Source organism: Cibotium barometz, chromosome 19, assembly GCF_041138505.1.
Source record: "Cibotium barometz isolate CiBa-2024 chromosome 19, ASM4113850v1, whole genome shotgun sequence".
NCBI classification, from domain to species: domain Eukaryota; kingdom Viridiplantae; phylum Streptophyta; class Polypodiopsida; order Cyatheales; family Cibotiaceae; genus Cibotium; species Cibotium barometz.
Genome location: NC_141064.1, coordinates 25,068,343 through 25,140,431, shown reverse-complemented (window position 1 = coordinate 25,140,431; position 72,089 = coordinate 25,068,343).

Sequence of the window (72,089 nt, the reverse complement as noted above, 5' to 3'; positions counted from 1 at the left end):
AAAATGCTCCCCCCAGCATTCTTGACATAAAACAATCATTTACAAACAGTTTACAATACAATTTCTATTTTAACTTTCATTTTTCCACATTATCCCTCATCAATCTACATTACTTATTCCATATTCCATTTATATGTATACTCATCCCATCACATCATTTCCATCTCATCACTTCAGATTCCCTTACATCACATATCGTATATTCACATCCATACATCCACATCTATATGCGTACATTCACATCTACATGCATACATCTACATCTCTATGCATACATCCACATCCACATTCACATTCACCTCCATACATCTACATCTCCATGCATACATCCACCTCCACATTCACATCCACATCTATACATCTACATCTACATGCATACATCCACCTCTACATCCACATCTACATCTATACACCTACATCTACATGCATACATCCACATCTCCATTCACATCTACATCTATACATCTACATCTACATGCATCCATCCACCTCCACATCCACATCTACATCTATACATCTACATCTACATGCATACATCCATATCTCCATTCCCATCTACATCTACATGCATCCATCCACCTCCACATCCACATCTACATCTATACATCTACATCTACATGTATACATCCACATCTCCATTCACATCTACATCTATACATCTACATCTCCATCCACATCTCCATTCACATCTACATCTATACATCTACATCTACATGCATACATCCATATCTCCATTCCCATCTACATCTATACATCTACATCTACATGCATCCATCCACCTCCACATCCACATCTACATCTATACATCTACATCTACATTTATACATCCACATCTCCATTCACATCTACATCTATACATCTACATCTACATGCATACATCCATATCTCCATGCATAATAATATTCTTTTAATTAATCTAGGATGATAGTTCCTAGAATATGGTAGGAAGTCCTCTTTTTATGCTTTGAATGAAATTATTTTATGCATAATTTCTATAAAAATTTTACTATAGCTCCGCTACTATGACTGATAAATCTCAAATTTTTCTAAGGATAGGCTCATTATTAAAGAAATAATTAGAATGGTCTCTAATTGGATCATCAATCCATAATGGTCTCTAATTGGATCATTAAGAAAATAATTAGAATGGTCTCTAATTGGATCATAAATCCATAATGGATTGAATCATCAATATACATAAACTAAAAGAATAGAAAAAGCCATTAATTTGGCCTCAAGCATAGCTTAATCTTGGATTAAAAAGCTTCATTTGGATTGAAAAGGGTCATGAGTATGACCATTTCTTAAGTGTGAGAGAGAGAAAAACCATTAGAATTAAATACAAATAGAATTTTATATAATTCTTTACTATCATTACTTAATTAACTTCAATAGCATTTCAAAAACCATACCAATTAAGCTTCTCAAGCTTGAGAGGGGTTGAGAAGAAAGAATCATTGAGAAATTATAGAAAAGATCAAAATTCACTATACTTATCTTATAATTTGCTTGATTCTTTGATCACGGTAGAGGCCTCCAACCAATCAATTGGTTAAGTATTTTGATGGAGCCACCAATGGGGATTGAAGAAAGAGAGAAGTATCAAAAACTAGTGAATTATTAAAGAATTCACAGTTCTTGGCTTAGGTGGAGTAGAGTAACAATGCATAAGACACTATATTTTTTTCCACAAGGGAAGGCTTCTATTTATAGGAAAAATTGAGCTCCTAACCAAACAAACTGATTCTAGAATTTTCCAAGTCAGTTTGGTTGAATTTGGACTAGATTTGGACCTAGTTTGGTTACTTTTTGATTCAATTTGGTTCCATTTTGATTTGGTTTGGTTCAAGAGATATGAAAAATAAAAATATCACATTATTTTTGAGCTTAAAACTCATTCAAGCATGTGAAATATGCACCTCCTTTAAAGAACTCCCCTTCCTTACATATGTGTCAAAATTCTTTTGCTCATAGTTTTTTTACTAATAAACCTTGTACATTTTCAACTCTTCATCTTATGTGAAATATGCACCTTCTTTAAAGAACTCCCCTTCCTTACATATGTGTCAAAATTTTATTGCTCATAGTTTTTTACTAATAAAGCTTGTACATTTTCAACTCTTCATCTTATGTGAAATATGCACCTTCTTTAAAGAACTCCCCTTCCTTACATATGTGTCAAAATTTTATTGCTCATAGTTTTTTACTAATAAACCTTGTACATTTTCAACTCTTCATCTTATGTGAAATATGCACCTTCTTTAAAGAACTCCCCTTCCTTACATATGTGTCAAAATTTTATTGCTCATAGTTTTTTACTAATAAACCTTGTACATTTTCAACTCTTCATCTTATGTGAGCATTTACTCATTTTTGGGTATCTTCTTTTTCAAATTGGATTTATCTCCTCCCTACACATGGATTGATGCTATTGGTCCATAGGAATCTTAATTGGACCATAATCTAAAAATTTCTGAAAATCTAGACCCTTAGACTAAGGTTCTTTATACCTATTTCTAATTAATTCCAATTGCACATTGGAAAATTCTTTTTGAATTTCTATTTCAGGGAAACTTATTTTAATAAGATGAGTTATTTTTCTATCCAAAATTATTCATAATCTAAATATTCTCTCTCTTTAGAATAATTTTCTCTCTTTAGGCTAAAACAGTTAGAAACAAGGTCTTTATATTTCTAAAGAGGGATTGATTACAGGGGAAGATACTAGACATAAAAAAGGGAGTTGGGGGAGGAATCTTACATTCTACCCCACTTAAAAAATGCGAGATGTCCTCATCTCGCAAGCTGGGATAATTTCGCAAGATGCACGAATATGAGACTTAAAGAATTCATAGTTCTTGGCTTAGGTGGAGTAGAGTAACAATGCATAAGACACTGTATTTTTTTCAACAAGGGAAGGCTTCTATTTATAGGAAAAATTGAGCTCCTAACCAAACAAACTGATTCTAGAATTTTCCAAGTCAGTTTGGTTGAATTTGGACTAGATTTGGACCTAGTTTGGTTACTTTTTGATTCGGTTTGGTTCCATTTTGATTTGGTTTGGTTCAAGAGAGATGAGAGATGAGAGATAAAAATATCACATTATTTTTGAGTTTAAAACTCATTCAAGCATGTGAAATATGCACCTCCTTTAAAGAATTCCTCTTTCTTACATATGTGTCGAAATTTTATTGCTCATAGTTTTTTACTAATAGACCTTGTACATTTTCAACTCTTCATCTTATGTGAAATATGCACCTTCTTTAAAGAACTCCCCTTCCTTACATATGTGTCAAAATTTTATTGCTCATAGTTTTTTACTAATAAACCTTGTAAATTTTCAACTCTTCATCTTATGTGAAATATGCACCTTCTTTAAAGAACTCCCCTTCCTTACATATGTGTCAAAATTTTATTGCTCATAGTTTTTTACTAATAAACCTTGTACATTTTCAACTCTTCATCTTATGTGAGCATTTACTCATTTTTGGGTATCTTCTTTTTCAAATTGGATTTATCTCCTCCCTACACATGGATTGATGCTATTGGTCCATAGGAATCTTAATTGGACCATAATCTAAAAATTTCTGAAAATCTAGACCCTTAGACTAAGGTTCTTTATACCTATTTCTAATTAATTCCAATTGCACATTGGAAAATTCTTTTTGAATTTCTGTTTCAGGGAAACTTATTTTAATAAGATGAGTTATTTTTCTATCCAAAATTATTCATAATCTAAATATTCTCTCTCTTTAGAATAATTTTCTCTCTTTAGGCTAAAACAGTTAGAAACAAGGTCTTTATATTTCTGAAGAGGGATTGATTACAGGGGAAGATACTAGACATCAAAAAGGGAGTTGGGGGACGAATCTTACATTCTACCCCACTTAAAAAATGCGAGATGTCCTCATCTCGCAAGCTGGGATAATTTCGCAAGATGCACGAATATGAGACTTAAAGAATTCATAGTTCTTGGCTTAAGTGGAGTAGAGTAACAATGCATAAGACACTGTATTTTTTTCAACAAGGGAAGGCTTCTATTTATAGGAAAAATTGAACTCCTAACCAAACAAACTGATTCTAGAATTTTCCAAGTCAGTTTGGTTGAATTTGGACTAGATTTGGACCTAGTTTGGTTACTTTTTGATTCGGTTTGGTTCCATTTTGATTTGGTTTGGTTCAAGAGAGATGAGAGATAAAAATATCACATTATTTTTGAGTTTAAAACTCATTCAAGCATGTGAAATATGCACCTCCTTTAAAGAATTTCTCTTCCTTACATATGTGTCGAAATTTTATTGCTCATAGTTTTTTACTAATAGACCTTGTACATTTTCAACTCTTCATCTTATGTGAAATATGCACCTTCTTTAAAGAACTCCCCTTCCTTACATATGTGTCAAAATTTTATTGCTCATAGTTTTTTACTAATAAACCTTGTAAATTTTCAACTCTTCATCTTATGTGAAATATGCACCTTCTTTAAAGAACTCCCCTTCCTTACATATGTGTCAAAATTTTATTGCTCATAGTTTTTTACTAATAAACCTTGTACATTTTCAACTCTTCATCTTATGTGAAATATGCACCTTCTTTAAAGAACTCCCCTTCCTTACATATGTGTCAAAATTTTATTGCTCATAGTTTTTTACTAATAAACCTTGTACATTTTCAACTCTTCATTATATGTGAAATATGCACCTTCTTTAAAGAACTCCCCTTCCTTACATATGTGTCAAAATTTTATTGCTCATAGTTTTTTACTAATAAACCTTGTACATTTTCAACTCTTCATCTTATGTGAGCATTTACTCATTTTTGGGTATCTTCTTTTACAAATTGAATTTATCTCCTCCCTACACATGGATTGATGCTATTGGCCCATAGGAACCTTAATTGGACCATAATCCAAAAATTTCTGAAAATCTAGACCCTTAGACTAAGGTCCTTTATACTCATTTCCAATTAATTCCAATTGCACATTGGAAAATTATATTTGAATTTTTGTTTCAGGGAAACTTATTTTAATAAGATGAGTTATTTTTCTATCCAAAAATATTCATAATTTGAATATTCTCTCTCTAGAATAATTTTCTCTCTCTAGGCTAAAACAGTTAGAAACAAGGTCTTTATATTTCTGAAGAGGGATTGATTACAGGGGAAGATACTAGACATCAAAAAGGGGGTTGGGGGAGGAATCTTACATTCTACCCCACTTAAAAAATGCGAGATGTCCTCATCTCGCAAACTGGGATAATTTCGCAAGATGCACGAATATGAGACTTAGAGAAAAATTTTAATCAAGATTTACCACCAAGAAAAGTCTTAAAGAAAGCAAGATAGAACAAGATTTAAACTTTATTCATGGTATCCAAAACACCGATTCTCACTTCTGAACTCATTGTTCTAAATCCTTAAAACAGGTGGGACTCCTGAGAAGTATTCTAGTGAAGGGTCTTCCTTTTTTAAACAGAAACTTTCTTTTAATTTAGAGAGGGAATAATTATAAGATCAGAAAGGGAGATTCTTACTCCTGTATACCTCGAAGGTTGGGGAGGAATCTTACATTCTACCCCACTTAAAAAGTGCGAGATGTCCTCATCTCGCAAGGTAGAGGACAACTCTTTTTCTTAAGATCCAATTTTATTCTGGGGTTCCTTATATTCTGGTCAACCCAATAGAACACTGGGATAAATATCCCTTATATAGAACTCATCATTAAATAACAATTCATTCAGATCATGTCATTCATATCTTTAACATGATAATGGTCCATTAGACCGAAAAGTTTCCTTCGGAACATTCCTCCACGAAAATTTCAGTCAAGCAAGTTCTCAATTTGACATCCCTTAACTTGATCTACCGGTCAAGTATTAACAGTAGCAATCTAACAGCACAACCCACTAACCTCATAGTGATTTGCTGAATTCATTATCATCATTCTAGTTATGAATATCATCACAGGGACTCGTCTCATTCCCCCTCATTGTGGTTTCATTATATTTCAACTAATTTTTGAAATTCAACATTTTTTCAATCAGCATTTTCAATCAGCATTTTCAATCAGAATCCAAATCAATTCATCAATTCTCAAACAGAATTAAAAATCATATCAATCACATTCGAAATCATCATCTAGATAGCATTAACGCTTATAATTTCAAGTCTTAGATTGACTCGTATATACTGTCAGTAAAGAGCTGCAGTATACTCTCGGTATATACGGGTAGTCTCACGGCCCTTGGAATTATAAGGTAAATACTATCATGTCTAGGTCTCAAGCAAGTCAGGGATTCTATATAATTGCGGTACTTCAATCTGAAGAACCAATTACCAAATTATGAATTTCAGTTTAAATATCAAAGTGTATGAATTATCTCACACAATTATAACCTTTTTGTGTTTCTTGATAAATTTTTGACATATTTGTCTTCTCAGTTGATCTTTATTAACCAAATGCACTGATACCAACTGTAAGATCCCTGTTCCCACCGAGCAACAGATTCAGGATAGTAGCAGCGGAAGTAGCACTTCTCGCACGGGACAAGAGTCCCACATTCGGGGCCTCACCCACGGATATCCAGATAAGAGACTAATCCGTCGGTTGTTCCAAAACCAAACTCGGAAAAACTTCCTTTACCGGAAAGCACGGGCGATTCCACCAGGATAATTTTTACTTTAACGTAGTCAAGATCATTTTTGATCGAGCTGATCCAATTACATCTATAAGATACTTGGTCAGATCAAGGGAGAAACTTGCACTTGGATCATTGGGATCAACGCTTTTTTCCCCATTCAAGAGGCACAGCCGTTGATTCCTATCCATAGAACAGTTACTGTCCGGGATTTATTTTATCTATCGTAAAAACAAAAGTTTAAGTCTCAATTTATGGATCCATCAGTCTTGCCTAACCCCATCCGATCCCATGGGTTAGCCAACCGCCCAACCACTGTAGTGATGGGATCAAATTAAGAATTTGGTTAGGTTTTGTCCCAGGTACCAAGGAAAAGAGTTCCAAGGCCCCCTAGCCGGATGTTCATGCAAAAATAAAACTAGTCACACCACTCACACACCCAATATGAAATTGCCTTTTCACAGATTCAACCAGTTTAAAACAATCCTTTAATAAAACCATAGTATCACTGATCACCATCTTCCAATTTATCCAGTTGATTCTTAATTTTTCCATCATTCCTTCATCAGAGTATCTATGGTATCATTCGCAACTAGGACGCTCACCACCTGTCCACACAGGGGCCGTTTCCTAATCCCTAGCCCATAATACTCGGCAATATAATCTCTTATCAAGATGGACTCTCGTTGAAGATCAGCAAGATCAACCAACAGATCCATATAAAGAGACATGGACTCATCCATTGAAGACCAGCAAGGTCAATCAACCACATCCATGCCCGATTTCAGAAAACAACTCCTACTCTTATTCCAATATCCTCCTCGACGCATGCGTGGGTATCCTAGGCGACCCAGAGCCCGAGCACCATATGGTCAGCACCCTCTAGGATCCTTCGCAGGTGACCTAGCGCTTCACTCATAGGCCGCTTCCTTGGCCCCTCATCCACTGTACCGGAAGCTCACCATTTTAATCGCACCGGGCTGGTCAAGACCTCGGCTAACCTTGCTACGCGAGACGTCCTTCATTGACTCCCCGTCAACAGTATATCATCACGACCTTAATCATAAGACGGTCAAAATGCTCCCCCCAGCATTCTTGACATAAAACAATCATTTACAAACAGCATTTACAAACAGTTTACAATACAATTTCTATTTTAACTTTCATTTTTCCACATTATCCCTCATCAATCTACATTACTTATTCCATATTCCATTTATATGTATACTCATCCCATCACATCATTTCCATCTCATCACTTCAGATTCCCTCACATCACATATCGTATATTCACATCCATACATCCACATCTATATGCGCACATTCACATCTACATGCATACATCTATATCTCTATGCATACATCCACATCCACATTCACATTCACCTCCATACATCTACATCTACATGCATACATCCACCACATTCACATCCACATCTATACATCTACATCTACATGCATACATCCACCTCTACATCCACATCTACATCTATACACCTACATCTACATGCATACATCCACATCTCCATTCACATCTACATCTATACATCTACATCTACATGCATCCATCCACCTCCACATCCACATCTACATCTATACATCTACATCTACATGCATACATCCATATCTCCATTCCCATCTACATCTATACATCTACATCTACATGCATCCATCCACCTCCACATCCACATCTACATCTATACATCTACATCTACATGTATACATCCACATCTCCATTCACATCTACATCTACATGCATACATCCATATCTCCATTCCCATCTACATCTATACATCTACATCTACATGCATCCATCCACCTCCACATCCACATCCACATCTACATCTATACATCTACATCTACATGCATACATCCACATCTCCATTCACATATACATCTATACATCTACATTTATATGCATCCATCCACCTCCACATCCACATCTCCATACATAATAAAATTCTTTTAATTAATCTAGGATGATAGTTCCTAGAATATGGTAGGAAGTCCTCTTTTTATGTTTTGAATGAAATTATTTTATGCGTAATTTCTATAAAAATTTTGCCATAGTTCCGCTACTATGACTGATAAATCTCAATTTTTTCTAAGGGATAAGGCTCATTATTAACGAAATAATTAGAATGGTCTCTAATTGGATCATTAAGAAAATAATTAGAATGGTCTCTAATTGGATCATCAATCCATAATGGATTGAATCATCAATATACATAAACTAAAAGCATAGAAAAAAGCCATTAATTTGGCCTCAAGCATAGCTTAATCTTGGATTAAGAAAAAGCCTTATGAAAAGCTTCATTTGGATTGAAAAGGGTCATGAGTATGACCATTTCTTAAGTGAGAGAGAGAGAAAAACCATTAGAATTAAATATAAATAGAATTTTATGTACCTCTTTACTATCATTACTTAATTAACTTCAATAGCATTTCAAAAACCATACCAATTAAGCTTCTCAAGCTTGAGAGGGGTTGAGAAGAGAGAATCATTGAGAAATTATAGAAAAGATCAAAATTCACTATACTTATCTTATAATTTGCTTGATTCTTTGTTCACGGTAGAGGCTCCCAACCAATCAATTGGTTAAGTATGTTGATGGAGCCACCAATGGGGATTGAAGAAAGAGAGAAGTGTCAAAAACTAATGAATTATTAAAGAATTCATAGTTCTTGGCTTAGGTGGAGTAGAGTAACAATGCATAAGACACTGTATTTTTTTCAACAAGGGAAGGCTTCTATTTATAGGAAAAATTGAGCTCCTAACCAAACAAACTGATTCTAGAATTTTCCAAGTCAGTTTGGTTGAATTTGGGCTAGATTTGGACCTAGTTTGGTTACTTTTTGATTCGGTTTGGTTCCATTTTGATTTGGTTTGGTTCAAGAGAGATGAGAGATAAAAATATCACATTATTTTTGAGTTTAAAACTCATTCAAGCATGTGAAATATGCACCTCCTTTAAAGAATTCCTCTTCCTTACATATGTGTCGAAATTTTATTGCTCATAGTTTTTTACTACTAAATCTTGTACATTTTCAACTCTTCATCTTATGTGAAATATGCACCTTCTTTAAAGAACTCCCCTTCCTTACATATGTGTCAAAATTTTATTGCTCATAGTTTTTTACTAATAAACCTTGTACATTTTCAACTCTTCATCTTATGTGAAATATGCACCTTCTTTAAAGAACTCCCCTTCCTTACATATGTGTCAAAATTTTATTGCTCATAGTTTTTTACTAATAAACCTTGTACATTTTCAACTCTTCATTATATGTGAAATATGCACCTTCTTTAAAGAACTCCCCTTCCTCACATATGTGTCAAAATTTTATTGCTCATAGTTTTTTACTAATAAACCTTGTACATTTTCAACTCTTCATCTTATGTGAGCATTTACTCATTTTTGGGTATCTTATTTTATAGATTGGATTTATCTCCTCTCTACACATGGATTGATGCTATTGTCCCATAGGAACCTTAATTGGACCATAATCCAAAAATTTCTGAAAATCTAGACCCTTAGACTAAGGTCCTTTATACTCATTTCCAATTAATTCCAATTGCACATTGGAAAATTATATTTGAATTTTTGTTTCAGGAAAACTTATTTTAATAAGATGAGTTATTTTTCTATCCAAAAATATTCATAATTTAAATATTCTCTCTCTAGAATAATTTTCTCTCTCTAGGCTAAAACAGTTAGAAACAAGGTCTTTATATTTCTGAAGAGGGATTGATTACAGGGAAGGATACTAGACATCAAAAAGGGGGTTGGGGGAGGAATCTTACATATAGCAACTTCCCTAGCACAAGTCCGTCTGGTCCATTCTCTGATGGGGTCCCGAATCCTCAACTTGTAACTGTCCGAATCCAAGTTATGGAAAAAGATGCACGAGCATGGCAAATGGCAGAAATTTCCAACCGTGGCCCAAACGGCACCGAAGAGGCATGATATTCGAATCATGCATGGACAAATGTGTGGCAAGTGTCAGGCTAAAATCTGAAAGGTGTTTTTGGTCAGTGTACATATGGTGCGTGTGGTGTGTGAATAAAATTTGCCCTGAATGCCCTGGCAAGTGTACAGGCCGAGTGGTTTGGTTGTGAGCTGGTATTTGCACGTGTTTTCTTTTCCGAGAAGATGCTGGAGTTTGGAGTTTTTAGGGCAACTGTGTGGTGCGCAGATGGTTACTAAGCAGAGCACCGACTGGGAAATTGATGGGTAATCATCGTGTTTAGCAAGTTAATGATGCAGCTGACGAGAATGCAGACAACTCTCGCATTTATTGGAAGGTTCGGCGCGGTGTGATGTTCTGGAAAAGTATAAGGAAGGGGTTCTTGTAATAGTAGTGGTGGCCATTACTTAGTGTTTGGAGGCTTTTAAAAATAATAATAAATATTGCATATGGCCAAATTAGAAGGCCACATGGAGGGTAAAGGTGGCGGCCAGCTGGTAATCTAGAAGGTGGCGGGAATGTGAACAAAAAGGGCTGCAAGGTTCTGGTTGCGGAGAGAAGAGAAGGAGTTGTCGCCGTCGCCTGGGCTCAGAGATTGAAAGCTGCGAGAGGCAGAGAGAAGTGGCTGCCTTGGCGACTGGGTTTCTCTACTCCAAAGGAGTGCTGCAGGCGTGCGAAGAAGAGTCGCCTTGCGAGTGGGCTGCAACGGACGAGGGGTCCAAGAGCTGGAGGTGCGCTGCTGTAAAAAAAGTGCCCGGAGGAGGTGTTACAGAAGAGGATTGTCGCCTTGCTGGAAAGAGACGCCAGACAGAGAGGAGAGATCGCCTTGCTGACAGTGAAGAGCCTGAGGTGCAGGCGAGTGGCTGCCCTTTGTGTGTGGGGGCCTCATATGGTGTTGGTGAGCTGCTACAGTGGCAGACAGGCTGACAGTGTAGGAGAGTCGCCTGGGGCTCCCTCTGGCGCAGTGGTTTCGAAAGCAGGGGAGAGGCGAATGGCTGCTGTGTGTGTGAAGTGCCGGCGTCAAAGTGCAAGGGCTGAAGCAGCCGCAGGTCTTAGAAAGGGAGCCGACTGTTGCTGGGAATTGTGAGGGATTGGAGGTGATCGAAGAGAAGGAAATGGCTGCCTAGTAACTGAAAGCTGGGGGCGCTTGTGTGTTGGCTGGAGTACAGCCGGGTGAACAAGAGAAAGAGGCTGCAGGTCTCTTGTGTGATGGTGATAGTATGGGCTGGTGATTGGAGCAGCAAGGGAGAGCTGCTGTGAGGAAGGATACATGAGATGTGGCTTGGGCTAGGTATTTGGGATGCTGCGGTGAGCAGTGGTTCGTGGTGCTGAGGATTGTGCGAGGCTCTGGGGGTTAGTGAAGCTGCTGGTCACCACATACAGAGAGTGGGAGCTGCTGAGTGAAGGTTAGCTGGTGTGGGCGCCTTCTGGTGAGAGTAGCTGGTCTTGTGTGGGCGATGATTGCAGGCAGTGCGTGGATGCTCACCAGAGAGGGAGCCTTGGGTTTGTGTGTGTGTTGGATGCAGAAGTGGTGCTGATGTGTGGGCTGGAGACAGTGGGGCTCGCCTACGACAATTGGCAGGTAGCAGCGGACAGAGAGTAGCCAGGCTACAGAGAAAGTGAAGAAGGGTTGCTGGTGTGGGCACCCTCTGGAGATTACAGGGACCGGGAGACAGAGGCTTGGTCGTCAGACGCAAGGGTGTATTCCCTTGGCAGTAAATCCTGGCCAGAGTCCTGGTCTTTGGTGTATTTGCTGTGTTTATACAGAGTGTATGGTGTTGTGTATCTTTTTGTTGAATGATCATCTGTCCTTCATGGTTCTGAGCTGTCTTATGGTGTGGGTGGGTGGCGAATGTTGAGAGAGTGTTCCAGCCGGTGGCTGGTGGTGCCCCGTTCGTGGTAGTTTTTCCAAGTTTGGGAGGTGGAAGAGCTATAGAGGCAGGTATTTCTTTCTTTTTTTCACCTCACATCCTTCTGGTGCCCCCACTGAGGAGTTGCTCAGGTATTGTGTGACTGAGGAGTTGCTCAAGGATTGTGTGACTAAGGAGTGGCTCAGTTGACAGAGGATAGCTCAGGGATTTCTCTTACGAGGGTGTATGCCCCAGAGTGAGAGATTGAAGGAAGGTGTTTTTGGGTTTTTGCTTGGGATTGGAAGTGAAGTTTTGGGATCAAGATGATGTCTTATCCAGAGTTTTATGGTGGTCCGAATGAGGATGTGGCACATTTCTTGGAAAGGATGGAGGTTGCATGTATAAGCAACCACATCAGTGATTGAGCAGGTACAGGTGTTGCGGCTGTTGAGCATCTGTTTGAAAGGAGATGCAAGGACCTGGTACAGGGCTTATGAGGAGTCGTTGAGGGATGCTGTTCCACGCATTGAGATGACTGAGGATGGATTGAAGACAGCACTTAGCAACAGGTTCAAGAAAGTAGAAGACCCCGACAAGGTTTGGCATGAGGTGCAAGCTCTGACACAAGGTGAGTTTGAATCAATAGATGATTATATGAAGAAATTTTCTTTGCTATGGGAGACTCTATGCAGGGCTTTAGGAGAAAACCAGGTGCCGCCTGATATGATGAAGAAGAACAAGTTTGTAGCTGGACTTAAGAGGAGTATTCGCTGGAAAGTGGAATTGAAGAAGCCCAGGTCTTTTGAGAATGCGCTAGAAATTGCTAAGTCAAAAGATTGGAAACTGCAGCGGATGAATCAGCTGGGGATGATTCCAGTTGTAGCACAGCCGGAGATTCGGAGAGTGGAGGCTACACCCATGAATGCAGTGATTGAGAGGATGAAGCCCACTGAAGCCCAAGCTATGCAGATGGTGCCACAAGCTAGTCAGGGAGTACCTATGGTTTCCGCAGGTTCTGATGAGGGATTGCGGCAGGATATGAAACAGATGGTTGATCTTATGAAGAATTTGAGCTTAAATTTAATGGGAAGTACAGGTGGTGGACGTGGTAGAGGCCGTGGCAATAATTATGAGGGAGGAGATGGACAAGCAGGGTATGGACGTGGTCGCGGTAGGGGCCGTCATTTCATCCCTACATGCTAGAATTGTGGTGAGCTTGGTCATTTGAGTACAGATTGTGATAAGCCTCAACGTATGGGTGGTGACATGTACCCACTACCTTCACAGTTACCGGATAGGTCGAATGATTATGGTATTGATATCAGGGATCAAGCAGGTCCGAGTGGAATCACAACTGAAAAGAAGGGAAAAACTAAGGTGATAGATGTGGTCACCCTTGAGAAGACGAAGGAAGCAGAAGCAGATGTGATGCCCTTGGGGAAACGGATGCCACAGGAAAGGGAAAGCAAGGATGCTGCAGGGCCCAGCAAGAAGAAAGGAAAAGTGAAGGAAGGAGAAGATGTGAAGGTCAAGCAGAAGAGGAGGTCTCGTAGGAAGTTTCAGGTAACTGATTTTCCACTAGGGGGTGGGCAGGATACTTCATCCAGTGGGAAAGATGCAGAGATGGATGCTGTGGTTATTGATGAGGAAGTGCTTGCTGATGAGGTTGCTAAACAAGAAGAAGCCATACATGAGGAATGCGAGGAGGTACAAGTGGATTCTGAACAAAGGTATGCCTGTGATGTGAAAGAGTCTGTTTTTGAGTCTTTGGATAATAAACCTGTGTGGGATGAGTGGGATATAGACAGTCTACAGGATGATGAGCCTGAGTTGGAGATGGATGATGAAATGTGCATAAATGTTAAAAAAGCCATGATCAGAATTGAGGCTATGAAGAAGGAGAAACACCAGAAGGCTTTGAATGATGCTGCTGCTATGGATGAGAGGAATGCTGCAATGGATGAAATTCTTGGTGGTTTTGATGAAGATAAGGATACAGGAACTGAGGTGGATGCTTTGGCAATGGTGCCTGTTGAAGGGGAGTTGGTTTTGCCTGTGGTAGCTGGTTTTAATGGTGATGCTTCTTATGCTGATGGACAGGAAAGTGTTATAGTACAGCAGGTTTTTTTTGATGAAGCTTTTATCAATTTTTACCCTCAGCAGGAGTTGCTGCACTGGTTCTCTGATATTGGTGCTGATCGTATCAGGGATTTTGGGTTTGAGATGAGACAGGATGGTGTCTATGTCAGGAGCTTTGTTTCGAGAGGCTCTGGTGTTGTGTTGTGGGAAGTGGGATGGAAAATTGTGCCTGTGGAAGATGACAGAGTTTCTTGGATCACCTGGAACAGAGATGTGCTAGTTACACTGTATGATGCTCAGAGAATTGATGGAGGGAAACGTGGTCATCGGAGGAAAACATGGTTATATGCTTTCTGCTGATCATAAATGATTCAGCAGGCTAGGGGTTGGGCAAAGTATGTCAGGCTAAAATCTGAAAGGTGTTTTTGGTCAGTGTACATATGGTGCGTGTGGTGTGTGAATAAAATTTGCCCTGAATGCCCTGGCAAGTGTACAGGCCGAGTGGTTTGGTTGTGAGCTGGTATTTGCACGTGTTTTCTTTTCCGAGAAGATGCTGGAGTTTGGAGTTTTTAGGGCAACTGTGTGGTGCGCAGATGGTTACTAAGCAGAGCACCGACTGGGAAATTGATGGGTAATCATCGTGTTTAGCAAGTTAATGATGCAGCTGACGAGAATGCAGACAACTCTCGCATTTATTGGAAGGTTCGGCGCGGTGTGATGTTCTGGAAAAGTATAAGGAAGGGGTTCTTGTAATAGTAGTGGTGGCCATTACTTAGTGTTTGGAGGCTTTTAAAAATAATAATAAATATTGCATATGGCCAAATTAGAAGGCCACATGGAGGGTAAAGGTGGCGGCCAGCTGGTAATCTAGAAGGTGGCGGGAACGTGAACAAAAAGGGCTGCAAGGTTCTGGTTGCGGAGAGAAGAGAAGGAGTTGTCGCCGTCGCCTGGGCTCAGAGATTGAAAGCTGCGAGAGGCAGAGAGAAGTGGCTGCCTTGGCGACTGGGTTTCTCTACTCCAAAGGAGTGCTGCAGGCGTGCAAAGAAGAGTCGCCTTGCGAGTGGGCTGCAACGGACGAGGGGTCCAAGAGCTGGAGGTGCGCTGCTGTAAAAAAAGTGCCCGGAGGAGGTGTTACAGAAGAGGATTGTCGCCTTGCTGGAAAGAGACGCCAGACAGAGAGGAGAGATCGCCTTGCTGACAGTGAAGAGCCTGAGGTGCAGGCGAGTGGCTGCCCTTTGTGTGTGGGGGCCTCATATGGTGTTGGTGAGCTGCTACAGTGGCAGACAGAATGGCTGCCTGGTAACTGAAAGCTGGGGGCGCTTGTGTGTTGGCTGGAGTACAGCCGGGTGAACAAGAGAAAGAGGCTGCAGGTCTCTTGTGTGATGGTGATAGTATGGGCTGGTGATTGGAGCAGCAAGGGAGAGCTGCTGTGAGGAAGGATACATGAGATGTGGCTTGGGCTAGGTATTTGGGATGCTGCGGTGAGCAGTGGTTCGTGGTGCTGAGGATTGTGCGAGGCTCTGGGGGTTAGTGAAGCTGCTGGTCACCACATACAGAGAGTGGGAGCTGCTGAGTGAAGGTTAGCTGGTGTGGGCGCCTTCTGGTGAGAGTAGCTGGTCTTGTGTGGGCGATGATTGCAGGCAGTGCGTGGATGCTGACCAGAGAGGGAGCCTTGGGTTTGTGTGTGTGTTGGATGCAGAAGTGGTGCTGATGTGTGGGCTGGAGACAGTGGGGCTCGCCTACGACAATTGGCAGGTAGCAGCGGACAGAGAGTAGCCAGGCTACAGAGAAAGTGAAGAAGGGTTGCTGGTGTGGGCACCCTCTGGAGATTACAGGGACCGGGAGACAGAGGCTTGGTCGTCAGACGCAAGGGTGTATTCCCTTGGCAGTAAATCCTGGCCAGAGTCCTGGTCTTTGGTGTATTTGCTGTGTTTATACAGAGTGTATGGTGTTGTGTATCTTTTTGTTGAATGATCATCTGTCCTTCATGGTTCTGAGCTGTCTTATGGTGTGGGTGGGTGGCGAATGTTGAGAGAGTGTTCCAGCCGGTGGCTGGTGGTGCCCCGTTCGTGGTAGTTTTTCCAAGTTTGGGAGGTGGAAGAGCTATAGAGACAGGTATTTCTTTCTTTTTTTCACCTCACAGCAAGCAACCCGGATCTTTCTTGTTGTGTTCAGATGCGATTTGGACTCATTTCGGACCCGAAACTCTGTTATGGTGAATTTGCACTATCTTAGTCGGGACCCAACTTTGACGCATTGGGAGAAGTGATTGCGTTGCCCAAATCCATGCACGAAGTGATGTGGAAATAGAGCAAATTTCCTAGCACATGTCCAAGTGGTCTGTTCTGTGATGGGGTCCCAGATCCTCAACTTCTAACTGTCCGAATCTGGGTTCTCGAAAAAGATGCACGAGCATGCTAAATGGCAAAAATTTCCAACCGTGGACCAAACGGCGCCGAAGAGGCATGAAAATTGAATCATGCATGGACAAATGTGTGGCAAGCAACGGGGATCTTTCTTGTTGTGTTCAGATGCGATTCGGACTCATTTCGGATCCGAAACTCTGTTATGGCGATTCTGCACTATCTTTGTCGGGACCCAACTTTGACGCACTGGGAGAAGTGATTGTGATGCTCAAATCCATGCACGGAGTGATGAGGACATATAGCAACTTCCCAAGCACAAGACCATGTGGTGCGTTGTCTGATGAGTTCCCGGATCCGGGTTCTCGAAAAAGATGCACGAGCGTGCTAAATGGCAAAAATTTCCAACCGTGGCCCAAACGGCGCCGAAGAGGCATGAAAATTGAATCATGCATGGAAAAACGTGTGGCAAGCAACCCGGATCTTTCTTGTTGTGTTCAGATGTGATTCAGACTCATTTCAGATCCGAAACTCTGTTATGGCGATTTTGCACTATCTTCGTCGGGACCCAACTTTGACGCGCTGGGAGAGGTGATCGTGATGCCCAAATCCATGCACGGAGCTATGTGGACATATAGCAACTTCCCCAGCACAAGTTTGTGTGGTCCGTTCTCTGATGGGGTCCCGGATTCTCAACTTCTAACTATCCGAATCCAAGTTCTCGAAAAATATGCACAAGCATGGCAAATGGCAGAAATTTCCAACCGTGGCCCAAACGACGCTAAAGAGGCATGAAATTCGAATCATGCATGGACAAATGTGTGGCAAGCAACCCGGATCTTTCTTGTTATGTTCAGATGCGATTCGGACTCATTTAGGACCCGAAACTCTGTTATGGCGAATTTGCACTATCTTCGTCGGGACCCAACTTTGACGTGTTGGGAGAAGTGATTACGATGCCCAAATCCATGCACGGAGTGATGTGGACATAGAGCAACTTCCCTAGCACAAATCCGTGTGGTCGGTTCTCTGATGGGGTCCTAGATCCTCAACTTCTAACTGTCCGAATCCGAGTTCTCAAAAAAGATGCACGAGCGTGCCAAATGGCAGAAATTTTCAACCGTGGCCCAAACGGTGCCGAAGAGTGGTGCCAAAGAGGCATGAAAATCGAATCATGCATTGACAAATGTGTGGCAAGAAACCGGGATCTTTCTTGTTGTGTTCAGATGTGATTCGGACTCATTTTGGATCCGAAACTCTGTTATGGCAATTTTGCACTATCTTCGCCCGGACCCAACTTTGACGCGCTGGGAGAAGTGATTGCGATGTCCAAATCCATGCACGGAGTGATGTGAACATTGAGCATTTTCCCTAGCACAGGTCCGTGTGGTCCGTTCTCTGATGGGTTCCCGGATCCTCAACTTCTAACTGTCCGAATCCGGGTTCTCGAAAAAATGCACGAGTGTGGCAAATGGCAGAAATTTCCAACAGTGGCCAAAACGACGCCGAAGATGCATGAAATTCAAATCATGCATGGACAAATATGTGGCAAGCAACCCGGATCTTTCGTCGTCGTCAAGACCCAACTTTGACGCGCAGGAAGAGGTGATTGGTATGCCCAAATCCATGCACGGAGTGATGTGGACAAAGAGCAACTTTCCTAGTATAAATCCGTGTGGTCCATTCTCTGATGGGGTCCCAGATCCTCAACTTCTAATTGTCCGCATCCAGGTTCTCAAAAAAGATGCACGAGCATGCCAAATGGTGCAATTTCCATCCGTGGCCCAAACGGCGCCGAAGAGGCATGAAATTCAAATCATGCATGCACAAATGTGTGGAAAGCAACCCGGATGTTTCTTGTTGTGTTCAGATGCGATTCTGACTCATTTCGGATCCAAAACCCTGTTATGGCGATTTTCCACTATCTTTGCCGAGAAGTGATTGCGATGCCCAAATCCATGCACGGAGTGATGTCGACATAGAGCAACTTCCCTAGCACAAGTCTGTGTGGTTGGTTCTCTGATGGGGTCCCGGATCCTCAACTTCTAACTGTCCAAATTCGGGTTCTCGAAAAAGATGCACGAGCGTACCAAATGGCGAAAATTTTCAACCGTGGCCCAAACAACGCCGAATAGGCATGAAATTCGAATCATGCGTGGAAAAATGTGTGGCAAGAAACCCGGATCTAGCTGTATACCATGCAGATCAACAAAACCAATTACTCTAAGAAGAGACCTACTTCACATTATAAGAAGCAAGGAGCTACAATCACATCCGATCTAGCTCTACGATGTGGTGGAGCTAGAATGCATGGATCTAGCTGTGTACCATGCAGATTAATAAAATCAATTACTACAAGAAGAGATCTACTTCACATGACAAGAACCAAGAAGCTAGAATTGCATTTGATCTAGCTCTACCACGTGGTAGAGCTGTATCCAACCTAGACCACATCGTAGAGCTAGACTGCTTTGAGGTCTAGCTCTACCATGTGGTGGAGCTAGAATTGCATTTGAGGTCTAGCTCTACCATGTGGTAGAGCTAGAATGCATTGATCTAGCTGTGTACATGCAAATCAACAAAACCAATTATTCCAAAAAGAGACCATGACGAGAACCAAGGGGATAAACAATTGTGTTGAATGGCGTTGGGACCAAACTTTGACGCGCTGGGAGAAGTGATTGCGATGCCCAAATCCATGCACGGAGTGATGTGGACATAGAGAAACTTCCCTAGCACAAGTCCGTGTGGTCCGTTCTCTGATGGGGTCCCGGATCCTTAACTTCTAACTGTCCGAATCCGGGTTCTCAAAAAAGATGCACGAGCCTTCCAAATCATGAAAATTTCCAACAGTGGCCCAAACGGCACCGAAGAGGCATGAAATTCGAATCATGCATAGACAAATGTGTGGCAAGAAACCCGGATCTTTCTTGTTGTGTTCAGATGCGATTCGGACTCATTTCGGATCCGAAACTCTGTTATGGTGATTTTGCACTATCTTCATCGGGACTCAACTTTGACGCGCAGGGAGAGGTGATTGGTATGCCCAAATCCATGCACGGAGTGATGTGGACAAAGAGCAACTTTCCTAGTATAAATCCGTGTGGTCTGTTCTCTGATGGGGTCCCGGATCCTCAACTTATAACTGTCCGAATCCGGGTTCTCGAAAAAGATGCACAAGCATGCCAAATGGTGGCGAAAATTTCTAACCGTGGCCCAAACGGCACCAAAGAAGCATGAAAATCAAATCATGCATGGACAAATATGTGGGAAGAAACCCGTATCTTTCTTGTTGTGTTCAGATGCGATTCAGACTCATTTCGGATCCGAAACTCTATTATGGCGATTTTGCACTATCTTCGCCGGGATGCAACTTTGACGCGCTGGGAGAAGTGATTGCGATGCCCAAATCCATGCACGAAGTGATGTGGACATAGAGAAACTTCGCTAACACAAGTCCCTGTGGTCCGTTCTCTGATGGGGTCCCGGATCCTCAACTTCTAACTGTCCGAATCCAAGTTCTTGAAAAAGATGCACGAGCGTGGCAAATGGTAGAAATTTCCAACCGTGGCCCAAACGATGCCAAAGAGACATGAAATTCGAATCATGCATGGAAAAATGTGTGGCAAGCAACCCGGATCTTTCTTGTTGTGTTCAGATGCCATTCCAACTTATTTCGGACCCGAAACTCTGTTATGGCGAATTTGCACTATCTTCGTCTCGGGACCCAACTTTCACGCGTTGGGAGAAGTGATTGCGATGTACAAATCCTTGCACGGAGTGATGTGGACATAGAGCAACTTCCCTAGCACAAGTTCGTGTGGTCCGTTCTCTAATGGGGTCCTAGATCCTCAACTTCTAACTGTCTGAATCCGGGTTCTCGAAAAAGATGCACGAGCGTGCCAAATGGCAGAAATTTTCAACCGTAGCCCAAACGGTGCCGAAGAGGCATGAAAATCAAATCATGCATTGACAAATGTGTGGTAAGAATCCGAGATCTTTCTTGTTGTGTTTAGATGTGGTTCGGACTCATTTTGGATCTGAAACTCTGTTATGGCGATTTTGCATTATCTTCGCCGGGACCCAACTTTGATGCATTGGGAGAAGTGATTGCGATGTCCAAATCCGTGCACGGAGTGATGTGAACATAGAGCATATTCCCTAGCACAAGTGCGTGTGGTCCATTCTCTGATCGGTTCTCGGATCCTCAACTTCTAACTGTCCGAATCCGGGTTCTCGAAAAAGATGCACGAGCCTCGCAAATGGCGGAAATTTTCAACAGTGGCCAAAACGACGCCGAAGAGGCATGAAATTCGAATAATGCATGGACAAATGTGTGGCAAGCAAACCGGATCTTTCTTGTTATGTTCAGATATACGATTCGGACTCGTTTCAGATCTGAAACTCTGTTATGGCGATTTTGCACTATCTTCATTGGGACTCAACTTTGACGCGCAGGGAGAGGTGATTGGTATGCCTAAATCCATGCACAAAGTGATGTGGACAAAGAGCAACTTTTCTAGTATAATTTCGTGTGGTCTGTTCTCTGATGGGGTCCCGGATCCTCAACTTATAACTGTCCGAATCCGGGTTCTTGAAAAAGATGCACGAGCGTGCCAAATGGTAGCGAAAATTTCTAACTGTGGCCCAAATGGCACCGAAGAAGCATGAAAATCAAATCATGCATGGACAAATGTGTGGGAAGAAACCCGGATCTTTCTTGTTGTGTTCAGATGCGATTCAGACTCATTTCGGATCCGAAACTCTGTTATGGCGATTTTGCACTATCTTCGCCGGGATGCAACTTTGACGCGCTGGGAGAAGTGATTGCGATGCCCAAATCCATGCACGAAGTGATGTGGACATAGAGAAACTTCCCTAACACAAGTCCTTGTGGTCCGTTCTCTGATGGGGTCCTGGATCCTCAACTTCTAACTGTCCGAATCCAAGTTCTTGAAAAAGATGCACGAGCGTGGCAAATGGCAGAAATTTCCAACCGTGGCCCAAACGACGCCGAAGAAACATGAAATTCGAATTATGCATGGACAAATGTGTGGCAAGCAACCCGGATCTTTCTTGTTGTGTTCAGATGCGATTCAAACTTATTTCGGACCCGAAACTCTGTTATGGCTAATTTGCACTATCTTCGCCGGACCCAACTTTGACGCGTTGGGAGAAGTGATTGCGATGCCCAAATCCATGCACGGAGTGATGTGGACATAGAGCAACTTCCCTAGCACAAGTCCGTGTGATCCCTTCTATGATGGGATCCTAGATCCTCAACTTCTAACTGTCTGAATCCGGGTTCTCGAAAAAGATGCACGAGCGTGCCAAATGGCGAAAATTTCCAACCATGGCCCAAACGGTGGCGAAGAGGCATTAAAATCGAATCACGCATTGATAAATGTGTGGCAAGAAATCGGGATCTTTCTTGTTATTGATTCGGACTCATTTTGGATCCGAAACTCTATTATAGCGATTTTGCACTATCTTCGTCGGGACCCAATTTTGACGCGCTGGGAGAAGTGATTGTGATGCCCAAATCCATGCACGGAGTTATGTGGACATATAGCAACTTCCCTAGCAGCACAAGTCCGTGTGGTCCGTTCTCTGATGGGATCCCGGATCCTCAACTTCTAACTATCCGAATCCGGGTTCTCGAAAAAGATGCACGAGCGTAGCAAATGACGAAAATTTCCAACCGTGGCCCAAACGGCACCGAAGAGGCATGAAATTCGAATCATGCATGGACAATTGTGTGGCAAGCAACCCGGATCTTTCTTGTTGTGTTCAGATGCGATTCGGACTCATTTAAGACCCGAAACTTTGTTATGGTGAATTTGAACTATCGTCGCCGGGACCCACCAACTTTGACGCGTTGGGAGAAGTGATTGCGATGCCCAAATCCATGCACGGAGTGATGTGGACATAGAGCAACTTCCCTAGCACAAGTCCGTGTGGTCCGTTCTCTGATGTGGTCCTAGATCCTCAGCTTCTAATTGTCTGAATCCGGGTTCTCGAAAAAGATGCACGAGCGTGCCAAATGGCGAAAATTTCCAACCGTGACGCAAACAGTGCGGAAGAGGCATGAAAATCAAATCATGCATTGACAAATGTGTGGCAAGAAATCGAGATCTTTCTTGTTGTGTTCAGATGTGATTCGGACTCATTTTGGATCCGAAACTCTGTTATGGCGATTTTGCACCATCTTCACCGGGACCCAACTTTGACACGCTGGGAGAAGTGATTGAGATGTCCAAATCCGTGCGCACGGAGTGATGTGAACATAGAGCATTTTCCCTAGCACAAGTCCGTGTGGTCCATTCTCTGATGGGTTCCCGGATTCTCAACGTCTAACTGTCCGAATCCGGGTTCTCGAAAAAGATGCACGAGCGTGGCAAATGGCGGAAATTTCCAACAGTGCCAAAACGAGCCGAAGAGGCATGAAAGTCGAATCATGCATGGAAAAATGTGTGGCAAGCAACCCGGATCGAATTTCTAACCGTGGCCCAAACGGCACTGAAGACGGATGAATTCGAATCATGCATGGACAAATGTGTGGCAAGCAACCCAGATCTTTCTTGTTGTGTTGAGATGCGATTCGGACTCATTTCGGATCCGAAACCCTGTTATGGTGATTTTGCACTATCTTTGCCGAGAAGTGATTGCAATGCTCAAATCCATGCACGGAGTGATGTGGACATAGAGCAACTTCCCTAGCACAAGTCCATGTGGTCCGTTCTCTGATGGGGTCTTGGATTCTCAACTTCTAACTGTTCGAATCCGGGTTCTTGAAAAAGATGCACGAGTGTGCCAAATGACGAAAATTTCCAACCGTGGCCCAAACGGCGCCAAAGAGGCGTGAAATTTGAATCGGGATCTTTCTTGTTGTGTTCAGATGCAATTCGGACTCATTTCGGATCGGAAACTCTGTTATGGCGATTTTGCACTATCTTTGTCGGGACCCAACTTTGACGCGCTGGGAGAAGTGATTGTGATGCCCAAATCCATGCAGGGAGTTATGTGGACATATAGCAACTTCCCTAGCACAAGTTCGTCTGGTCCGTTCTCTGATGGGGTCCCGGATCCTCAACTTCTAACTGTCCGAATCCAAGTTCTGGAAAAAGATGCACGAGCGTGGCAAATGGCAGAAATTTCCAACCGTTGGCCCAAACAGTGCCGAAGAGGCATGAAATTCGAATCATGCATGGAAAAATGTGTGGCAAGCAACCCGGATCTTTCTTGTTGTGTTCAGATGCGATTCCCACTCATTTCGGACCTGAAACTCTGTTATGGCAAATTTGCACTATCTTCGTCGGGACCCAACTTTGACGCGTTGGGAGAAGTGATTGCGATGCCCAAATCCATGCATGGAGTGATGTGGACATAGAGCAACTTCCTTAGCACAAGTCCGTGTGGTCCGTTCTCTGATGGGGTCCTAGATCCTTAACTTCTAACTGTCTAAATCCGGGTTCTCGAAAAAATGCACGAGCGTGCCAAATGACGGAAATTTTCAACTGTGGCCCAAACGGTGCCGAAGAGGCATGAAAATCGAATGATGCATTGACAAATATGTGGCAAGAAACGGGGATCTTTCTTGTTGTGTTCAGATGTGATTCGGACTCAATTTGGATCCGAAACTCTGTTATGGGGATTTTGTGCTATCTTCGCTGGGACCCAACTTTGACGCACTGGAAGAAGTGATTGCGATGTCCAAATCCGTGCACGGAGTGGTGTGAACATAGAGCATTTTTCCTAGCACAAGTGCGTGTGGTCCGTTCTCTGATGGGTTCGCGGATCCTCAACTTCTAACTATCCGAATCCGAGTTCTCGAAAAAGATGCGCACCAGCGTGGCAAATGGCAGAAATTTCCAACCGTGGCCCAAATGGCGCCGAAGAGGCATGAAATTCGAATCATGCATGGACAAATGTGTGGCAAGCAACCCGGATCTTTCTTGTTATGTTCAGATATGATTCAGACTCATTTCCGATCCAAAACTCTGTTATGGCAATTTTGCACTATCTTCGCCGGGACCCAACTTTGATGCGCAGGGAGAGGTGATTGGTATGCCCAAATCCATGCACGGAGTGATGTGGACAAAGAGCAACTTTCCTAGTATAAGTCCGTGTGGTCCGTTCTCAACTTCTAACTGTCCACATTCGGGTTCTCAAAAAAGATGCACGAGCGTGCCAAATGATGGAATTTCCAACCGTGGCCCAAACGGCGTGGAAGAGGCATGAAATTCGAATCATGCAAGCATGCACAAATGTGTGGCAAGCAACCCGGATGTTTCTTGTTGTGTTCAGATACGATTTGGACTCATTTCTGTAAGATCCCTATTCCCACCGAGCACAACGGATTCAGGATACTGGCAGCGGAAGTAGCATTTCTCGCGCGGGACAGGGGTCCCACATTCGGGACCTCACCCACGGATATCCGGATAAGAGACTAATCCGTCGGTTGTTCCAAAATCGAACCCGAAAAAACTTCCTTTATCGGAAAGTACGGGTGATTCCACCAGGAAAACTTTTTACTCTAACGTAGTCAAGATCATTTCTGATCAAGCAGATCCAATTGCATCTTCAAGATACTTGATCAGATCAAGGAAGAAACTTGCACTTGGATCATTGGGATCAATGCTTTTTTCCCCATTCAAGAGGCACAGCCGTTGATTCCTATCCATAGAACAATTACTGTTCGGGATTTACTTTATCTATCGTAATAACAAAAGTTGAGTCTCGATTTACGGATCCATCAGTCCAGCCTAACCCCATCCAATCCCATGGGTTAGCCAACCGCCCAACCACTGTAGTGATGGGATCCAATTAGGAATTTGGTTAGGTTTTGTCCGGGGTACCAGGGAAAAGAGTTCCAAGGCCCCCTAGCCGGAAGTTCATGCAAATATAAAACTAGTCACACCACTTACACACCCAATATGAAATTGCCTTTTTCTCAGTATCAGCTAACTTTAAAACAATCCTTTAATGAAAACCATTATGTCACTGGTGATAATCTTCCAATTTATCCGGTTGATTCAAATTCCCATCATTCCTTCATCGGAGTATCTATGGCATCATTGGCAACTAGAACGCTCACCACATGTCCACTCAGGGGCCTTTTCAATAGTTCCTAGCCCATAATACTCGGCAATATAATCATTTATCAAGATGGACTCTCGTTGAAGATCAGCAAGATCAACCAACAAATCCATATAAAGAGCCATGGACTCATCCATTGAAGACCAGCAAGGTCAATCAACCAGATCCATGCCCGATTTCAGAAAACAACTCTTACTCCTTGTTCCAATATCTTCCTCGACGCATGCGTGGGTATCCTGGGCGACCCAGAGCCCGAGCACCGTATGGTCAGCACCCTCTAGGATCCTTCTTCGCAGGTGACCTAGCGCTTCACTGATAGGTCGTTTCCTTGGCCCCTCATCCACCGTACTGGAAGCTCACCATTTTAATCGAACCGAGGCTGGTCAAGACCTCGTCGGCCGACCTTGCTACGCGAGACGTCATCCATTGACTCTCCGTCAGCAGTTGCAACTTTATCAGTTAGGTCACCATGACCTCAATCCATAAGACGGTCAAAATGCTTCCCCAGCATTCTTGACATAAAACAGTCATTTACAAACAGTCACAAAATACAGTTTCTATATCGAACTCCGTCTTTCCACATTATCCCTCCTCAATCCATATTACTTATTCCATATTCCCTTCATATGTACTCATTCTCATCCATTCATTCATATCAATGACGCATTATTTCCCATACACATTCACCTTCATTATTCTTCATACACATCCATGCATACACCCATTTTCACATCCTTATTCATACATCCACATCCACATACATACATCCATACATACACATCCACATGCATACATCCACATCTATATGCATACATCCATACATACACATCCATATGCATACATCCACATCCTCATTCGTACATCTATATCTACATGCACATTCATGCATCTTCATCCATACATCCACATTTACATGCACATTCACATCCATACTCCACATACATACATCTATTTTTTTTTCCTTCGCATTCATATATACTCATACACCTTCACATCTATTCTTTTACATCACATCCATTCTCGCCTTATGATGACAGCCCATATACATCTTATCTCATCACATACACTTCTTATCTCATCCCATACACATCTTATCACATCTTAACTCATCTTATCACATCCTAACTCATCTCATATACATCTTATCACATCTCATACACCTCTTATCACATCTCATACACCTCTTATCACATCTTAACTTATCTCATCTTTTCACATCTCATACACCTCTTATCACATCTTAACTCATCTTATCACATCCTAACTTATCTCATATGCATCTTATCTCATCTTATCACATCCTAACTCATCTCATATACATCTTATCGCATCTTATCACATCTCATACACCTCTTATCACATCTCATACACCTCTTATCACATCTTAACTCATCTTATCACATCCTAACTTATCTCATATGCATCTTATCTCATCTTATCACATCCTAACTCATCTCATATACATCTTATCTCATCTTATCTCATCTCATACACCTCTTATCACATCTTAACTCATCTTATCACATCCTAACTTATTTCATATGCATCTTATCTCATCTTATCACATCTCATACACCTTTTATCACATCTCATACACTTCTTATCACATTCTAACTCCTCTTATCACATCCTAACTTATCCTTTATGCATACCTCTATGCAAGAATTTGTGATAAAAGTAACACTTTTACAATAAAATAATCATTTTTTGGGTAATATTTTTATAATAAAATAATAATTTATTTATTTATTTTCATTTCTATGCACGAAATTCAATATGATGAAAATAACATTTTTATAATAAAATAATTATTTTTTTCTTTACAGTTTTATAATAAAATAATAAAATATTCCTCTTTTGAGTGTATCTCTATGTATGAAATTCAATTATACTAAAAGTAACACTTTTGATATAAAAATTTATCCATTATGCATACTTCTATGCATAAAAATAAAAATGATAAAAGTAACACTTTTGATATAAAAATTTATCCATTATGCATACTTCTATGCATAAAAATAAAAATGATAAAAGTAACACTTTTGATATAAAAATTTATCCATTATGCATACTTCTATGCATAAAAATAAAAATAATAGAAGTAATACTTTTGATATAAAAATTTATCTTTTATGCATAATATAAAAATTTAATTTTTCCATGATTACAATGAAATTCTTTCAATTAATCTAGGATGATAATTCTTAGAATATGGTAGGAAATCCTCTTTTCATGCTTTGAATAAAATTATTTTATGTGTAAATTTTTATAAAATTTTGCCATAGCTCCGCTACTATAACTAATAAATCTCAATTATTTTAAAAGATAAGGCTTATCTTTAAGGGAATGATTAGAATGATCCCTAATTGGATCATTAACCCTTAATGGATTAAATAAAAAATAATCATAAACTAAAAGCATAGATAAAAAAAAACTATTAATTTATTCTCAAGCATAGATTAATCTTGGATTAAGGAAAAGCTTTATGAAAAGCTTCATTTGGATTGAGAATGGGTCATGAGTATGACCATTTCTTAAGTGAGAGAGAAAAAAAACCATTAGAATTAAACATAAATGAAAAATTATGTGATTCTTTACTATCATTAATCAATTAACTTCAATAGCATTCAAAAACCATACCAATTAAGCTTCTCAAGCTTGAGAGGGGTTGAGAAGAGAGAAACATTGAGAAATTATAGAAAAGATCAAAATTCACCATACTTATCTTACAAATTGCTTGATTCTTTGTTCACGGTAGAGGCCCCCAACCAATCAATTTGTTTAGTATGTTGATGGAGCCACCAATGGGGATTGAAGAAAGAGAGAAGTGTCAAAAACTAGTGAATTATTAAAGAATTCACAGTTCTTGGCTTAGGTGGAGTAGAGTAACAATGCATAAGACACTATATATTTTCAACAAGAGGAGGCTTCTATTTATAGGAAAAATTGAGCTCCTAACCAAACAAACTGATTCTAGAATTTTCCAAGTCAGTTTGGTCACTTTTTGACCATTTTTAATTCAGTTAAGCTAACTTTTGGAAGTAGACTTGAATGAGGAGAGAGGAGAGATAAAATATCTCAATTTTTATGAGTTTAAAACTCATTCAAGCATGTGATTTAGGTGCCTCATTGAAGGCACTCCTTTTCCTTACTGATGTGTCAAAAATGGAATCCTTACACTCAAAATATCTCATATTTTTATATTACTCATAGTTTTTTACTATTAAACCTTGTACATTTTCAACTCTTCATCTTATGTGAGCATTAAAGGGACTCACCTTCCTTACCTAGGTGTCAAAATGGAATCATTATATCCAAAATATCTCATATTTTTAATATTGCTCATAGTTTCTTACTAATAAACCTTGTACATAGTCAACTCTTCATCTTATGTGAGCATTTACTCATTTTTGGGTATCTTCTTTTAAAATTTTGGATTTATCTCCTCCCTACACATGGATTGATCCTATTGGCCCCTAGGAACCTTAATTGGACCATAGTCCAAAGATTTCTGAAAATCTAGACCCTTAGACTAAGGTTCTTTATACTTATTTCCAATTAATTCCAATTGCACATTGGAAAATTCTTTCTGAATTTATGTTTCAGGGGAATTCATTTTAATAAGGTGAGATATTTTTCTATCCGAAAATATTCAAAATCTGAATATTCTCTCTCTATAATATTTTCTCTCTCTAGGTTAATATGCTGGACATTTTGAGAGGCTGGGGAGGAATCTTACATTCTCTCTCACTTGAAAAACGCGAGATGTCCTCATCTCGCAAACTGAGGTAATTTTGCAAGATGCACGAATATGAGACTTAGAGAAAAATTTAAATCAAGATTAACCACCAAGAAAAGTCTCAAAGAGAGCAAGATTCAAGATAAGAACAAGATTTAAACTTTATTCATTCTCGGAACATATACAGTAAAGATAGAAGAACTCTTTACACTTCCATAAGCCCGTCCATCATATGGTCACAAAAGCAGCACTCACAAGCTGCGCACGTATAAGGTAACTCATCTATGGGAATAATTCTGTTGGTTATTGCCGCATCTATCTCAGTGGTATGAGGTGATCTAACAAAAGCACCTCTGAGAGGCAAGCCAAAAACGGGGTAAAGGCATATCTTTTGATGAGGAAGAAAACACGCCAGTAAGAAGACCCGCTCAGAAAACCCAAGATGCCTTGATCTCATGACGCAGTAGTATCGGGGACCCAAACCTAAGGCTTCAATAACCATGGCCAAGCGGACATTGTTATACGAAAGTGCTGCTGACCCCAGGGTGTTACCCTAGTTATGTCTTGATAGGTCCGCCATTTGGTCTGAGCTACAGAAGTTCCCAAGTGAGGGAAAAGTGATTGCTCATACTGTTCTATAAAATTCTTCTTCACAGACTCGCTTGCGTCTTGAAGGTGAGAAATCATCATGGATAAAACTAATTCCTGTTGCCAAGCCATGAAGGAGATTAAGAAAGAAGGAGATCGATGGGAGTAAGATTACTGTGAGCGACAAGTAAAAGTTACGACTTATATAAAGGAAGGAGCTAGCGTAACTTAGAAGCCAACGGTAACTTGCCACTGAATTTTTACCGTCTTTCCATGATTTGGATTTGGCACATTTTTCTATAGAAGGCATTAAGAATTTTGAGATGAGGAGATAAAAGAAGTTCGTAAGCTAAATCACCTACTTTCTTTGGTCCACAAAATCTGGGAGATAACTTCTTATACTTCCCAAGAGATAAAGAACTTCTTTTGATAATGAAGACCAAAACTTTGATATCCAAAACATCGATTCTCACTTCTGAACTCATTGTTCTGAATCCTTAAAAAACAGGTGGGACTCTTGAGAAGTATTCTGGGGAAAGGTTCTTCCTTTGTTTTAAACAGAATCTTTCTTTTATTAGAGAGAGAATAATTATAAGATCAGAAAGGGAGGTTCTTACTCCTGTATACCTCGAAGGTTGGGGGAAGAATCTTACAATTTGGGATCCAAAACCCTGTTATGGCGATCTTGCACTATCTTTGCCGAGAAGTGATTGCGATGCCCAAATCCATGGACGCAGCAACTTCCCTAGCACAAGTTCGTGTGGTCGGTTCTCTGATGGGGTCCTGGATCCTCAACTTCTAACTGTCCGAATCCGGGTTCTCGAAAAAGATGCACGAGCGTACCAAATGGTGGAAATTTCCAACCGTGGCCTAAACAGCACCGAAGAGGTATGAAATAGGAATCATGCGTGAAAAAATGTGTGGCAAGCAACCCGGATCTAGCTGTGTACCATGCAGATCAACAAAACCAATTACTCTAAGAAGAGACCTACTTCACATTACAAGAACCAAGGAGCTACAATTGCATCCGATCTAGCTCTACCATGTGCTGGAGCTAAAATGCATGGATCTAGCTGTGTACCATGCAGATTAACAAAATCAATTACTGCAAGAAGAGATCTACTTCACATGACAAGAACCAAGAAGCTAGAATTGCATTTAATCTAGCTCTACCACGTGGTAGAGCTGTATTCAACCTAGACCACATCGTAGAGTTAGACTGCTTTGAGGTCTAGCTTTACCATGTGGTGGAGCAAAAATTACATTTGAGGTCTTGCTCTACCATGTGGTAGAGCTAGAATGCATTGATCTAGCTGTGTACCATGCAAATCAATAAAACCAATTATTCCAAAAAGAGATCATGACGAGAACCAAGGGGATAAACAATTGTGTTGAATGGCGTTGGGACCCAACTTTGACGCACTGGGAGAAGTGATTGCGATGCCCAAATCCATGCACTGAGTGATGTGGACATAGAGAAACTTCCCTAGCACAAGTCCGTGTGGTCCGTTCTCTGATGGGGTCCCGGATCCTTAACTTCTAACTGTCTGAATCCGGGTTCTCAAAAAAGATGCACGAGCCTTCCAAATGGTAAAAATTTCCAACAGTGGCCCAAAGGGTGCCGAGAGGCATGAAATTCGAATCATGCATGGACAAATGTGTGGCAAGCAACCCCGATCTTTCTTGTTGTGCTCAGATGCGATTCGGACTCATTTCGGATCCGAAACTCTGTTATGGCGATTTTGCACTATCTTTGTCACCTCGGGACCCAAATTTGATGCACCGAGAGAAATGATTGCGATGCCCAAGTCCATGCACGGAGTGATGTGGACATAGAGCAACTTCCCTAGCACAAGTTCGTGTGGTCCGTTCTCTGATGGGGTCCCAGATCCTCAACTTCTAGCTGTCCGAATCCAGGTTCTCGAAAAAGATACACGAGCATGCCACATGGCAGAAATTTCCAACCGTGGCCCAAGCGGCACCGAAGAGGCATGAAAATCAAATCATGCATGGACAAATGTGTGGCGAGCAACTTGGATCTTTCTTGTTGTATTCAGATGCGATTCGGACTCATTTCGGATCCGAAACTCTGTTATCCCAATTTTGCACTATCTTCGCTCTGGGACCCAACTTTGATGCGCAGGGAGAAGTGATTGGAATGCCCAAATCCATGCACGGAGTGATGTGGACATAGAGCAACTTCCCTAGCACAAGTCTGTGTGGTCCATTCTCTGATGGGGTCCGGGATCCTCAACTTCTAACTCTCCGAATCTGGGTTCTCGAAAAAGATGCACGAGCATGGTAAATGGCATAAATTTCCAATAGTGGCACAAACGGCATCGAAGAGGCATGAAATTCGAATCATGCATGGACAAATATGTGACAAGAAACCCGAATCTTTCTTGTTGTGTTCAGATGCGATTCAGACTCATTTCAAATCCGAAACGCTATTATGGCAATTTTGAACTAACACCGGGACCCAACTTTTACGCGCTGGGAGAAGTGACTACGATGCCCAAATCCATGCATGGAGTGATGTGGACATAGAGCAACTTCCCTAGCAAAAGTTCGTGTGGTCCATTCTCTAATGGGGTCTCGGATCCTCAACTTCTAACTGTCCGAATCTGGGTTCTCGAAAAAGATGCACGAGCGTGCCATCCGGAATCTTGAAAAAGATGCACGAGCGTGCAAAATGGTGAAATTTCCAACCATGTCCCAAATGGCACCAAAGAGGCATGAAATTTGAATCATGCATGGACAAATGTGTGGCAAGCAAGCCGGATCTTTCTTGTTGTGTTCAGATGTGATTCGGACTCATTTCGGATCCGAAACCCTGTTATGGCGATTTTGCACTATCTTTGGTGAGAAGTGATTGCGATGCCCAAATCTATGCACGAAGTGATGTGGACATAGAGCAACTTCCCTAGCACAAGTCCGTGTGATCCGTTCTCAGATGGGGTCCCGGATCCTCAACTTCTAACTGTCCCAATCCGGGTTCTCGAAAAAGATGCACGAGTGTAGTAAATGGCAAAAATTTCCAATAGTGACACAAATGGCGTCGAAGAGGCATGAAAATCAAATCATGCATGGACAAATGTGTTCCAAGAAACCCGGATCTTTCTTGTTTTGTTTCGATGCGATTCGGACTCATTTCGGATTCGAAACTCTGTTATGGCGATTTTGCACTATCTTCGGGACCCAAATTTGATGCATCGGGAGAAGTGATTGCGATGCCCAAGTCCATGCACGGAGTGATGTGGACATAGAGCAACTTCCCTAGCACAAGTCCGTGTGGTCTGTTCTCTGATGGGGTCCCAGATCCTCAACTTCTAGCTGTCCGAATCCGGGTTCTCGAAAAAGATGCACGAGCATGCCACATGGCAGAAATTTTCAACCGTGGCCCAAACGGTGCCGAAGAGGCATGAAAATCAAATCATGCATGGACAAATGTGTGGCAAGCAACTTGGATCTTTCTTGTTGTGTTCAGATGCGATTCGGACTCATTTCGGATCCGAAACTCTGTTATGGTGATTTTGCACTATCTTCGCCGGGGACCCAACTTTGATGTGCTGGGAGAAGTGATTGCAATGCCCAAATCCATGCACAGAGTGATGTGGACATAGAGCAACTTCCCTAGCACAAGTTTGTGTGGTCCATTCTCTAATGGGGTCCCGGATCCTCAACTTCTAACTGTCTGAATCCGGGTTCTGGAAAAAGATGCACGAGCGTGTCAAATGGCAAAAATTTCCAACCGTTGCCCAAACGGCACCGAAGAGGCATGAAAGTTGAATTATGCATGGACAAATGTGTGGCAAGCAACCACCTAGATTGTTCTTGTTGAGTTCAGATGCAATTCAGACTCATTTGGGATCCGAAACTCTGTTACGGCGATTTTGCATTGTCTTCGCCGGGACCCAAACTTGACGCATCGAGAGAAGTGATTGCGATGCCCAAATCCATGCACGGAGTGATGTGGACATAGAGCAACTTCCCTAGCACAAGTTTGTGTGGTCCGTTCTTAAATGGGGTCCCAGATCCTCAACTTCTAACTATCCGAATCCAGGTTCTCAAAAAGATGCACGAGCGTGCCAAATGGCAGAAATTTTCAACCGTGGCCCAAACGGGGCCGAAGAGGCATGAAAATCGAATCATGCATGGATAAATGTGTGGCAAAAGCAACCCGGATCTTTCTTGTTGTGTTAAGATGCGATTCTGACTCATTTCGGATCCGAAACTCTGTTATGGCGATTTTGCACGATCTTCGCCGGGACCCAAATTTGATGCACTGGGAGAAGTGATTGCGATGCCCAAATCCATGCACTGGGTGATGTGGACATAGAGCAACTTCCCTAGCACAAGTCTGTGTGATCCGTTCTATGATGGGGTCCTAGATCCTCAACTTCCAGCTGTCTGAATCCGGGTTCTCAAAAAAGATGCACGAGCGTGCCAAATGGCGGAAATTTCCAACCATGGCCCAAACGGTGCCAAAGAGGCATGAAAATCGAATCATGCATTGACAAATGTGTGGCAAGCAGCCGAGATCTTTCTTGTTGTGTTCAGATGCGATTCGGATAGATTTTGGATCCGAAACTCTGTTATGGCGATTTTGCACTATCTTCGCCAGGACCCAACTTTGACGCACAAGGAGAAGTGATTGCGATGCCCAAATCCGTGCACGGAGTGATGTGGACATAGAGCAACTTCCCTAGCACAAGTCCATGTGGTCCGTTCTCCGATGGGTTCCCGGATCCTCAACTTCTAACTGTCCGAATCCGGGTTCTCGAAAAAGATGCACGAACGTGGCAAATGGTAAAAATTTCCAACAGTGGCCCAAACGACAATGAAGAGGCATGAAATTAGAATCATGCATAAACAAATGTGTGGCAAGCAACCCGGATCTTTCTTGTTATGTTCAGATACGATTCGAACTCGTTTCGGATCCGAAACTCTGTTATGGCGATTTTGCACTATCTTCGCCGGGACTCAACTTTGATGTGCACAGAGAGGTGATTGAGATGCCCAAATCCATGCACGGAGTGATGTGGACAAAGAGCAACTTTCCTAGCATAAGTCGGTGTGGTCCGTTCTCTGATGGGGTCCCGGATCCTTAACTTCTAACTGTCCAAATCCGGGTTCTCAAAAAAGATGCACGAGCGTGCCAAATGGTGGAATTTCCAACCGTGGCCCAAAAGGCGCTGAAGAGGCATGAAATTCGAATCATGCATGCACAAATGTGTGGCAAGCAACCCAAATGTTTCTTGTTGTGTTCAGATGCGATTCGGACTCATTTCGGATCCAAAACCCTGTTATGGCGATTTTGCACTATCTTTCCCCCGAGAAGTGATTGCGATGCCCAAATCCATGCACGGAGTGATGTGGACATAGAGCAACTTCCGTAGCACAAGTCCGTGTGTGTGGTCCGCTCTCTGATGTGGTCCCGGATCCTCAACTTCTAACTGTTCGAATCCGAGTTCTCGAAAAAGATGCACCAGCGTGCCAAATGGCGGAAATTTTCAACTGTGGCCCAAACGGCGCCAAAGAGGCATGAAATTCTAATCATGCATGAAAAAATGTGTGGCAAGCAACCCGGATCTAGCTGTGTACCATGCAGATCAACAAAACCAATTACTCTAAGAAGAGACCTACTTCACATGACAAGAACCAAGGAGCTACAATTGCATCCGATCTAGCTCTACCATGTGGTGGAGCTCATGTGGTGGAGTTACAATGCATCGATCTAGCTGTGTACCATGCAGATCAACAAAATCAATTACTCCAAGAAGAGATCTACTTCACATGACAAGAACCAAGAAGCTAGAATTGCATTTGATCTAGCTCTACCACGTGGTAGAGCTGTATCCAACCTAGACCACATCGTAGAGCTAGATTGCTTTGAGGTCTAGCTCTACCATGTGGTGGAGCTAGAATTGCATTTGAGGTCTATCTCTACCATGTGGTAGAGCTAGAATGCATTGATCTAGCTGTGTACCATGCAAATCAACAAAACCAAGAGATTATGACGAGAACCAAGCGGATAAATAAGTGTATTGAATGGCGCTGGGACCCAACTTTGACGCGCTGGCAGAAGTGATTGCGATGCCCAAATCCATGCACGGAGTGATGTGGACATAGAGAAACTTCCCTAGCACAAGTCTGTGTGGTCCGTTCTCTGATGGGGTCCCGGATCCTCAACTTCTAACTGTCCGAATTTGGGTTCTCAAAAAAGATGCACGAGCGTGCCAAATGGCAAAAATTTTCAACATTGACCCAAACGGTGTCGAAGAGGCCTGAAATTCGAATCATGCATGGACAAATGTGTGGCAAGAAACCCAGATCTTTCTTGTTGTGTTTAGATTTGATTCCGAAACTCTGTTATGGCGATTTTGCACTATCTTTGTCGGGACCCAAATATGATGCACCGGGAGAAGTGATTGCGACGCCCAAGTCCATGCACGGAGTGATGTGGACATAGAGCAACTTCCCTAGCACAAGTCCATGTGGTCCATTCCCAGATCCTCAACTTCTAACTGTCCAAATCCGGGTTCTCGAAAAAGATGCACGAGCGTGCCACATGGTGAAAATTTCCAACCGTGGCCCAAACGGCGTCGAAGAGGCATGAAAATCAAATCATGCATGGACAAATGTGTGGAAAGAAACTTTGATCTTTCTTGTTATGTTCAGATGCAATTCGGACTCATTTCGGATCCGAAACTTTGTTATGGGGATTTTGCACTATCTTCGTCGGGACCCAACTTTAATGTGCTGGGAGAAGTGATTGCAATGCCCAAATCCATGCACGGAGTGATGTGGACATAAAGCAACTTCCCTAGCACAAGTCCGTGTGGTCTGTTTTCTGATGGGGTTCCGGATCCTCAACTTCTAACTGTCCGAATCCGCGTTCTCGAAAAAGATGCACAAGCATGGTTAATGGCAAAAATTTCCAACAGTGGCACAAACGGCGCCAAAGAGGCATGAAATTCGAATCATGCATGGACAAATGTGTAACAAGCAACCCTGATCTTTCTTGTTGTGTTCAGATGCGATCTTGACTCATTTCAGATCCGAAACTCTGTTATGGCAATTTTGCACTATCAACGCCGGGACCCAACTTTGATGCGCTGGGAGAAGTAATTACGATCCCCAAATCCATGCATGGAGTGATGTGGACATAGAGCAACTTCCCTAGCAGAAGTCCATGTGGTCCGTTCTCTAATGGGGTCTCGGATCCTCAACTTCTAACTGTCCGAATCCGGGTTCTTGAAAAAGATGCACGAGCGTGCCATCCGGGTTCTTGAAAAAGATGCACGAGCGTGCAAAATGGCAAAATTTCCAACCATGGCCCAAACGGCACCGAAGAGGCATGAAATTCGAATCATGCATGGATAAATGTGTGGCAAGCAACCTGGATCTAGCTGTGTACCATGCAGATCAACAAAACCAATTACTCTTAGAAGAGACCTACTTCACATGACAAGAAGCAAGGAGCTACAATTGCATCCGATCTAGCTCTACCATGTGTGGTGGAGCTAGAATGCATCGATCTAGCTGTGTACCATGCAGATCAACAAAATCAATTACTCCAAGAAGAGATCTACTTCACATGACAAGAACCAAGAAGCTAGAATTGTATTTGATCTAGTTCTACCACGTGCTAGAGCTATATCCAACCTAGACCACATCGTAGAGCTAGACTGCTTTGAGGTCTAGCTCTACCATGTGGTGGAGCTAGAATTGCATTTGAGGTCTAGCTCTACCATGTGGTAAAGCTAGAATGCATTAATCTAGCTGTGTACCATGCAAATCAACAAAACCAATTACTCCAAAAAGAGACCATGACGAGAACCAAGGGGATAAACAAGTGTGTTGAATGGCGCTGGGATGACCCAACTTTGACGCACTGGGAGAAGTGATTGCGATGCCCAAATCCATGCACGGAGTGATGTGGACATAGAGAAACTTCCCTAGCACAAGTCCGTGTGGTCTGTTCTCTGATGGGGTCTCGAATCCTCAACTTCTAACTGTCCGAATCCGGGTTCTCAAAAAAGATGCATGAGCGTGCCAAATGGCAGAAATTTCCAACCGTGGCCCAAACAGCGCCATTTGGCACGAGCGTGCCAAATGGCAGAAATTTCCAACCGTGGCCCAAACGGCACCGAAGAGGCATGAAAATCGAATCATGCATGGACAAATGTGTGGCAAGTAACCGGTATCTTTCTTGTTGTGTTCAGATGCGATTCGGACTCATTTCGGATCCGAAACTCTGTTATGGCGATTTTGCACTATCTTCACCGGGACCCAACTTTGACGCGCTAGGAGAACTGTTTGCAATGCCCAAATCCATGCACGGAGTGATGTGGACATAGAGAAACTTCCCTAGCACAAGTCTGTGTGGTCCGTTCTCTGATGGGGTCCCCAATCCTCAACTTCTAACTGTCCGAATCCGGATGCTCGAAAAAGATGCACCAGTGTGCCAAATGGCATAAATTTCCAACCGAGGCCCAAACCGCATCGACGAGGCATGAAAATCAAATCATGCATGAAAAAATGTGTGGCAAGCAACTCGAATCTTTCTTGTTGTGTTCAGATGTGATTCGGACTCATTTCGCAGCACGGAGTGATGTGGACATAGAGCAACTTCCCTAGCACAAGTCCATGTGGTCCGTTCTTTGATGGGGTCCCGGATCCTCAACTTCTAACTATCCGAATCTGAGTTCTCGGCGAAAAAGATGCACGAGCGTGGTAAATGGCGAAAATTTCCAATAGTGGCCCAAATGGCACCAAAGAGGCATGAAATTCGAATCATGCATGGACAAATGTGTGGCAAGCAACCCGGATTTTATTGTGTGCTCAGATGCGATTCGGACTCATTTCGGACCCGAAACTCTATTATGGCGATTTTGCACTATCTTCCCCGGGACCCAACTTTGACGTGCTGGGAGAAGTGATTGCGATGCCCAAATCCATGCACGGAGTGATGTGGACATAGAGCAACTTCCCTAGCACAAGTCCGTATGGTCCGTTCTCTGATGGGGTCCCGCATCCTTAACTTCTAACTGTCCAAATCCAGGTTCTCGAAAAAGATGCACGAGCATGCCAAATAGCAAAAATTTCCAACCGTGGCCCAAACGGCGTCGAAGAGGCATGAAATTTGAATCATGCATGGAAAAATTTGTGGAAGGCAACCCGGATCTTTCTTGTTGTGTTAAGATGCGATTCGGACTCATTTCGGATCCGAAACTCTGTTATGGCGATTTTGCACTATCTTCGTCGGGACCGAAATTCGACGCACTGGGAGGTGATTGCGATGCCCGAATCCATGCACGGAGTGATGTGGACATAGAGAAACTTCCCTAGCACAAGTTTGTGTGGTCCGTTCTCTGATGGGGTCCCGGATCCTCAGCTTCTAACTGTCCAAATCCGGGTTCTCGAAAAAGATGCACGAGCATGGCAAATGGCGAAAATTTCCAACCGTGGCCCAAACGATGCCGAATAGGCATTAAATTCAAATCATGCATGGACAAATGTGTGGCAAGCAACCCGAATCTTTCTTTTTGTGTTCAAATGTGATTCGGACTCATTTCGGATCCGAAACTCTGTTATGGCGATTTTGCACTATCTTCGTCGGGACCCAACTTTGACGTGCTGGGAGAAGTGATTGCGATTTCCAAATCCATGCACGGAGTGATGTGGACATAGAGCGACTTCCCTAGCACAAGTCTGTGTGGTCCCTTCTCTGATGGGGTTGCGGATCCTCAACTTCCAACTGTCCGAATCCGAGTTCTCGAAAAAGAGTCTAAATCCGGGTTCTGGAAAAAGATGCACGAGCATGGCAAATGGCAGAAATTTCCAACCGTGGCCCAAACGACGCGGAAGAGGCATAAAATTGGAATCATGCATGGACAAATGTGTGGCAAGCAACCCGGATCTTTCTTTTTGTGTTCAAATGCGATTCGGACTCATTTCGGATCCGAAACTCTGTTATGGCGATTTTGCACTATCTTCGTCGGGACCCAACTTTGACGTGCTGGGAGAAGTGATTGCGATCTCCAAATCCATGCACGGAGTGATGTGGACATAGAGCGACTTCCCTAGCACAAGTCTATGTGGTCCCTTCTCTGATGGGGTCCCGGATCCTCAACTTCTAACTATCCGAATCCGAGTTCTCGAAAAAGATGCACGAGCGTGCCAAATGGCAGAAATTTCCAACCGTGGCCCAAACAGCGCCGAAGAGGCATGAAAGTCGAATCATGCATGGAAAAATGTGTGGCAAGCAACCCGGATCTTTCTTGTTCTGTTCAGATGCGATTCAGACTTATTTCGGATCCGAAACCTTGTTATGGGGATTTTGCACTATCTTCCCCGGGACCCAACTTTGACTCGCTGCTGGGAGAAGTGATTGCGATGCCCAAATCCATGCACGGAGTGATGTGGACATAGAGCAACTTCCCTAGCACAAGTTCGTGGTCCATTCTCTGATGGGATCTCGGATCCTCAAATTCTAAATTGTCTGAATCTGGGTTCTCGAAAAAGATGCACGAGCGGCCAAATGGCAGAAATTTCCAACCGTGGCCCAAACGGCACTGAAGTGGCATGAAATTCGAATCATGCATGGAAAAATGTGTGGAAAGCAACCCGGATCTTTCTTGTTGTGGTCAGATGCGATTCGGACTCATTTCGGATCCGAAACTCTATTATGACGATTTTGCACTATCTTCGCTGGGACCCAACTTTGACATGCTAGGAGAACTGTTTGCAATGCCCAAATCCATGCACGGAGTGATGTGGACATAGAGCAACTTCCCTAGCACAAGTGTGTGTGGTCCGCTCTCTGATGGATTCCCGGATCCTCAACTTTTTACTGTCCGAATCCAGGTTCTCGAAAAAGATGCACGAGCATGGTAAATGGCAGAAATGTCTAACAGTGGCCCAAACGGCGGCAAAGAGGCATGAAATTCGAATCATGCATGGAAAAATATGTGGCAAGCAACCTCGATCTTCCTTGTTGTGCTCAGATGCGATTCGGAATCATTTCAGACCCGAAACTTTGTTATGGCGATTTTGCACTATCTTTGTCGGGACCCAACTTTGACGCGCTGGGAGAACCGATTGCGATGCCCAAATCCATGCACGGAGTGATGTGCACATAGAGTCCCTTCCCTAGCACAAGTCTGAGTGGTCTATTCTCTGATGGGGTCCCAGATCCTCAACTTCTAACTATCCGAATCCGGGTTCTCGAAAAAGATGCACGAGCGTGCCATCCGGGTTCTTGAAAAAGATGCACGAGCGTGCAAAATGGTGAAATTTCCAACCATGGCCCAAACGGCACCGAAGAGGCATGAAATTCGAATCATGCATGGACAAATATGTGGCAAGCAACCTGGATCTAGCTGTGTACCTTGCAGATCAACAAAACCAATTACTCTTAGAAGAGACCTACTTCACATGACAAGAAGCAAGGAGCTACAATTGCATCCACTCTAGCTCTACCATATGGTGGAGCTAGAATGCATCGATCTAGCTGTGTACCATGTAGATCAACGAAATCAATTACTCCAAGAAGAGATCTACTTCACATGACAAGAACCAAAAGAAAGATCCGGGTTGCTTGCCACATATTTGTCCATGCATGATTTGAATTTTATGCCTCTTCGGCGTCGTTTGGGCCATGGTTGGAAATTTCCACCATTTACCATGCTTGTGCATCTTTTTCGAGAACCCGGATTTGGACAGTTAGAAGTTGAGGATCCGGGACCCCATCAGAGAACGGACCACACAAACTTGTGCTAGGGAAGTCGCTCTATGTCTACATCACTCCGTGCATGGATTTGGGCATCGCAATCACTTCTCCCAGTGCGTCAAATTTGGGTCCCGCGACGAAGATAGTGCAAAATCACTATATTCATGGGAGCGTACACTACCATCTCTGCAATTTGATGTGGCCACGAGGGTCATAAAAAGCTATTTTCCCACATCACCACCTATGACCCGTTGGACAAATTGGTTCCAAGAGGCTGCAACATCATTGCATAAAATATGATCTACTCAAGGAAAGGGGGAGCATGTACTCACGCTCGACAAATGGCATCATTGGCAACTAGAACGCTCACCACCTGTCCACTCAGGGGCCGTTTCAATAGTTCCTAGCCCATAATACTCGGTAATACAATCACTTATCAAGATGGACTCTCGTTGAAGATCAGCAAGATCAACCAACAGATCCATATAAAGAGCCATGGACTCATCCGTTGAGGACCAGCAAGGTCAGTCAACCAGATCCATGCCCGGTTTCAGAAAACAACTCTTACTCCTTGTTCCAATATCTTCCTTGATGCACGCGTTATCGTGACGTGGACGGTGTCGTTGGGAAAGCACGGGGCTTCTAGCTGTGAGAGTAACTTCCAAAATCCCAGCAAGGAAACAAAATAGATAGCTCCTCAAGGAGCATAAGACATCACCATTTTTGTTGACATGTACATGTGCCAAATCACTTCAAAACATTTCCAAATTCAGTTTGATGATTGCACACAAGTCACGAACCAAGAGCTTGATTAACTCAAATCATAGATCACCTGTCCCTTTATCCAAGTGCCTCATACATAACACATGTAGGCATAGCACAATCCTCATTCACAACACAAGCTCCACCGGCTATGAATGAGCAAGCCAAATAAGCACCATAAATTTTTCAGCGGTAGTAACCTAATGAAGCATACACACACTCCCTGCTGATGCAGCAACCCATGAACAATGCACATAAAATGGAGTCCTCAGGCTCTGAGAGCCGGCAGTAGCAAAGAAAAACACACACTCACTCTGGCATCACCTACCTCTGTTCCTCTTTTGTAGATAGCTCTTTAAGCTGAACGTACCCAGAAGCAAAACCAATCAATGCACAAGGTAGCATTAACACAGCTTCCCCCCCCAGAAAGCCACCCGCCAAGTAAAGAAACTTCCAGCCACTCCTCCTTATACATAACCCAAAGCCATCCCAACTAGTATACACATGTAGAAATATGATAGCCAACTTGCTTTCTTGCCATGTGGAGCATTGTCAACAATGAATGGAGACGCCAAACTGATGAAGGATGCATCTCCCACACCTACCAACCTCTCTGCTCCAGCTTCTTCAGCTGCGCCCAGCGCTTCTTTGCTCCCTCTCACCTCTGTGTGTGCAGCTATGCCCGAGAGCTTCCCCCTGGCTTTTTCTTGTAGCTGCTCAGAGGGTTCCCTTCACTGCACCCTGCATAGCCCGTCAGCTCCTTCCTGCGTTTTCTACATTTAAACTCGGAAGGCTCATGAGCATTGGAGTTATGAATCTATCAGATCATCATCCGTATTCTGCCAGCCTATGCGTGGCAGTGTCAAGAGGTTGGGGTTTTCGGATCTCTCTTCCCACCTTCTAACACACTGCACTATCTGCTTGTTGGTTATGTTGGTGCAGTTACCTACTTCGATCTTGAAAGCCTCTGCCACCACCTTGAAAGCCGTCAGCTATTGTGCCGTCGCCCGCCGCCGCAGCCACACTCCTCTCGTCTGTCTCTGCTTAATCCTCCCAGATGCCTAGCACAAGGCAGCCTCCACGCCCCTTCGCCGCTTATCAACAGGCTGTCTCCTCTCTCTCACGCGTCTGCAGCTGCGCCCGAGAGAGCCCATAGCATAGCCCCTCCGTGTATATCTGCCACTGCACACACACCTTCACTTCTCTCCTTTCTGCAGCGCCTCACACCAGGCAGCTATGAGAGACCCCTCCCTTTCGCTGCTCTCTATATCCAGTTGCAGCCCGTCACCTTTATTTGTCGGAAATTACAAGAGGCGTATCGCTAGATGCAGCCTGAATTCCTCTGTATTTTGAAATCCTACATGACATGAACAGAAACGGCCTCCTCGATTTTATTCATTCTGGTTAGTTGGCGGACTGGTTCTCCCTTTTTTCTGCAGACTCCCCTCTGATATGCACTCCCCCCAACAACACGACCCCTTCCTTTTTTGCTACGCTGACTCCCCAGCCCTTCTCCATGCTTCGCCTGCCTTCGAGAATCCACGTTGGCAGCAACTCATTGCCTCCACGCCACCTTTCCACGTTCATTTTTCCTATTTTATTTAACTTTGAAAAATGGCCCACTATATTATTTCCTTTCACACCAAGTCCAAGGTATATGGCCCCTCATTTCCCTTTTTCATGCTCCACATATCTTCAATTGCGACCTCAAGTACCCATCTCTAAATGCCTTGTATACCCCAAAAGAAATCAACCATGCCAGTGTATCACTTTATGCTTGAAATCACACTATATTTGAACTCCTATTTACAGAGTACTAGCATATCAAGCCCATGTACAGTTTATACATCACTGCTTGCATGTCCTTGTCTCTGAATTCATGTGAATTGATCACAAAGAAGATTTTCCCTACATGGACGTGTCACAGCACGACATCTACCCCCTCTAAGCCTGCACATCCTCCGGTATGTGCCACACTGGTCCTGGAATTCAGTGTCCATGCATTATTTACACACCAACATTGGTATATGTACAAGCATCCAACTAGGCGTCTTAAACCTTGTCAAACCTGACCCAGTTGGTATCACCCTAGTAAACATGAAACAGTAGAAGAATATACATAGTGCCACTCACAAGGGGTTACCCTTTTTTGAAACATAGCATGACATCTTAGCCTACCCCCTTAGCCTGCAAGATATTTATATCTTAGCAATCACATCTGAATGGTTCTGCTTTCCCACCTGGATCAAATACCAATTGCTTTTGGCATATGTGCCATATCCTTTGCTCATATGAAGCCCTATCCTCACTTAGATTCTCTGCATATGCATAATTACCCTCATCATTCAAAGTGGGATGCTCTTCAAAATAATTTCCTTCAAAATTTTCCTCAGGCCATGTTTGAAGCCTTTGCACCACATATTGTATGGCCACACCAAGTAACAACTGCATTAATAGCATGGAACACACACTTGGTAACATCCCATCCAAATCTACCTTGCCCGGATCCAGTTCACCCACTGACAAACATTCATTCTTCTCATCCAAAGACGGAAAAGCATGGTCTTCATTGGCTTCCTCTATGCTATTATATACCTCTTCTTTAGGCCGTTGCAAAGTATGCAAAGCATCCACACCATCAACACATACAAAGTCCAACAAGGCATCATCGAGAATAGCCTTCAGATCTGAATCAATCTCATCACAATCATTTGGCTTACATAACACCTGCACATCCTCACTTGCAACCGACAGTTGACTAGCATCAAGCATAGAAGAGCCCAAAGCTGATGGGGATCTATTATATATCATGAAATCATCCAATGCATCATCTAAGATAGCATCCAATCCAGGATCAATCGCATTGAAGCCATTATCATCTTGCAATCCCACATGTTGATTATCATGAACACTCATACCCCCATAACTATATCCATTTGGTTGCTCATATGCAGCCTCATGAGGCTCTGTGACCACACTTTGCATATCCTGCATGTTATCTCCCAGTATTTCTTGATACCTATCTGCAGATGGGTTTAGAATTATGGGTCCCTCACCCGAGTACCCTTGAATCTGTATGTCATTGAACCCTGTATGATCCAAAAAGACAGATTCAATTTCCCTCTCCAAATCATCATCATAAACAGGCTTCCAAGCTCGAGATTGTTGCTCACAAATGTGGTTGCAAGGTAACCCTGACACTGATGACATAGCATCACCCTGTTTATTGTTGGAACACCCAGTTAGCATTCCAAGATAACCCAAATCCAAAGAACCTTGGCAACCAGCTTCAGAAGCAACATCACTGTTGGAATCACCCATATCACTCACCCCCTCTAAATCAATCACACATACTTGTGGCCCATCTTGTAATATTTTATTTTCCTCACATGCATATTCATGTACATCATCCTGCTTATAAGCATCATAACCAGATAAGAATGCAGTAATGATAGCATCTTCTTCTTGTCTTAGATCTTCAAACTCTGCAATCATGCTTTCAGCAAGAAGCATTGGTTCCTGCTGTTCTTCACACATATGATATGACACCTGAGGAATACCCTTCGAAGGAGCACTTTCGTCATGAGAATCCTCAAGTTTACACAGCTTACATGCTTCACAGCCCAAGAGGAAACTATTTGCGATGTCCTCTTCCTCGTGTATTGGGTCTTGAGCACCTGTCCTGAAGCTCTCTGAATCAAGTGTCTCCTCAAGCATAGGCATACACACATCATGTGGTATGATTATAGGACCCTGTATGTCTGCACCCTCAAACAAGGAAGACAGATTATACTTGCACAGTTCACCCATTGCATCTTTATGAGGCTGTAGCAAAGCATCGCTTTTGGCACTCTGAAGGCCTTGATGCTCACTAATGGCTTTTTGTAGTCCCAATTTAGCATAAACAGCCTCCACAATCTCTGTATCAGCCTTGAATAGCAATTGATTATCCTCCATAAGACATGCATCAACAACCGCTTCTAAATTGGCTCCGATCGTTGCTGGAACACTATCACAGCTCACATTATACCTCATTTCATCACCCTTTTGCTTTTTCTTTTCCCAAGTAAGTTGCTCCTGCTTTAGGTTCATGGAACTCGCATAAATAAGTGCATCTGCAAAATCACTCCATCGTTTGGAGTGATACTCTGCTAGTTAATGCAGCAACCCATGAACAATGCACATAAAATGGAGTCCTCAGGCTCTGAGAGCCGGCAGCAGCAAAGAAAAACACACACTCACTCTGGCATCACCTACCTCTGTTCCTCTTTTGTAGATAGCTCTTTAAGCTGAACGTACCCAGAAGCAAAACCAATCAATGCACAAGGTAGCATTAACACAGCTTCCCCCCCAGAAAGCCACCCGCCAAGTAAAGAAACTTCCAGCCACTCGTCCTTATACATAACCCAAAGCCATCCCAACTGGTATACACATGTAGAAATATGATAGCCAACTTGCTTTCTTGCCATGTGGAGCATTGTCAACAATGAATGGAGATGCCAAACTGATGAAGGATGCATCTCCCACACCTACCAACCTCTCTGCTCCAGCTTCTTCAGCTGCGCCCAGCGCTTCTTTGCTCCCTCTCACCTCTGTGTGTGCAGCTACGCCCGAGAGCTTCCCCCTGGCTTTTTCTTGTAGCTGCTCAGAGGGTTCCCTTCATTGCACCCTGCATAGCCCGTCAGCTCCTTCCTGCGTTTTCTACATTTAAACTCGGAAGGCTCATGAGCATTGGAGTTATGAATCTATCAGATCATCATCCGTATTCTGCCAGCCTATGCGTGGCAGTGTCAAGAGGTTGGGGTTTCCGGATCTCTCTTCCCACCTTCTAAAACACTGCACTATCTGCTTGTTGGTTATGTTGGTGCAGTTACCTACCTCGATCTTGAAAGCCTCTGCCACCACCTTGAAAGCCGTCAGCTATTGTGCCGTCGCCCGCAGCCACACTCCTCTCGTCTGTCTCTGCTTAATCCTCCCAGATGCCTAGCACAAGGCAGCCTCCACGCCCCTTCGCCGCTTATCAACAGGCTGTCTCCTCTCTCTCACGCGTCTGCAGCTGTGCCCGAGAGAGCCCATAGCATAGCCCCTCCGTGTATATCTGCCGCTGCACACACACCTTCACTTCTCTCCTTTCTGCAGCGCCTCACACCAGGCAGCTATGAGAGACCCCTCCCTTTCGCTGCTCTCTATATCCAGTTGCATCTCGTCACCTTTATTTGTCGAAAATTACAAGAGGCGTATCGCTAGATGCAGCCTGAATTCCTCTGTATTTTGAAATCCTACATGACATGAACAGAAACGGCCTCCTCGATTTTATTCATTCTGGTTAGTTGGCGGACTGGTTCTCCCTTTTTTCTGCAGACTCCCCTCTGATATGCACTCCCCCCAACAACACGATCCCTTCCTTTTTTGCTACGCTGACTCCCCAGCCCTTCTCCATGCTTCGCCTGCCTTCGAGAATCCACGTTGGCAGCAACTCACTGCCTCCACGCCACCTTTCCACGTTCATTTTTCCTATTTTATTTAACTTTGAAAAATGGCCCACTATATTATTTCCTTTCACACCAAGTCCAAGGTATATGGCCCCTCATTTCCCTTTTTCATGCTCCACATATCTTCAATTGCGACCTCAAGTACCCATCTCTAAATGCCTTGTATACCTCAAAAGAAATCAACCATGCCAGTGTATCACTTTATGCTTGAAATCACACTATATTTGAACTCCTATTTACAGAGTACTAGCATATCAAGCCCATGTACAGTTTATACATCACTGCTTGCATGTCCTTGTCTCTGAATTCATGTGAATTGATCACAAAGAAGATTTTCCCTACATGGACGTGTCACAGCACGACAGCGTGGGTATCCTGGGCGACCCAGAGCCCGAGCACCGTATGGTCAGCACCCTCTAGGATCCTTCGTAGGTGACCTAGCGCTTCACTCATAGGCCGCTTCCTTGGCCCCTCATCCACCGTACTGGAAGCTCACCATTTTAATCGCACCGAGGCTGGTCAAGACCTCGGCCGACCTTGCTACGCGAGACGTCCTCCATTGACTCTCCCTCAGTAGTTGCAACTTTATCAGTTAGGTCTCCACGACCTTAATCACAAGATGGTCAAAATGCTTTCCCAGCATTCTTGACATAAAACAGTCATTTACAAACAACATTTACAAACAGTCACAAAATACAGTTTCTATATTAACTCTCATTTTTCCACATTATCCCTCATCAATCCACATTGCTTATTCCACATTCCAGTTATATGTGTACTCATCCCATCACATCATTTTCCATCTCATCACTTCAGATTCCTTCACATCACATATCATATATTCACATCCATACATATATCCACATCCACATCCATACATCCACATCCACATCCATGCATCTATTTTCACATCCACATCTACATGCACATTCATGCATCCTCATCCATACATCCACATCTACATGCTCATTCACATCCATACATCCACATCTATATGCTTACATTCACATCTACATGCATACATCCACATCCCATCCATGCATCTACATCGACATCCTCATTTACATCCATACTTCCACATTCACACTCACATCTACATGCATACATCCATACATACACATCCACATTTACATCCATATTCTCACCCTATCACAACCCATATACATCTTATCCCATCACATACACTTCTTACCTCTCCCATACACATCCTATCACTTCTTAACTTATCTTATCATATCCTAACTCATCTCTTATGCATACCTCTATGCATGAAATTCAATTATGCTGAAAGTAACTCTTTTATAATAAAATATTCATCTCTTATGCATACCTCTATGCATGAATTTCAATTATGCTAAAAGTAACTCTTTTATAATAAAATATTCATCTCTTATGCATACCTCTATGCATGAATTTCAATTATGCTAAAAGTAACTCTTTTATAATAAAATATTCATCTCTTATGCATACCTCTATGCATGAAAATCAATTATGCTAAAAGTAACTCTTTTATATTAAAATATTCATCTCTTATGCATACCTCTATGCATGAATTTCAATTATGCTAAAAGTAACTCTTTTATAATAAAATATTCATCTCTTATGCATACCTCTATGCATGAATTTCAATTATACTAAAAGTAACTCTTTTATAATAAAATATTCATCTCCTATGCATACCTCTATGCATGAAAATCAATTATGCTAAAAGTAACTCTTTTATAATAAAATATTCATCTTTTATGCATACCTCTATGCATAAAATCAATTATGCTAAAAGTAACTCTTTTATAATAAAATATTCATCTTTTATGCATACCTCTATGCATAAAATTCAATTATGTTAAAAGTAACACTTTTATAATAATATATTTATCTTTTATGCATAATATAAAAATTCAATTTTTCCATGATTACTATGAAATTCTTTCAATTAATCTAGGATGATAATTCCTAGAATATGGTAGGAAATCCTCTTTTCATGCTTTGAAATGAAATTATTTTATGTGTAAATTTTTATAAAATTTTGCCATAGCTCCGCTACTATAACTAATAAATCTCAATTATTTTAAAAGATAGGTTATCTTTAAGAGAATGATTAGAATGATCCCTAATTGGATCATTAACCCTTAATGGATTAAATCAAAATTATCATAAACTAAAAGCATAGATAAAAAAAACTCTTAATTTATTCTCAAGCATAGATTTATCTTGGATTAAGAAAAAGCTTTATGAAAAGCTTCATTTGGATTGAGAATGGGTCATGAGTATGACCATTTCTTAAGTGAGAGAGAGAAAAAACCATTAGAATTAAACATAAATAAAAATTTATGTAATTCTTTACTATCATTAATTAATTAACTTCAATAGCATTTCAAATTCATACCAATTAAGCTTCTCAAGCTTGAGAGGGGTTGAGAAGAGAGAAACATTGAGAAATTATAGAAAAGATCAAAATTCACCATACTTACCTTACAATTTGCTTGATTCTTTGTTCACGGTAGAGGCCCCCAACCAATCAATTGGTTTAGTATGTTGATGGAGCCACCAATGGGGATTGAAGAAAGAGAGAAGTGTCAAAAACTAGTGAATTATTAAAGAATTCACAGTTCTTGGCTTAGGTGGAGTAGAGTAACAAAGCATAAGACACTATATTTTTTTCAACAAGTGAAGGCTTCTATTTATAGGAAAAATTGAGCTCCTAACCAAACAAACTGATTCTAGAATTTTCTAAGTCAGTTTGGTCACTTTTTGACCATTTTTAGGTCAGTTAAGCTAACTTTTTAAAACTAGACTTGAATGAGAAGAGAGGAGAGATGAAATATCTCAATTTTTATGAATGGAAGCTCAATGAAAAGATGGGGTTTCATATCAATATCACTATCATTATCCAATGAAGCATTGTCATTTTGATAGGTGACTCATGATCTTCTTTGGATCGATGTTCCTCATGCTTTTGATCGGCCTCCTCCAAAATGTTTTCTTCATCGTCTTCTTCCAATGAGCCAATTTCAAGTAGCACTTGCACCTCATCCAAAGATTCGACCTCCACATCTTGATCCTAAAAGATATGTTTTGAATGATGGGAAACTTATATAACATACCACTAGTTTAGATCAATTTAATCGGTGTGAAACATAACCTAATATCATAAAACAAATGGGTTACACTTTTATTATACTACATCAAGATTTATCGTTTGGGATTGGTTAGATTACGAATGTGTTGACGGTGTTGAGGTATTACAAAAGTATCTTTCTCATCATTCCAAAACTTAGTGGAATCAATTTGAAAGTATCTTTCTCATCATCCAAAATCCAGTTAGATGTTTTTTCACGGTGTTAAGAATTGTTAGAGTACCACAAAGCCTCTATATATCCTCATACTACATCATATCCAGTTCACCAATGATCACAATACTGGAAATTAGAAGATTAATGGTACATATTTGAAGAACAAGAACCTTGGATATCAAGAATATCATTTACTATGATATCAAACTGAAGCATGGAATTCACTCTATTTACATATCATTCTCAATATTGGGTTATTACAAGAACGGCGTTGAAAATATAGCTTCCTCCTTTCATAATTCTATATGATAGACTTCATCCGGGAGATGAGACTCTGCCTCAGTAATTTATAGAGCATTTGGTACTTGGAAAAGGAGAAACCATTCATAATCAGTTCTGAAGGAAAAAAAACAAAAGCAGAAGACCCGACACATTCTACTTCAATGATTTCCATGCCCAACACTAGGGAGAGGATCATATTGACAAAATTCTTTTTCGAAGAGGTAAAATTTTTCAGAAGATCTCTAATCCAAAAAACTTGTGCTTGTAGTAGCCAGCTTCTTGTTAATTGTGTGGTTGGCTCTTCATGGAGATAATGTTCCTGTTCTTCAAGGTCTTGAAAGGTTAGAAACTTAAACCAAAATGCTTCTCAACAGGAAGAAAAATATTCTCCTTAAATATGTACACTGAGAAGGTTCCACCCAAACCATTGCTATCAGGATCTGCAAATTGGCGGACACCAACAACTGGCCTAGTCTCACGAATGACCTTGACTTCATAGCCAGAGTCTCCCTACCAACTCAGACTAGAGACAGAAAATAACAGTGTTTTTTAAAACAAAAGCACAAAAAACTCATACACAATTTTTACTTCTGCGCATAATTTCCTCACCTCTTAGACAAAAGGAGGAAAAAAACAACTAACTGTCTCTGTCTCACGCAATTAGACAGAAAACGCAGAAAAATAATAGTAGTAAAAAAAACTCATATACACAACCCAACATGCTTAATGTGTGTGAGGTGAAAAAAAGAAAGAAAAGCCTGCCTCTACAGCCCTTCCACCTCGCAAACTTGGAATAACACACACGAATGGGGGCACCACCAGCCACCGGCTGGAACACTCTCTCCAACTTCACCACCCAACCCACGCAAGACAGACACCATAAAACAAGGGCACCATAGACAAGATAAACACCCAGCAATATATTTCCAGATCAAAACATCATACAAGCTTCTCCCGACACAGAAGCCTTACTCACACAACCCACAAACAAAACACTCAGGCCTGTCAGCCGAGGATACACCACATCCCCAGTCACCACGAACCACTCGCCTGCCTGCTGTACCTATCACATCAGAATGAACCCGGCCACTCTCACTCCAGAAGGCGCCCACACCAGCTAACCCTCGAGTCCTCTGCGACCCATCACTTCTGCATGTGTCGTCAGCAGCAGCTCAACCATCATCTCTCTCTCAGTCTCTCTGTCTCTGTGCTGATCCTCTGCCAGCTTCACAACAAACCCAGGCAGCTTATCTGCCTTGCTACCGGCCCACCACCAAGAAGCAACACTTCATCTCTCTCTGTTTCACTCGGCACCCTGCTCTGTCCACAACCCTGTCTCCTAGGCGGCCCACACCAGCCAGCCTGTTACCTGTCCACACCTCTGCAAGGCTACCCACTCTTTCCTTGCACCTTGATGCCAGCACCTGCAGCTTCCCTCTGCTCACCCTGAGGAGGCCCTCTAGTCCTTACACGACTATCACCCACTCTCTGCAGAGAATGACGAGGCCCCACCAGCCCTCGACTGTTACCTTGCGCCAACACAGCTATGCCCACTCACAGCTCCACGCTGCCTGTACATGCCAGCCACCTCAAAGTCCACTGGCCACTACCTTAGCCACTCACGGAGGCACTCCCTTTTTGCTGTCTCCCACTGGAGGCGACCCTTTACTCTTCAGAGCCGTCCCTACGCATCGAGCTGCTGTGAGTTACCTCAAGGCCGGCCTGCTGTCGCCAGCCCAAACCCACTCGCCTCTGCGCCCCAGCGCTTCTAGCTCTGTCCTGCAAGCAGCAACACCAGAGAGCCCCCAGTTCACAAAGCGACCTTCTCCTCTTTTTCTATCTGCAGACAGCTGCCCGACTCACCACCTCTTCGCCAAGCGCATCGAGACCTTTGAGTTGGCAGTCACTCCAAGCTCCACGCATACCACCAGCTGGCTATGTTTTTCTTATTTTATTTATTTATTTTGAAGATAGCCATCATGTTCCTTTCACACTCATGCCCAAGACAACCTTGGCCCATTCCAATCTTTTATTGTCCATGCCTCATACCTTCAACACAACCCACTTATCCTTTGGACGCGCACACACTGAGACGGCCATCAAGCAGCAGAAACCACCTCCATCTGGCCTTACTCCGGCAGGCCAACAGGCTCAAAACCAAAACTGTCCACCCTATACACCTGGGCTGGCAACACATTCCATGGCCAAGTTTTCATTCACACCATGCACACGTATGTACACAAGCCAAAAAGACCACTCAGAAAAACGCCTGACATACTTTGCCACCCCCCCATCTGCTAGAGCATTCATACTCAGCAGCATTCAGCATAGTCCGATAGCTATCCACCAGGATCAAAAGGAAACAGCAATTCACCATCCCATTTCCCAGCATCCCTCAAACACCATGGTTGCATCACTGCACACCAAACATCAACCACGCGCATCACAAAATCATTTCCATCCATCATCTGATCAGCATTCACCGACTCTGACCACATAGCATCACTCTCTTTTCTTCATTCTTCACTCACAACAAACCTCCTCATCTTCAAAACCTGTGGCATTGCATCATTTAGCATCCCATCCATCAACACCAATGAAGGCCAGGTTCCAGCATTTTGACCTTTCTGCACACTAAAATCCAGATCCTCTCCCACGGGAGTGTCCACCAGCACTTCCAGTTCCTGCGCTCTAGGCATCTCTTCACCACCATACAGCTCAACTGGTTCAGAATCTTTGTCTTCCAGGGACTTTGCCTTCAGCATTTCAGCAATCCGCAAAGAAGCCTTTGCCACACTCTCAACCATATCAGCATCCATCTCCACCTCTGGTTCCTGCTCATCCAGGCTAGCAATTTTCCAGATATCATCCTCAGGCACAATGCTCACCTCACAACGCTCTTCATCAGCCAAATCCACATGCATACCTTCTTCAGTGTTGCCAACCCCCCTGGTATCATCGTCCAAAGACTCCCCACCAGCACCTAATGCATCAAACGGAAAAACATCCATACCTTCTATCGCAGGTACCAGATCACCATCCAGCTGTCCAAGAAAATCCATAATGATAGGATCTTCCTCCACGCTCTCCACATCTGCATCACAAACTGTCTTCACTTCATCAGAAGTCTCTACCCCATCCTCCTCCCTTGCAGAATCTGACAAAGAATCATCTTTTAAGCATCTAGTATCCAGCTCCTCTTCCTTCTTATCAACAGCCAATCCCAAGGCATCATCCTCTTTACTTCCCTGTGCATGCATATTATCCAGATCATCCAAATGGTCTTCAATAGAACCTTCCAAATCACTGTCATGAATAGCCACGACCTCCAAATCCAAAGAAGAATCCACTGGCAACTTCTCATCTTCACTTTGCTCCTTCACCTGCTTCTCATCCACCTGCACATGCTTAAAAGACTTTGGAAAAAAATCAGAAGGCACATAAAACATTCCCCTGTGCACCTGTATCGGCCTTTGAGGCTCCTGTCTAATCACACTTTGCATAGAACTCTTATCCACCTCAACCAAATTTACCTGCTTATCTCTCACAGACACAACACCTTCATACGGATAAATTCCCATCTCCATCTGCTTCAAAATCTTGCCTTCCTTTTCCCTAGCAACCCTAACAGCATCATCAAATGACTTGGGATTCTTCAACTCAACCCTGACCTTCAAATGGGGTAGCAAACCATCAATAAACAAACTCTTCTTCAAAAACATAGGAGGAATTTCCTGCTTCAATGTCACACACCACTTACCCCACAAACATGTAAATACCTTCACAAAATCATCCAGTGATTGCCCATGTACCTGCTTCAAGATGCTCAACTCCTGCCAAAGCATACTAGAATCCTCCACTTGCTGAAAACGCTCCAAAAGGCCTTCTTTCAACCTGTCCAAGGTCAAAACACCAGCATCCTGTGCTTCAAAATCCTTCAGCCAGCTTCGGGCATCTCCCTTCAAGAAAATCCTTATCAGCCTCAGAATCTGCTCTTCATCTGTGACATGATTGCTAATGCATGCCACTTCCATCTGCTCCAAGAAGTCACACACATCCTCTCCCTTCCTGCCATGAAATTCAGGATAAGACCACATCCTGACAATCTGTACCAATCCCTGAGCTCTCCTCAGCGGAACACACGCCAGAGCAACTCCTCAGTGGGACAATCCTTGAGCAATCCTCAGTGGGGGCACCAGAAGGATGTGAGGTGAAAAAAAGAAAGAAAAGCCTGCCTCTACAACCCTTCCACCTCGCAAACTTGGAATAACACACACGAACGGGGGCACCACCAGCCACCGGCTGGAACACTCTCTCCAACTTCACCAACCCACGCCAGACAGACAACATAAAACAAGGGCACCATAGACAAGATAAACACCCAGCAATATATTTCCAGATCAAAACATCATACAAGCTTCTCCCGACACAGAAGCCTTACTCACACAACCCACAAACAAAACACTCAGGCCTGTCAGCCGAGGATACACCACATCCCCAGTCACCACGAACCACTCGCCTGCCTGCTGTACCTATCACATCAGAATGAACCCGACCACTCTCACTCCAGAAGGCGCCCACACCAGCTAACCCTCGAGTCCTCTGCGACCCATCACTTCTGCATGTGTCGTCTGCAGCAGCTCAACCATCATCTCTCTCTCAGTCTCTCAGTCTCTGTGCTGATCCTCTGGCCAGCTTCACAACAAACCCAGGCAGCTTATCTGCCTTGCTACCGGCCCACCACCAAGCAGCAACACTTCATCTCTCTCTGTTTCACTCGGCACCCTGCTCTGTCCACAACCCTGTCTCCTAGGCGGCCCACACCAGCCAGCCTGTTACCTGTCCACACCTCTGCAAGGCTACCCACTCTTTCCTTGCACCTTGATGCCAGCACCTGCAGCTTCCCTCTGCTCACCCTGAGGAGGCCCTCCAGTCCTTACACGACTATCACCCACTCTCTGCAGAGAATGATGAGGCCCCACCAGCCCTCGACTGTTACCTTGCGCCAACACAGCTGCGCCCACTCACAGCTCCACGCTGCCTGTACACGCCAGCCACCTCAAAGTCCACTGGCCACTACCTTAGCCACTCACGGAGGCACTCCCTTTTTGTTGTCTCCCACTGGAGGCGACCCTTTACTCTTCAGAGCCGTCCCTGCGCATCCAGCTGCTGCGAGTTACCTCAAGGCCGGCCTGCTGTCGCCAGCCCAAACCCACTCGCCTCTGCGCCCCAGCGCTTCTAGCTCTGTCCTGCAAGCAGCAACACCAGAGAGCCCCCAGTTCACAAAGCGACCTTCTCCTCTTTTTCTATCTGCAGACAGCTGCCCGACTCGCCACCTCTTCGCCAAGCTTCGAGACCTTTGAGTTGGCAGTCACTCCAAGCTCCACGCATACCACCAGCTGGCTATGTTTTTCTTATTTTATTTATTTATTTTGAAGATAGCCATCATGTTGGCCCATTCCAATCTTTTATTGTCCATGCCTCATACCTTCAACACAACCCACTTATCCTTTGGACGCGCACACACTGAGACGGCCATCAAGCAGCAGAAACCACCTCCATCTGACCTTACTCCGGCAGGCTCAAAACCAAAACTGTCCACCCTGTACACCTGGCAATGCATTCCACGGCCAAGTTTTCATTCACACCATGCACACGTATGTACACAAGCCAAAAAGACCACTCAGAAAAACACCTGACAATGTGCAGCCACTGTTACAATTGGCGGCCAGCTATTGATATCATGCATCTTCTATTTTTTCCAAGTCTTTTGTGCAATTGTATCACCATTCCTTTACCTCTTTGATTTCCCATTTCTAGTTGGTTGTGGCAACTGTGGCTCCATCGTTGGATTCCTTTCTTTTAGCGCATTTTCTATATGTTATTTTCCCCTTTCCATTGGTTTTTTTTACCATATTCACTTCCTTTTGACATAAGGGTGTGAAGACCTTTAAAACCCCTTATACCCCCAAATAATGCAAGTACCTCATGCTATATTTACAAATATGAGGAACACACAACTAAAATGCATCCTGTCTGGTTGGCAAAATATGTCAAGTAATTTTTGCGAATTATTTGAACGTACAAAATAAAAACTTGGACTGAAAGCAAAAAGTGGTAATAAAGACAACAACATGTTTTTTGGTAGGAAATAATCAGTTTTGCTATGGGGGTGTCCTACGTCCGTGGACATTCATGTCCTGCAGCCTTCAAATAACCCTTCAAATAACCAATGTAGTGAATATATGGAGTCATCCTCTAAGTGGCTGCCCTCACAGGAACTTGTCCCCTCTTTCTCCCTGTTTGTTTGACCGGTGGTAATTATCATCATCCTTGCTACATATTTCTTTAGTCGATAACCATTATTGGTTCTTCTCTGGTGCAAAGTTCCATCATCCAAATCCTCTATCTAGTACAAGCCATTGGAAAATATTTGTTGTACTTTGAAAGGACCTTCCCACTTTGTTTTAAACTTTGTGTGAAATGATTTGTCCAGCACGTTGTTATATCGGAGTACCAGATCACCTTTCTTAATACCTTTATCCTTCATCTTATTGTTAATTCTCCTGTTGATTTTGTTCTTGAGTCCTTTCATATTTTTAATTCTCCTATTGATTTTGTTCTTGAGTCCTTTCATATTGTTCGATAGCATGCATTCTATCCAACTCCGCTATTTGTAGTGAAAGAAGCCTGTTCCTGAAAATATGTTGTGGTTCTTCACTTTCTCTTACCAATAATTTTAAGACTGGCACCTCCACCTCAATAGGTAATAAAGCTTCGGTACCATAAAGAATATGAAACGGAGGGAACTAGGTTCCTTCTTTGACTGTGATCCTATAAGCCTAAAGTGCACAAGGAAGCTCTAAATCCCAAGTCCTTTCATGCGATTGTGTCATTTTACTCGGCATGCATATGAGTTCTCCATTAAATATTTCATTCATTTAGTTACATTGGGGGTAATATGGTGTGGCATATCTGTGTTAAATTTTTAGCTTCTCACATAGATGATCCATCAATTCACTACTAGAAATTAGCTCTAGTGGTACCCCAAAACGACACCAAATTCCCTCATATACAAATTTTGATACCTCTTTTGCATTGAGTGCTTTTGTAGCATTAACCTCTGCCCATCTTGATAGATAATCAATGGTTGTGAGTATATAACATTTTCCACATGTAGTCAAGGGTAATGGAACAATGGCATCGATCTCCCATTTTCAAAAATGTTAAAAGCAAGTATAACATTCCTAGGCTCAAACTGTAGTATTCTTCTTCCCATTCTTTGGCATGGGAAACATGATCTAAACCAATGTTGTAAATCCTTTTGGATTGAAGGCCATATAAAACCTTCCACAATAATATCTTTTATAATGTGATTTTGAAAGCAAAATGTCCTCCGCAGCCTCCTTCATGATTCACTTCCAAAATTTGATAGATTTCTTCTCTCCAAGAGATTCTTGTGAGCACTAAATCTGTTTCTTTCATGAATAAAACATTATTAATCAAGAGTTTGTTTTGACTTCTCTTAACAAAGTAATACCTCTTGGATTTTGGAAGATCTTGAGGCACTTTTCCTATCATGAGATATGCTTAGGAACTCTATTCCTTGACGTAATAGTCCATCCAACTTAGCTGCAAAAAGTATAGACATAATTGCACTTTAAGCAGCTTCGTGAGGTCCATGTTTTTTTTCCTTATCAATGTGGTGAATGCTCCATGCTTCAAAATGTCCAAGTAATCTCTTTACTTGTCCTACCCAAGCCTTGAGATGGGTATGCTTGGTTCTCCATACTCCCAATACTTGTATGATTACCAACAAATTATCTCCTTTAATTGCAATTCTTTTAATTCCAAAATTAAGACATACCTTTAAACTTTGACATAAAGCTCCATATTCGGCCTCATTGTTGCGTTTGGCTTCCAGTTGAAATCATGTTCTTTGTATTTCTTTCCCTTGTGAATCCAGAACCACCATTCCTCCAAAAGCTTGATTTAAACTTTTTTTGAATGATCCATCAAAGAAAAGTACATGAGCATTGGCAAGTTGCCGACCTTCCATTTTTTGCTTTGTTTTTCTACCTCTTTTACCAGAATTGGTCCCTCTTTGTATGTGAGTAAATCGGCCAAAGAAGCTCAAGTGGACTCCTCAATCAAAAATGTGAATTCAAATTCCTGAAGTTCAACTATCCATTTGAGCATATCTCTTGACAAATTGGTATTATTGACAAGTTGTGGTAAAAGACAATAATTGGTCAACACTAGAAAGGGTTTGGGTATCAAGTACGATCTGAATCTTCTGCAAACATAAACTAGGCACGATATTACCAATTCTAATTCACGAAATTTTCCTTCCATCTCAGTTTCACCCTACTTGCATAATACACTGGCTTCATGTATCTGGATTCAATCCCTTGTTGCAACATAATAGCTCCTATTGCATCTAGTAGTCCAATAGAAGGATTCACATAAAACAACTTATCAAACTTCAGAGCTTTTATATTCGAAATTCCTCTCAACACTTCTTTAACCTTGCCAAAAACTTCTTCAGATTCCTCATCCCATTAAAGAGGATCTTTCTTCACTGCTTTTGTTGAAGTGGATATAACACTTGGGAAAATAACGGAATGAGTCTTGACAGATATTTCACTTTTTGAATAAAAGTAGTTTTTTTGTAGAAGTAGGAGAAGATAATAAAATTAGAGATTTGACATTGTCAAGATCTGGTTCTATTCCATTTTGAGATACCATATGCATATGCCCGAGAAGCTTAATTCTTGGTTGCCCAATAAAGCATTTTTTTCGGAATCAGCTACCCGCCCCTTGAATCTAACATGTTAAATACTTGCTCCAATTTATTGCAATGTTCATGCCTTGAACTGAATATGCAAATGTCATCCAAAAAAACTTTAACAAAGCGATCTAGGAATGGTGCAAGCACTTTATCTGATCTTTGCTGTTACCAAGAAGGAGCATTTGTGAAACTAAAAGGCATAACCCTATTACAAAAAACATCCCCAAGGTGTGATAAAAGTTGTCTCCTCTTGATGTTTGGGTGCAATGGCTATCTGCAAATATCCATAATATCCATCACAAATACTATATCTCTCATGCCCTACAACTTTATCCAAAATGTCATCAAGGAAAGGTAAGGGTAATGGTTCCTCTTTTAGTTGCATTCAATGGTTTTTAATCTACACATACCCTCCATCTTCCATCTTTTTTTGGCCTGATCACAACTTAATTACCAATCTTAATTTTCTATTTGATAAATAAGGCCAGCTTTTATAAGTTTATGTACCTCTTCCTTGAGTACTTAAATCTGCTCTTGTCCCAATCTTCTTAACTTTTGAAACACTCATTTCACACCTTCTTTTAACTCAATATTGAGTGGTTTACTTGTAAATCCTCTTATCTCTTCATAGGAAGTGATAAAAAGATTGGGAAATGTGGCAAACATAGCAAGATACTCTTGCCTTTTTCTAATGTAAGGCTCGCACTAAACATCTTCTGTATTAGTTCCTATAATTGAGGTTGGGAAGTCTTTGGTTGCATTAGACTCTCCATGGTTTCAAATCTTCCTTTCTCTTTTGCTTCATTTATATGCATGAGTTGAACTTCCAATGGATCTTCTTCTCCAAGGATGAAAGATTCCTGTCCATTTTCTATCTTAGAATCATCACTTTCTTCTTCTTAACTTTCACTTTTTGTCTCCTCTTCTTCAATACTTCTTTCATCTTCCTCATTCAATAGTGCATAAGAAACAAAGCTGTGTTTGTGTCATTCTGTGATGTCTGGAGAATTTTAAGAAATGATAAACATGACTTTATTTCCCTTGATATCGTTCATTTGAAAGAGGTGTATAAACTACCCAAAATGATCAGAATACCTTTTTCACGTGTGAAAAGGAGGTGTTTAAGATGTAAAAAATGACTAAATTTGATGCCTTCAAAGCTCAAAATTCTTGAGTCTAAATTAATGTAGTTAACACTCCTGGAGTATCGAAAACACATCATAAAGATTAACTTGTGCAAAACTCATGGAGTAAACTGTAGCTCGATAGCTAGCTCTTATTTCAAAGCACTTCTTGAAGGAGGCTACATGTTTGGGTGATTAGTAAGGTGGTGATGGCCAGTAGGGCTTGTTACCGTAGGGAGGTGGCATTTTGTGGGCGGTGATTTGTGGTGAGGAGGGGGGGCAGTGTGGGGCGTGAGGAGGGGAGGCAACTCAGGAGTGTAAGCTAGTGGTGGAGGGGTGTAGCCAACGGGTGGGGGTTTCATCATGTGCGGGAAGCCGGGGGGTGGTTTGTAATGGGGTTGTGTGTGCTCGGGAATTAGGGGGGTTTGAGAGTAGGAATCTACCGCTATAAAAAATTTAAAAATGGTTTTCTTTATCAAGTGATGCTAGATCGAACCTAGCTTGATCTTAGAAATAGAAAGGTTTCAAGATTTTTTAGATCCACCACTTGTATATTTTACAATTGAAGAGGATTTTTAGATCCATCACTTGGCCATTCTACAGTCCATAAGAACCCAAGATCAGATTCTACCATTTGGTCAATCTAGACCCCCAATTAAAAACAATGGTACAAGAGATTGTATATTGAGAGTCCCCTTAGAGTAGGATGCACTCTTCAATTTAAGACTTCATTGTAATGAACAAGACTAAATGAACAAGAATTTTAAAAATTGACGTGGTGAAGGTATCCTTATATACACAACCACTACAAATTAACATTATTAAGGATAGAAAGAGTCTCATTGGAGTAGGATGCACTTTGTCAAAATTACGATTATAAATTTTCATTTTGATGAAGCTTATTCTACTAAAGAAATAATAAAACTTTTGCATTAACAACCAAAAGATAAAAGCAGGGATTTCATATTCACGTGATCACAGCCTTTTTTCTTGTGATCACAGCTATTGTTCACAAATCTCAATGTTCACAAAATTCACAGTTCTCAAATCCTAGAGGGTGGGATGACCTGGTAACCCACAATTGGCCCGCCGGGCTACAAGTCTGGACCGCCGGGCCCGCCGGGCGCGCAGAAGCCCGCCGGGCCCGCCTCCCGGCCCGGCGGGCTATATTGTGGTATAAAAGGGTGGTCCAGGGGGTCACTGTTCACAGAATCTTCCTTGTACTTGGTGTCAGTGGTGCTAGTGTCATCAATTTGAGGTAATTTTTAAGTTGAAAGTGTTGGTGTCATTTAATTTTTTGCATACGCTTAAGTTTAACGTTGTTTGTGATGCATGTGCATGTGTCGTTAAATGTTAAGAGGCCCGCTGTCTGCAGATGGCCGAGCGATTGGCTAGGTCTGCTGATGTGCACTCTTAATATTTAACTTATGTAGAAGTTTTCGTTGTGGCACGGTATCTGCAAATGGTCGGTTTACTGACTAGGTTTGCAGTTACCAAGTTACAATGCGGCTTTGTTTTTGTTAAATGCTTTGAGAGCCCGCTGCAGATGGCCGGTTTACTGGCTAGGTCTGCTGATGTGCGCTCGTAGCATTTGACATGTGTGATGCTTTGCTACTTAGTACGGTATTTGCAGATGGTCGGTTTACTGACTAGGTCTGCTGACACCAAGCTATGTGGTGAAGTTTGTTTTTGTTATTTGGTTTGATAGTCATCTGCAGATGGTCGGTATACTGACTAGGTCTGCTGACGATGTGTCGAAGCATTTAACTTGTGCCATAGTTTTCATCTTAATGCGATATCTGCAGATGGTCGGTATACTGACTAGGTCTGCTGACGTCAAGTTAAGTCGTAAACTTGTGTTTTGTGTTTGTTTTTGACGATGAATGTGATTATTTAGTTTGCATGACATGAGTCATAAGTGTGTTGGATGTAGAAATCTCTTAGTTAGCTTACAAATAGCATTTTTTGTGGTTATAAATGTTGCAACTATTTGTCAATTATATTGTGCAGATTGATGGCGACGCTTGCACTTACTCCTGAAATCAAGAAATCAATTCGTATCAAACTCGTTACCCTCATTAGTTGCTTGTCACCTAATCACATCGAGGGTATTGTGTCTGATAGGAATCGATTTGAGCAAATATTAGGTGAGGTTGTCCGCGCAGTGAAAAATATCCATGTGGGTGCTGATGGAGCAGCCATCAAGCATTTTGTTACTAGCATTGTGGGCAACATGCCTAGATGCGCTGTTGACCTAGGTGACGACAGACCAGCGAAAACAAATGAATCCAAGCTGGAGCACTTCCACACAAAATGGAAGGTAGAGAAAGAGAGGTCCAAGCGTGCAAAGGCCATAGACACCCAAGCTATCCTGAGCAAGAGAGCTCGCAAAGAGCTGGACCGGCCTGCTGATGAACAAGAAGATTTATCATCTGGTGCACGTGAGGTCTCTAAAGGCACCCACTTGCAGCGCACAAAGCATAATACTAACTACAGCATGACAATTGGGTTGCCTGCAGAGGCCATCATCACAGAAAAGAAGATGGGCTCTGGATCGTACGACGTTGTACATAAATGCCATATTCAAGGTGTCTCCTGGTTTCCAGAAGGCATTTCTTATTGTGCAAAGCAATTCCTTGGTAGCCGAAGGGCTCAATTGAAGTCTTTTGCTCAGGAGGCTTCAATCGACCTAACCCACAGGGGCATAGTGCGCGCCATTGGGCACACAAGGAAGGAGCCATGGATACTGCTCTTCCCCCTCTTTAATGGGGGAAGTCTTGGAGATATAATGGAGTGTGTTCCGCCTCCTAAGGGGACCCTCAGTTCCATGCTTGCTGCAGGCAAAGGCAACAGATACAAGAAAAAACAAGTGGCTCCTCATGAAATGGAGCGATACAAGTCTTTGATTTTTCATGCTCCCGAGCTTATCTGTGCCCTTGTGAATACCATGGCCTTTGCACATGCTGAAGGGATCATCCACAATGATTGCCACCCCTGGAATATAATGATAGATTTCACCAAACAAGGGGTGCCACGGGTAGGCATCATTGACAGGGGTCTTGCATTGAGGGATGGGATTGAGTTCAAACCCACAAATATCGCCAACAAAGTTGAGCACGATCAACGCCCCTGGAGAGCCCCTGAGCTCGCAGATGTAAGGTCCCCTTGTCCATGGAGCAAGGCATCAGATGTCTTCTGCTTGGCTTGGGTGATTGAAAAGTTTACATTATTTTGTGCTGAGTTTGCAGAAATGACCAAAGTGTCGTGGGTGGGTAAAACTGCCATCCACACAAATTTGATTAAGGAATGGACGGCTGCCTATATGACGCCATCAAAGGAAGATAGGAAGACCATGGTAGATTTTGAGGAGCAATTGAAGAATTTGGAAGTGTCACCTGCTGCATGCTTACGTCCACTATCTGAGATGACACCACACTTATTATAAAGCCTCTTGTAAATGATATGTTTTGGTTGGCTATCTATTCCATGACCTGCCTTTAATCGACTGACACTATTTTGGTCCCAATTGTTAAATATTATTTTGATCCCAATTCTCTCTCTCTCTCTCTCTCTCTCTCTCTCTCTCTCTCTCTCTCTGAGTATTTGAAAATAACAAGTTTGCAGTAAATAAACATTGATTTTATAAACTTATACCTAACATCTGAAAATAACTTTAAAGCTATTCCTAAATTAACATTGATTCTATAAACTTAAAGTGTATACATACTTTTTCTCAGATGGCTGATAATAATGAAGCCGCAAAGAAGGCATTTGAACGCTTAAAGCAAATCTCGGGCAGTGGCACTGTGAATGATGCGGCACGTATTGCCGGACGCACCTCCAAATGGGCACCGGCCCATGGATTACAGTATGCCCAAGTAAACAAGAATGTGTCCAAAGAGATGGTCAAGAGCATCTGGACTGACGTCTCCAATGATGCCATAAAAAAAGGGCGCTTGAAGCTGACACAATGTAGTGTTCCTTTAATTATCGAGCATGCGGAGCGCATTTTTGTGGATGTCATGGCCCAACCCATGCATCACGGTGACTGTCCCCTCTGGTTTGCTAAAATGCTATATGCACAATTTGTGCAGAATTCAGTTGTAGACTTTAGCTCTCGACCTCCTCATCTACATGTGGAAGACATTCGGAGTGAGTCAATCACTATGCCTCGAGATGAGTTGCAACTGGCCATTCTTGGAGCCTCAATGGAAGTTCATCACACGGTTGATGAGCTTCAAACTCAAATCAACCAAATTAGAGGCACCCAAGGCCCTCAACAGACGGAAGCAGCACCAGAGCGCGTGTAAGATTCCTCCCCAACCTTCGAAGCATACAGGGGTAAGAATCTTCCTTTCTGATCTTATAATTATTCCCTCTCTAAAATAAAAGAAAGTTTCTGTTTAAAAAAGGAAGACCCTTTCCCTAGAATACTTCTCAGGAGTCCCACCTATTTTAAGGCTTTAAAACAATGAGTCCAGAAGTGAGAATCGGTGTTTTGGATACCAAGGTTTTGGTTTTCATTCGAGTACGGCCTAAAAGAAGTTCTTTATCTCTTGGGGAGTATAAGAAGTTATCCCCCAGATATTGTGACCCTTATATCTGAATTCAATGAAAGTAGGTGACTTAGCCTACAAGTTTCTTTTATTCCCTCATCTCAAAATTCTTAATGCCTTCTATAGAAAAATGTGTCAAACTCAAATCATGGAAAGACGGTAAAACTTCAGTGGCAAGTTACCATTGGCTTCTAGGTTACGCTAGCTCCTTCCTTTATATAAGTCGTAATTTTTACTTGCCGCTCACAGTAATCTTACTCCCATCAATCTCCTTTCTTTCTTAATCTCCTTCATGGCTTGGCAACAGGAATTAGTTTTATCCCTGATGATTTCTCACCTTCAAGACGCAAGAGAGTCTGTGAAGAAAGACTTTATAGAACAGTATGAGCGCTCACTTTTTCCTCACCTAGGAACTTCTGTAGCGCAGACCAAATGGCGGACCTATCAAAACATAACTAGGGTAACACCCTGGGGTCAGCAGCACTTTCGTAACAATGTCCGCTTGGCCATGGTTATTGAAGCTTTGGGTTTGGGTCCCCGATACTACTGTGTCATGAGATCAAGGCATCTTGGGTTTTCTGAGCGGGTCTTCTTACTGGCATGTTTTCTTCCTCACGAGAAGATATGCCTTTACCCCATTTTTGGCTTGCCTCTCAGAGGTCCTTTTGTTAGATCACCTCATACCACTGAGATAGGTACGGCAATAACCAGCAGAATCATTCCCATAGATGAGTTACCCTATACTTGTGCAGCTTGTGAGGACTGTTTTTGTGACCATATGATGGACGGGCTTATGGAAGTGTAAAGAGTTCTTCTATCTTTACTGTATAAGTTCCGAGAATGAATAAAGTTTAAATCTTGTTCTTATTTTGAATCTTGCTCTCTTTAAGACTTTTCTTGGTGGTTAATCTTGATTAAAATTTTCCTCTAAGTCTCATATTCGTTCACCTTGCGAAATTATCCCAAGTTGCGAGATGAGGACATCTCGCGTTTTTTAAGTGGGGTAGAATGTAAGATTCCTCCCCCAACCCCTTTTTGATGTCTAGTATATTCCCCTGTAATCAATTCCTTTTCTGAAATATAAGAGATCTTGTTTGTGGCTGTTTTAACCTAGAGAGAGAAAATATGCTAGAGAGAGAATATTCAGATTATGAATATTTTTGGATAGAAAATTAACTCATCTTATTAAAATAAGTTCCCCTGAAATAGAAATTCAAAAAGAATTTTCCAATGTGCAATTGAAATTAAATGGAAATAAGTATAAAGAACCTTGGTCTAAGGGTCTAGATTTTCAGAAATTTTTAGATTATGGTCCAATTAAGGTTCCTATGGGCCAATAGCATCAATCCATGTGTAGGGAGGAGATAAATCCAATTTGTAAAAGAAGATACCCAAAAATGAGTAAATGCTCACATAAGATGAAGAGTTGAAAATGTACAAGATTTATTAGTAAAAAAACTATGAGCAATATTAAAAATATGAGATATTTTGGGTATCCAAAAATGAGTAAATGCTCACATAAGATGAAGAGTTGAAAATGTACAAGGTTTATTAGTAAATAAACACATATGTAAGGAAGGGGAGTTCTTTAAAGGAGGTGCATATTTCACATAAGATGAAGAGTTGAAAATGTACAAGGTTTATTAGTAAATAAACACATATGTAAGGAAGGGGAGTTCTTTAAAGGAGGTGCATATTTCACATAAGATGAAGAGTTGAAAATGTACAAGGCTTATTAGTAAAAAAACTATGACACATATGTAAGGAAGAGGAGTTCTTTAAAGGAGGTGCATATTTCACATAAGATGAAGAGTTGAAAATGTACAAGGTTTATTAGTAAAAAACTATGAGCAATAAAATTTTGACACATATGTAAGGAAGGGGAATTCTTTAAAGGAGGTGCATATTTCACATGCTTGAATGAGTTTTAAACTCAAAAATAATGTGATATTTTTATCTCTCATCTCTCTTGAACCAAACCAAATCAAAATGGAACCAAACCGAATCAAAAAGTAACCAAACTAGGTCCAAATTCAACCAAACTGACTTGGAAAATTCTAGAATCAGTTTGTTTGGTTAGGAGCTCAAATTTTCCTATAAATAGAAGCCTCCCCTTGTTGAAAAAAATATAGTGTCTTATGCTTTGTCACTCTACTCCACCTAAGCCAAATTAGATAGTGTCTTATGCTTTGTCACTCTACTCCACCTAAGCCAAATTAGATAGTGTCTTATGCCTTGTCACTCTACTCCACCTAAGCCAAATTAGATAGAGTCTTATGCTTTGTCACTCTACTCCACCTAAGCCAAATTAGATAGAGTCTTATGCCTTGTTACTCTACTCCACCTAAGCCAAATTAGATAGAGTCTTATGCTTGTTACTCTACTCCACCTAAGCCAAAATATAGAGTGTCTTATGCATTGTTACTCTACTCTACCTAAGCCAAGAGTTGTGAATTCTTTAATAATTCACTAGTTTTGATACTTCTCTCTTTCTTCAATCCCCATTGGTGGCTCCATCAACATACTAAACCAATTGATTGGTTGGGGGCCTCTACCGTGAATAAAGAATCAAGCAAATTATAAGGTAAGTATATTGAATTTTGATCTTTCTATAATTTCTCAATGATTCTCTCTTCTCAACCCCTCTCAAGCTTGAGAAGTTTAATTGGTATGGTTTTTTAAATGCTATTGAAGTTAATTGGTGAATAGTAGTGAAGAGTTACATAATTTAATAAATGCTATAGAAGTTAATTTCCATTTATGTTTAAATTCTAATGGTTTTTATGTAATTTCTCTCTCTCACTCAAGAAAATGGTCATGCTCATGAACCATTCTCAATCCAAATGAAGCTTTTCATATAGTCTTTCCTTAATCCAAGATTAAGCTATGCTTGAGGCCAAATTAATGGCTTTTTGCTATGCTTTTAGTTTATGCACATTGATGATTCAATCCATTATGGATTGATGACCCAATTAGAGACCATTCTAATTGTTTTCTTAATGATCCAATTAGAGACCATTATGGATTGATGATCCAATTAGAGACCATTCTAATTATTTCTTTAATAATGAGCTTTATCCCTTAGAAAAAAATTGAGATTTATCAGTCATAGTAGCGGAGCTATGGCAAAATTTTTATAGAAATTACGCATAAAATAAATTCATTCAAAGTATAAAAAGAGGAATTCCTACCATATTCTAGGAACTATCATCCTAGATTAATTAAAAGAATTTTATTATGCATGGAGATGTGGATGTTGCATGTAGATGTAGATGTATGGATGTGAGTGTGAATGTGGAGGTGGATGTATGCATGGGACGTGGATGTATGCATGTAGAAATAGATGTGTAGATGAGGATGTAAATGGAGATGTGGATGGATGCATGTAGATGTAGAGGTATAGATGTAGATGTGAATGGAGATGTGGATGTATACATGTAGATGTAGATGTATAGATGTAGATGTGGATGTGGAGGTGGATGGATGCATGTAGATGTAGATGTATAGATGTAGATGGGAATGGAGATATGGATGTATGCATGTAGATGTAGGTGTATAGACGTAGATGTGGATGTAGAGGTGGATGTATGCATGTAGATGTAGATGTATAGATGTGGATGTGAATGTGGAGTGGATGTATGCATGTAGATGTAGATGTATGGAGGTGAATGTGAATGTGGATGTGGATGTATGCATAGGGATGTAGATGTATGCATGTAGATGTGAATGTACGCATATAGTTGTGGATGTATGGATGTGAATATACGATTGTGATGTGAGGGAATCTGAAGTGATGAGATGGAAATGATGTGATGGGATGAGTATACATATCAATGGAATATGGAATAAGTAATGTAGATTGAGGAGGGATAATGTGGAAAAATGAAAGTTAAAATAGAAATTGTATTGTAAACTGTTTGTAAATGCTGTTTGTAAATGCTGTCTGTAAATGATTGTTTTATGTCAAGAATGCTGGGGGGAGCATTTTGACCGTCTTGTGATTAAGGTCGTGATGAGAAAGTTGCAACTGCTGACGGGGAGTCAATGAAGGACGTCTCGCGTAGCAAGGTCGGCCGAGGTCTTGACCAGCCTCGGTGCGATTAAAATGGTGAGCTTCCGGTACGGTGGATGAGGGGCCAAGGAAGCGGCCTATGCGTGAAGCGCTAGGTTACCTGCGAAGGATCCTAGAGGGTGCTGACCATACGGTGCTCGGGCTCTAGGTCGCCTAGGATACCCACGCGTGCGTCGAGGAAGATATTGGAACAGAGTTGGAGTTGTTTTCTGAAATCGAGCATGGATCTGGTTGATTGACCTTGCTGGTCTTCAATGGATGAGTCCATGGCTCCTTATATGGATCTGTTGGTTGATCTTGCTGATCTTCAACGAGAGTCCATCATGTTAAGTGATTATATTGCCAAGTATTATGGGCTAGGAACTATCGAAACGGCTCCTGAGCGTTCTAGTTGCCAATGATGCCATAGATACTCTGATGAAGGAATGATGGGAAATTAAGAATCAATTGGATAAATTGGAAGATGGTGATCAATGATACTATGGTTTTATTAAAGGATTGTTTTAAACTGGTTGAATCTGGTTGAAAAAGGCAATTTCATATTGGGTGTGTGAGTGGTGTGACTAGTTTTATTTTGCATGAACATCCGGCTAGGGGGCCTTGGAACTCTTTTCCTTGGTACCCGGGACAAAACCTAACCAAATTTTTAATTGGATCCCATCACTACAGTGGTTGGGCGGTTGGCTAACCCATGGGATTGGATGGGGTTAGGCTGGACTGATGGATCTGTAAATCGAGACTCAAACTTTTGTTTTTACGATAGAAAAAAAAAATAAATCCCGGACAGTAACTGTTCTATGGATAGGAATCAACGGCTGTGCCTCTTGAATGGGAAAAAAAGCGTTGATCCCAATGATCCAAGTTCAAGTTTCTTCCTTGAACTGACTAAGTATCTTATAGATGTAATTGGATCATCTCGATCAGAAATGATCTTGACTACGTTAGAGTAAAAAGTTATCCTGGTGGAATCGCCCGTGCTTTCCAGTAAAGGAAGTTTTTCCGGGTTCGGTTTTGGAATAACCGACGGATTAGTCTCTTATCCGGATATCCGTGGGCGAGGCCCCGAGTGTGGGACCCCTGTCCCGCGCGAGAAGCGCTACTTCCGCTGCCAGTACCCTGAATCCGTTGCTCGGTGGGAACAGGGATCTTACAGTTGGTATCAGAGCATTTGGTTAATAAAGATCAACTGAGAAGACAAATATGTCAAAAATTAATCAAGAAACACAAAAAGGTTATAATTGTGTGATAAAATTCATACAATTTGATATTCAAACTGAAAGTCGTAATTTGGTAATTGGGTCTTCAAATGGAAGTTTCGCAATTATATAGAACCCTGACTTGCTTGAGGCTTAGACATGATGGTATTTACCTTATAATTCCAAGGGCCGTGACTACCTGTATATACCGAGAGTATACTGCAGCTCTTTACTGACAGTATATACGAGTAAATCTAAGACTTGAAATTATAAGCGTTAATGCTATCTAGATGATGATTTCGAATGTGATTGATATGATTTTTAATTCTGTTTGAGAATGAATGAATTGATTTGGATTCTGATTGAAAATGCTGATTGAAAAATGTTGATTTTAAAAATTAGTTGAAATATAATGAAACCACAATGAGGGGGAATGGGACGAGTCCCTGTGATGATATTCAT